At 34.9% G+C, this 72089-nt stretch overlaps 4 protein-coding genes across 4 annotated transcripts; 3 read left to right on the top strand and 1 right to left on the bottom strand.

Annotated features, from left to right (window-relative positions):
- The first annotated feature begins 16247 nt into the window (after positions 1 to 16247).
- LOC141661930 (amino acid transporter AVT6E-like) lies at positions 16248 to 18629 on the top strand. Its single transcript, XM_074468958.1, has one exon. The coding sequence runs from the start codon at positions 16672 to 16674 to the stop codon at positions 18151 to 18153; it is 1482 nt and encodes a 493-aa protein (XP_074325059.1). The 5' UTR covers positions 16248 to 16671; the 3' UTR covers positions 18154 to 18629.
- Positions 18630 to 22490: 3861 nt separating this feature from the next.
- Positions 22491 to 23463, top strand: LOC141661931 (uncharacterized). Its single transcript, XM_074468959.1, has one exon. The coding sequence runs from the start codon at positions 22566 to 22568 to the stop codon at positions 23178 to 23180; it is 615 nt and encodes a 204-aa protein (XP_074325060.1). The 5' UTR covers positions 22491 to 22565; the 3' UTR covers positions 23181 to 23463.
- Positions 23464 to 27406: 3943 nt separating this feature from the next.
- LOC141723479 (uncharacterized) lies at positions 27407 to 31248 on the bottom strand. Its single transcript, XM_074525297.1, has 9 exons — positions 31006 to 31248; positions 30706 to 30893; positions 29772 to 29953; positions 29395 to 29679; positions 29257 to 29315; positions 29137 to 29173; positions 28968 to 29039; positions 28001 to 28322; positions 27407 to 27899 (listed from the first exon to the last, which is right to left on the bottom strand). The coding sequence occupies exons 1-9, from the start codon at positions 31094 to 31096 to the stop codon at positions 27522 to 27524; spliced, it is 1614 nt and encodes a 537-aa protein (XP_074381398.1). The 5' UTR covers positions 31097 to 31248; the 3' UTR covers positions 27407 to 27521.
- A 3347-nt stretch (positions 31249 to 34595) lies between these two features.
- On the top strand, positions 34596 to 35897 carry LOC141659051 (uncharacterized). Its single transcript, XM_074465784.1, has 2 exons — positions 34596 to 35230; positions 35336 to 35897. Exons 1-2 carry the CDS (start codon positions 34596 to 34598, stop codon positions 35895 to 35897), a joined length of 1197 nt encoding a protein of 398 aa, XP_074321885.1.
- Positions 35898 to 72089: the final 36192 nt, after the last annotated feature.

Consider the following 72089-nt stretch of genomic DNA (forward strand, 5'->3'; position numbering starts at 1 on the left):
TCTTTTCAGAAGTTGGCTTTCTGCACTCACTTGCAAAGTGTCCACTTATACCACAATTGAAACACTTGAACTTGGATTTGTCCACCATGTTCTTATGAGGTTTAGTGGCTCTAGTGTTTTTCTTAAATTTCATCTTTGCAAATCTTCTGGACAGAAATGCAAGATGCTCATCAATACCATCAGAGTCATCTTGGCTGGAGTTGTCTTCATTCTCAGCAACTTGCTCCTTACCCTTGCTTGATTCTGATTTGCTTGTGCCGTCTTTGGAGTTTAATGTTGATCTCACAGTTTCTTGTCTGCATTCTTTCTCATTTTCAGCTACCAAGGCAACTGAACCTCCTATCTTTCTTCCCTTCTCCAATACCTCATCCTGTTCCAGCTCAAGTTCATAAGTCTTCAAGATTCCATATAATCTTTCAAGAGTGAAGTCCTTATAATCTTGAGAGTTTCTCAAGGAGACAGTCATGGGTTTCCATTCCTTTGGCAAGGATCTTAAAAATTTAAGATTTGAATCCTTCACCTGGTACACTCTACCATACAGCTTCAGTCCATTCAACAGCTTTTGGAATCTATTGAATGTGTCATTTAAAGATTCATTTTCTTCAAAATGAAAATACTCATACTGTTGAATGAGAAGCTGCATTTTGTTTTCTTTTACTTGTTCTGTACCTTCACACAGTAGCTGAACTGTGTCCCAAACCTCTTTGGCAGTTGTGCAATTTATCACATTATCAAACATATCCTTGTCAAGACCATTAAACAAAATGTTCATAGCCTTCTTATCCTTGTGGACTTCTTCTGTGTCTTCCATTGTCCATTCTGCTCTAGGTTTTGGAATGGATTGACCAACAACAATTGTGGTTGTAGCAACTGTGGCTACTTTGTGGGGAATGTGAGGACCATTCTCAATGCAGTTTACATAACCTTCATCTTGGGAGAGTAGATGAAGGTGCATTTTCACCTTCCAATGGTGATAACTGTCTTTGTCAAGAACTGAGATTTTTACTCCAATATCCTTCTTACTCATCTTTGTTAGTTTCCAAGAACTTTAAACTCTTTGTGTGTCAAGAGCCGGCTCTGATACCAATTGTTATTCCTAGTGAACTAACAATGAGATTTACAGAAGGGGGGTTGAATGTAAATCTCAAAACTTTTTCAAGTTTTGAGCAGTTTCAAAGGCTGTGTGTTTAAGATAAACAAGTGTGTGAATTGCTTTAAGCTAATACAAACAGATATATATTCAAGCACAAAAGTACAGAACACAACAGACCTTAAAAACTTTTCTGGTGGATTTGTTGTTCCACCAGAGATGGTATTTCAGAAAATCTGTGATTCAAGAAGTTGATCACAGCTGCATCCTAGTACAAACTAGATAATTTTTCTCAAGATTTTTCTAAACAGCTCTGGAAAAATTCTATTCTAATTACTAGCTGCTACTTGGTTTATATAACACCAAGTTTACAAGTGAAGACAAAGATAAAAAGTACAATAATAAAATAAGTTCTCCACTTGTTTCTTCTCCATTTTACTCCAGTGCATTGTTGACTATTGCCTCTTTATACTAGAGTAGAACGGCTGCTTTTTCTGATGTTCCTGAAATAGGCTACCACATCTCAGTTGTCTCTGTCAACCCATGTGCCTCTGTTTGTAGGTACAACTACCACTTGTCAACTGCTATTTAACAGAACATCCGTTGAAGCCTTCATCCGTTGATGGCTTTATCCGTTGATGTGTTAGCAGTTGAAGCTCTATCCGTTGATGCACTCATCCGTTGAAGGATGTTATCCGTTGAAGCTTTAGAGACATCCGTTGAAGCTTTGTTTCTCATCCGTTGAAGGTCTTTAAGTTATCCGTTGACACCATTTCATTTATACAAAATTACAAGGCATGAAATATTTACAATTGGCCTTCCTATCTGCATATCCTTTAGTAGTCAACATGACTTATAATTTCCCTCAACATTTAAGAATTATATCTCAAATTCAGAGACTGAAATGTGCTACAACACTAGACTTATTTCTAAGTAAAGCTACACCATCAACGGATAGCCAAAGTGGTCTTATCCGTTGAGGCTACAAACACTAGATTTCTACTTAAGTGTTTTGTTAAACATATCATCAGACTAATGCACATATATTCCTAACACTATCTTCATTGTCTGAACAATTAGTATTATGTTAATATACCTAAATAAAACAGTATACTGACTAAAGGTCAAATTCTTACCTAAATCTGCTACATTCTTCGTTGTAGAATACGATGCTCTCTTCATCTGTAATTACATAATAAATTTATTCCAATAAATATAAATCTTGAAATTTACTTAAAACCAAGATGGATGAGATACAGAGCAAAAATTTCACAAGAACTCTACATGCATAAGATACAAAAACTATTATATTACATGAATCCAAACAAAACATGTTCTTAAATTCTATGCAGCATTAATAGATTAATTTAAGATATATATACATAAAACTCTATGAATCAAGCAATATAACTGTATACCAACAACTGATTCATAGCTCCATTCCATGTATATAGATATATATATATATATATATATATATATAAAAACTTTATGTAAGGAATATAACTATAAAATCAAAATTGATTCATACCTCCATTGTAGACAACGAGTTGATTGTACCGAGAATGCTATTGCCTTCTCTGTGAAAGAAAGTTAGACTTCTTGCTTAATGGAATTTGAGAATCCCAAATTAACGGCAGTTTGCGTTATCTGGGTTTTTTTTAAGACATGTATGTTGTATTTTTTTGGGATAATAAAATCTCAAAGTCAGCTTTATTTTTGGGTTTTTTTGTTTGTTTTGTTTTTCTTCTCTCTTTCTCCTTATATTAAAAGGTCCATTCTGTAAATTACATTAATATATTATATTTCTATATAAGGATGATTTTGTATTTTTTTTATTTCAAAAATAATTCATGCAAAATATTGAACTATATATAGACTTTACTTTATGTCTTTTTAAATTATCAATTAATTTATACTATAAGTCGGGTTTACTGCGCTAACTTTATTCACATTGTATTCTCAAAACTTGAGAAAATAATATGTTATGACACAAGAAGTAGGATACTCTTTCCAGATTGGTTTAATCTTGAGAACTAAAAAATCATAATTAAATGTCAGTAATTGATGATTAAATATAATGTATATTTTGAATTTCATACATTAACGAAATCTAAAAAAAATCAGTAAACTTAAAAGATAAAAGTTTTCTAACTACCTAGGGTAGTACAAAGACAATGAGCTATAACTTGGTTGTAGCACTTTTTGTTATTGATTATATGTCTAGATACAATAAAACAGCATGATGGATGTAATTAATGCTCTACAAACTATAACAAGTCTTCCAATACAGTTTTAACAATAGGTGTAAGGAGAACTATTTTTGGAGATATTGCCATGATAAACATTGATTTTATCTTTTTTTCACAAATATTTAAAATACAATTTTTAATAAAGTTAGATTAAATCAAAATATATGTTGAAAAACATGTAATTCCCAGAGAAGATACAAATAATTAGTATCTTCAAGATAATTTTTTTTACAAATAAATTTATATTACTATGCCATGTAATTAGTTGACAGTTCAGAAAAATAAGTTAAGATTTTTTGTTCTGTGAAATTTAAATTTGGAAATTGAATTATGATGACGCCAAGATTTAATATTATTTTATTTTATTTTTGTTACGAAAATATTGATAAATATTAAAATTACGGGAATAAATAATTTGTAGAATAAATATTGAAAGACAAATATTGTATGTAATTACTTTCTTCCATCTTTAGATTAATTTATTATATGATTATTTTTAGTTTATATTCTTCAATGATTTATACGATCTTTTATAAGCAAAATATGTTTTTGGGAATAATTACATAAAATCAATATATTTATATTTTATTACTCGGGATAAATAAATCTTATTGAACATAAAAGGAAGATGAAAGCATAACAATCTTTTGTCCAAAACAACTGCAGATCATCATTGTTAATTAAGTCCATACGCATTCCCTTTCTCTTAAACTCAAAAGTAACAGTTAACTACATTTTCCAGCAAAGCTTTCTCAAATGGCTGATCCAACTATTTTTAATATTTCACTAGAGTTGATCATACTTATCTTTTCTCACCTCATTTTCAAGACAGAAAGCTTCAGTTTGTTCGTGAAGCTTTTGTTGGTATGGGAGCGTAAACAACCAAAGAAACATATCAAATATGTCCTTGAAGCTCTTGACTGGGATAAGCTATATGACTTTCATCAACATCAGATGGAAGTTACACGTGACCAGTTCTACGGCTTCGTTTCTTATTGTGTTAGACACGATGTTCATCAGACAAGCTTTTTTAACTCATCTCTCAGACTGTTGCAGAGGAATAATGTTGATTTTAATCTTGAGGTTTTATCAGTACTATCTTCTAAATATTTCCCATCCAGATTTGCTTACATTTTCTTTAAGGCATTATTTAGACCAGCTGAATTAGATAGTACTGCTGCTGAAATGTATATGATAGTCACCAATACTGACATGAGAGGAAGAGTGAAAGAGCTTATTACTTTGCTCTCTGACATGCACGGAAACATTGCTGGAAATGATGTTCTGCTACCAACAAACAAATTATGTCCAAATACAAGGTGTGTTAAACCGTTCCACCTGGAAGATGGACCTCCATTTGAGATAGACTTGTAGAATTCACTTTGCACTGGAGCTGTCCAAGGAAACTATCAGGAAGAAGGCGACTTATGGTCAGAGGGTTTGAAGATGGCTCATATTTGGAACTTAAAATGTCACAAATGCATTCTTCAACTGATGTTTTTCAAGATTTTACTTTATGCTATGAATTATTAAATTTAAGTAATGTATTTTTGTAAACTTCAATTGTTCTTATGTAACTGGAATTTAAATCCATGATTTTACATGCACCATCTTCTATAACCTTATTTTGTTTACAAGGTTCTTGATATGTTGTGCATTCATTCCTTATAGTTGGTTTTGGAGTTAATACATCTTTCACAAATTTGTCAAATAATGACAATGTTATCAATGTCTGCATTGTTTAAAATTATAGGTTACAAAGGTTGATTTGGTTCTTCCTGAAAGGTGTCTTAAAAGGGTACTTAATTGACAGCTATCCTCAAAACTAACTTTAGAAGGTACTTTCAATAAAGAAGCTCTCTTAATTTAGGTTGTAGAAGGTGAAGAAACAAATTCAGATTTGTAGTCATTTTCAATGGAATTAGACCTATGCCATACCCTCCGTCTAACACATTTTCAGATGAACCAAATATAAGAGTTTCATTTGGTTTTAATTTTTCTCAATAATGTTTTTCAGTCGCATGACTGTTTTAATTCGTTTCCGTGTCTTGCAGGTGAATGTGTTCGACTCATGAAGAGGTTTACTAACTAATTCTTAATAACTTGCCTCAATTGACATAATGAAGCAGTATAGTGTTGGTAAGAAAGTTACTTCCGAGTACAAGGCGTGGTTAGAACTTAAACCGATGGTGCACATGGTAAACTAACAGCAATGCCGTGTTGTTGTAACATGTTGTATAGATTTTGAAACCAGAGACCTGAAGTATGAGTCGCGACATCAGTTATAATGTAAGTTTTTTTAACATTGCCATTATTTTGCTTGAATTCATTACTTTGATAATTATATATAGTTGTTTCAATTTACATATTTTCTGATCACAATTTACAATCACATAAACAACTGCATGTTTGAAATTTTGATAAATAAAGTTTGTGCTAAACTAATTATTTACTTTGTATTGAAGAAAGTTATTTAATTTCTGAAAAAGAAATTCAATCATAATTACTAATTCATAAACTATTAAAACATGTTTTGTTTTATTTCTAATAAAAACAGCTAATTGATAAACTTTTATTAGTACTAATAATAGATATTATTCTATTAAACTTTTGATAGAAAAGTTTCAATGTAGTTGTATATGTATCTGAATTTACCTTAGCTTTCATCATATGTAGCTTTCTTCATATGTAGTTGAATTGCCCATGAACAATGTATTTTAGAATTGTTTTTCTAATGGAATATTAAACGTTGAATTGATTAGATCATGTGTGAAGAAAATACTATTATTTCTATAATTTTTTCAACATAATAATTATCTTTAGGGCACATAATTATGATGACTATTGCGATCTAAACCCCACAACTTTTTGGAATAGACAAATCTCCTCAACTCTTCTATTCTTCTTTTTAGATAACTAAAACTCTTCAACTATTTGGAGCAGACACATCTATTGAATTCTTTTCTTTATATACTACAAACAATCATTTAATAATATCTCATATAATCAAATTAAACCCATAAACAGTTAACTTTTGTTTTATACATTTAGGTAGAATGGAACATGTTGAGCGTGTATGGCAATTTCCTCCTAATGGTTGGGTGAAGATCAATGTCCATAGTGAGTATGTCCAGAATGCTCCTGAAGGCGATAATAGAAATGGTATTGGTGTTGTTGTAAGAGATGCAGGAGGTCATCTTCTCAGACTAACTTATGGCGCAATTCCAGGACTCACAAATTTGAATAGTGCATTATGGGCTATTTTATTAGGTATGCGTCGTGCATTCCAGGATTCTTAAGAACGGGTTATCATTGAAACCGACAATATACAAGCATACCGAGAATGCAAATATTACAAAGAATAAGGGATTACACCACATTCCAGACAGACTTTTAGACTTATTCTTTCAAGGCTTAGTGATAAGAACATCCGTTATGAACTTAATTTGGTTCATCCTAATAGGAATGCAGTTGCACGTCGTTTGGCAACACTTGGAAGACATGAATCTCATGACCTTCGAACATTTGATAGGCCTGTTGCAGATATACAGAATTTTCTAAACATGGATTTAGGTATTGGGCCAGAGCAAGCAAGATTTCAGGACTTTGAAGTTAATGATCCCGAACCACCAATTGATGGTCAGGTTGTGCAAGTTCGAAATTCTTTCAATGTATGTGAATGTGATATATGTCTATCATGTAAGGAAGACATATTTGTATATAGAATAAACTGCATTTTTAATTGTTGTTCAATGTATATATATGTTTTTAAACATCTACAGTAAACACAACATGACAGTAATCCAGCATTAACAATCAATCATAGTTGTAATTATTGCATAAAAACGTTTATTACTATCCTCCAAGTAGAGGAAGTAGAATACATCATCACAGCATATCGACTACAACATAATTTATATATTTCGAGCATAATCATCTAATAATATGCGAAGCTTTCCACTTTCTTCACTCAACATATCAGCACGAGCATTCAAAGTATTAAGATGTTCTTTCCATCCATCACCAAACTTTTAAAATGCATTTACCATTTCTTCTGTGTTCTGTTTGAATTTGTTCTCATGACCATGTAGAGATGTGGACGTATCACCTAGGAATCTGCGTGAATCCACTGTATAAGAATGTGGAATTTCAGTACTACTTTGTGATGATTCTCCACGTTTTTTCCTTGATCCATTTTTCAGAGTACTCTCTATTTCGCTGTGAAAGATCGAAACTGAGTCCATTAAATTTGTAATATAAAGCAATATAAATCATAAAAACAGATAAACATTTGAATATTACTTGAATTGTTCTTCAAGGCCAATAGAACGAGCAAACAATTCAGATTGCCTATTTTTCATTGTCGCATACATCTCTGAGTAGAAAATCTTTGTTTCTTCCATGTCATTATTGAATTCTGCGCACGCTATAGCCAAATTTTGCAACTCTTGCTCCGCGACATTCTTTATGCCTGACCATCTCTTCCTCTTCTCACTTCTTGAAGCCATTTTGTAATCTGTAATATACATCAAAATTCTAAAAACACCCAAAGGTATATATACATATGAGTATTGCTGGTAGTTTTTGGCAGTTATTTTCTGATAAATTTAACAGTTACCATGATCTGTAACAATCAAATGGTAGTTAACAATTTGAATTTTTTTTCCTGTTTTCAACTGTCATGTTACTCTTAATTTTTGATGTGTCCTTAAGGAATGTGCTGATTAGGTCCTCATTTTGAGAAGATACTTTTAAAAAGGTTTACATAAAACCATTTTACATGTGTTGGTGCATACTGTGCATATTCACATACTCATTCTTTTCCTCATGTTTGGAGATCGTCACTTCTACTGTAAGAGGAAGAGAATCAGGATCATTACATTATTTTGGATTAATCATGCATCAGCCTATGAGTGCAACGTTCTGATATCCCTGAAGTCTATCCGCACTTAAGTTCTGATATAAGTTCTGACGCACTTAAGTTCTGATATAAGTTCTGATATCTCTTGAGATCGAATTTCAAGAGATTATGATTTTCAAAAAAAAAAGTTTGTACGTTACAATATCAAATCATTACAAACATACAGAGGTTTATGAGAGCAAACCAAATTTATAGATAAGTATGAAAATGAAAAAGGTAGAGTTTACCATGTGTGTATTAGTCATCAACTTGAAAATATGTAAAAACTATATATTAGTATGCTATTAGCAATAAAACGGCACTCCCGTTTTAATATTAAGGATTTTGGTTCAAGGTTTCATCACCAGTGATGTGGATCTCTCCACAAAGAAAGAAAAGAAGAAGAAGAAAAGGGATAAGAGAAGAAGAGGATATTTCAAAAGAACACGATCAATCCAGAAACGTGAACTTTGAATCTCAAATTGCTTAGATCAATCCAGAAACTAAGTAATTCGAATCTAACCTTCAAAACAATCCAGTAATTGAAGTTTAGAGGGAAGAAAAACTACTCATAGTTTATCTCAAAACAAAAGTTTTATATCATCCATTGTCTCTCTTAAAAGATTACATGAGATGGGTATTTATAGGCTTAGACAATAACCCAAACCCAATAGGATTCCGAGAGAAATTCAATATCAGCTTGAATTAGCCAATATCTGAATCCTTCCAGGAAACAAATTTAAAAACCAAATTCGAATAGAAAAAAGACAAAAACCAAATCCAAATAGGAAAATAAAATCCTAAGTGCTTAAAACAAGAAAAACCCTTTCAAGTGAAAGGTAAAAACTTGCAAGCAAAATTCAAATTAATTATTATATAATAATCAGCTACTTGTCCAACTTCATGCATCGCTCCTTTATTCCTTGTTGTCCAAGTAAGCTGCATAACCCATGTTTGCGTCTTCTCCAATTGAACACCACCACGAGCACACATAACCAAATCCAAATTAATATATTCATTCCTTGATCCTCATCATTCTCATCTCCTTTGAAGAAAACTCGCCCTCGATTTCTAAAGTATTTAAGAATAAGCACACAACGAGGTGATTTCTCGTAGAACTTGAAAGCTTTGAATTGCAATTCCATGACCAGTATCTTAGGAAGTAAACTAGAAAAAATAAGATAGTTTGTTGAGATAGGTGCATTCAACAAGTTCTCTACCCCTAGAAAATCAATGTGTTCCACGATGATGATGTTGTTTTTTTTGTACACAACCTCTTTAGTTTGGAACATATCCTCGAGTACCTTTTTCTCTTCAACCATGTCACGACACACAAGTTTAAGAGATGTATCTATTTGATTTTCTTCAACAACCAAGAATTTATCATCAAGTGACTGTCTTTCTTCATGCTTCTCTACCATAGCTTCTTTTGTAACTGGTTCATCTTTTTCATCCAAACTTGATGTAGTCGCCACATGTAACACATGGTAATCAGCAACAAGATCCGCGACATTCTCCACACTGACAAAGTCTTCTTCTTTAGTTTCTTCTGAAAGAGTAAACTCGTGAAGGGATGACTTCAATTTCTCGTCTTGTTGAAAAGATTAAAATTCCAAAGCAAGATTGCATACATCATTAAACGAGATATATGGACTTGATTTAACCTTTCGATAAATAGGCAAATTCAATCCACGAATAAATCTTCCAATTTTTATTGTTTCCGTCTCCTCCAAGTCACAAATTAGACGCAATCTATAAAACTCAGAAGTATACTCAGAAACACTCATAATACCTTGAGAGAGGGATGTTATCTTCATTATACATTCGAATTTATAATGCAAAGGAATATATTTTGCACGAAGTTTCTTCTTCAGAGATGTCCAAGTCATAATCTTTTCTTTTCCAGATCTAACTCTTTTTGTGTTTAGATTATCAAACCACAAGCATGCTTTCTTTGTAAGTTTAAGCGCTGCAATCTTGAATATTCTCATCTCAGTCCAACCTGTATAAGCAGAAATCTTGTCGACTTGTGTAACCCATTCAATAAAATCATCTATGCTACCCAAACCTGTAAAATAACCAAGATCTATACCAGGATCATAGACTTCATCACTATCTTTCACCTTAATTAAAATTTTATCCCATGCATCAATCCTCGATTCCGTTGAATTAACAAGCTTTTGAGTACGTTTATCAATCTCATCCAATTTTCCAAGTAATTTTCTAAGCAATTCATCCGTAGCCATAAGAAAAATCTGAAAAAAAAAATTGGTGAACAGCGCCCGTGAACAGTGCAGATGAATAGTGCCCGTGAACAGTAACCCGTGAACAGTGCCAATGAACAGTAATTTTGTGAACAGTTACCCCCCGTGAACAGTACTCGTGAACAGTACTCACGAACAATTTTTTTTTTTTTTTTTGAAACCTAGATTTCCCAACAATTAAGAAATTGGAGAAAAAACCTGGCTCTGATACCAAATTGATGTGGATCTCTCCACAAAGAAAGAAAAGAAGAAGAAGAAAAGGGATAAGAGAAGAAGAAGATATTTCAAAAGAACACGATCAATCCAGAAACGTGAACTTTGAATCTCAAATTGCTTAGATCAATCCAGAAACTAAGTAATTCGAATCTAACCTTCAAAACAATCCAGTAATTGAAGTTTAGAGGGAAGAAAAACTACTCATAGTTTATCTCAAAACAAAACTTTTATATCATCCATTGTCTCTCTTAAAAGATTACATGAGAAGGGTATTTATAGGCTTAGACAATAACCCAAACCCAATAGGATTCCGAGAGAAATTCAATATCAGCTTGAATTAGCCAATATCTGAATCCTTCGAGGAAACAAATTTAAAAACCAAATCCGAATAGAAAAAAAGACAAAAACCAAATCCAAATAGGAAAATAAAATCCTAAGTGCTTAAAACAAGAAAAACCCTTTCAAGTGAAAGGTAAAAACTTGCAAGCAAAATTCAAATTAATTATTATATAATAATCAGCTACTTGTCCAACTTCATGCATCGCTCCTTTATTCCTTGTTGTCCAAGTAAGCTGCATAACCCATGTTTGCATCTTCTCCAATTGAACACCACCACGAGCACACATAACCAAATCCAAATTAACATATTCATTCCTTGATCCTCATCAACCAGCCTCAAAACTTAAGTTGCATATGAAAATAAAAAATTGCAATATAATTCAATATAATTTAAAGCATTAGCACATGGAACACGTTCAAATCGATATAAAGAGTACTCCAACAACATCACAATAACAAAATTCAATCTCCAAACTACATTGATATTGTTAAGTAGCAGGTTCAAATTCTAAGAAATATATGGAGGATAATTACTAATTGGGAGGATTGACTTCAATGTTAAAAGTTGGAACAACACTGTCTTGCTGTAATGTGAAGCACAAATTGTCATCCTCCTTTAAGTCAAGATCTTTGACAAATTTGCTCCATCCACGCGAAAATTTGGCAACTGTCCCGTTTAGCACTATTTTTATGTCCCAAACTCCTTGGCCAGTTCTGAACTTCACCATGTCTCCGCTTTTCCACATTTGATCTCGGAATCTTATAGTTCTAGGAATGTGCTGCACAATAGTTGAATATGTTAGCATAATTTGATAAGTCTGTTCCTGAACATAATACAACAAGGTATTCAAAATAGTTATATTATACTCTTATATATTATTATTTACCGCTCCATGACATTTAGAGTTCAAGAGACTTCCAGCCAATAATTTAGAAAACTGGAGATTCATTCCAACTTGCGCATCATGTGGATTGTTGTTTTCCATCAACTGCATATTATGTATTCCAGCATTGTCCAGTGCAAGGTTATCATATCCTTCCACCTCCATCTCAGTTGACAGATCCATAATTTCAACATTTTGTTCTAAGTACGGATATAAGACAATGTTAATTTCAAGACCACTGCTTATGTAAAAGGACCCTGCAAAGTAAATAAGGAAACAAAACATATGGCTTACCAATTCTAGGAGGTGAATCTGTAACATTATCTTTAAAAAGAAAAAAATTGGCACTAGGCTTTCTCCTCCGATTACTTTCTGATGTGGAACGTGTAATTTCTGTTCCTTCACACATAAAAATCCTTCCACAAAACTCAACATTCCCACCGAAACTGAATAATATCATATCATTCTCCACCAGACCAAAATACTTAATCAGTTGTTTTAGCCCATAAAGTATTCTTAATTTAGCATCGTATCTCACATCCCACAGAATCTCATTGATTATAATATGTTCAACACCAAGGAGATGTTTTTCAGTCTCCTGGCCTAAAAACCTCGGGATTGTCTGTTACAATGTTAAAACATAAAATAATTATTGATAATTTACTAATAACATACAAGAATATGGGTAAAAAATAATAGGTTACTCACAATATATCCAAGCTTCAAAGGACCCTCGAAAAAAATCTTATAAAATAATCTTCTTCCATTTCTATCCCCTGTTCGTTAATTATCAAATTTAAATTTATTACTAAATATATTTGAATCTTCCATATATTAAAAGACTGATCTTTCAAATAAAGTGTTACACCCTCATAGCAAAATCAAAAGAATTGTGAGATACCTTCTTTTTTCTCAGCTTCCACTTCTTTCTCATTAAAAATAAAAAGTAGAACAATCTCTGGTAGCTCATGAGCCATATTCATAGCTATTACATCACCTGCACAGATATCCAACTCCTTCAGAACTCCAGACCATCCTTTCCCAAACCAACACTTTTCTCAAACCCAATGGATGAGTACATCCCATTTTCTGCAGCCATGCTTCAGACAGATCTTGGACATTCCTTTCCATCGCTTATACAAATTTTCCAAATGAGTAGGCAGTTCCTGTTCAATTGAGCACATTGAATATTAGATTTAAGATAAGTAAACCAAATGTTTATAGATATGAGGTAAATAATAAATTTATAGATAGAGAGAGTTGTTACCATATTATCCAAGTCCTCCATACTTGAGTATTGTCTGATCGCCATCAAGGATTGTTCACAATCAAGTCTTACAGCATTGTAGTGAATACAAGCAAGGTACTTCTCAGTAACATCATGATTACGATAATATATAAACTCATCCATAATCCAATTGTTATAGTTCTATTTGTTGAAGAAAAATATTGGTTCAACTGATGGATGTGTAATCGAAACAGCCATATGGTTGAAACACTGGATAGTAAAGTTGCCATACCCATAATAATAAAAAACAACAACATAATACATCTTTAAATCATAAAATCTCATAAATTTTTGAAGGCCGCAGATTTTTTTTCGATACTTATCATATTCCGCATTCCAAACAATTGTCTTGCACTTTAGGTGTAATTGGGAATGAAGTTTACTCTTGAATTTATCAATAAAACTAGACGAAACCCTCTGCAATTTTCGATTGATAATGCAGTGTGGTACAATATAAATTGTGTTTCTTAATAACGTTCAAATACAATCAGATAAAAACTTACAAATGTTTCATCCTCATCTTTCTCCACATTTGCAGAAACAAAACTGCCTAACGGTTTTCGTCCTCTACCTACATTTAACATTTATCAATCATGTATACCTAAGTTTTTAAATAAGCATCCAACAAGTAATTAAAAATATTATCTGACATATTTACCCATATCCCAGTCAACATTCCATGAGTCGTGCTTTCTTTTAAGTTCCTGAACATTGAAACTTAAAACTCAATCCAAAACAGTTCATGAAGAAATTTTCAAAAATTCGTGAATAATCTACTTTTGGAAATCTTATCAATCTGCTATACGGAAGTATAGGCATCCAGCGGTGAACTAATTATATCAATTTGAATTCAAATCATTGTCTATATGACTCCGAACTAAAACATGCAATCAACATCAATACGAACCCCCGACGATACTCTATCTCGCACGCGAACTAGTGACGAACACAATACAAACTAAAATCGGCTAAGTAAAGTTCAGTATTTGTTACTCTTATACATACAAATGGAGAATTACATATACAAATCTCATTAAACAAACTATTAGCCATGAACTTTACAACCAATTGATAAACAAATAAAACATGGATAGATGGGGATACTAACCTCCATAAATTGTTCATAATCTTCTGATTGAGAGAGTTGGTTTCCATGATTTGAAGTAGTAGCCATCGATTCTCCCTCGACAGAGCTCTCTGTTCTATGTTTTGTTTGCAGTTAACGGTATTTCACCTAAATCCAACACTTTATGAACGATATGTTGGGTATGAATGACCTAATCTTTAAAATTTTAAATTCTTTTAAATTAAATATTACAATATACATACTATTGGAATTGTGTAAAGATTATTAAGTTAAATTTTACGTTTTATCATTAAAATCATATCAGAACAAAATATATTTTAATTTTAATCCTTATATGCTTATAAATTAATAATTATCACATTTTATAAATTTATAATTATCACGTTCTATGTTTTGTTTGCCGTTAACAGTATTGTGCCTAAATTCAACACTTTGTTAAAGATATGTTGGGTATGAATTACCTAATCTTAAAATATAAATCTAAATTCTTTTAAATAAAATATTACAATATACATGCTATTGAAACTTTGTAAACATTATTAAATTAAATCTTACGTTTAATCATTAAAATAATATAAGAACAAATTATATTTTAATTTGAATCTTTATATGAGTATAAATTAATAATTATCACATTTTATAAATTAATCAACACAAATTAAAAAATACATGTTGAAATTATTTTATTTTATTATTAATTAAATAAATTATTCTTAAATCATTTCCTTATTAAAATTGTAATATACCTTAAAATTAATCTAAATCATATGAAAAAACGTGAAACATGCGCTGATTTTATTACAAACAAAAATTAAAATTAGTTAATCATTTTTTAAAACAAAAAATATGACAACACGACATATATGTTTCTAACACACGTGAAAGAGTATATCCGCGTACATTTTTTTCATTAACTGAAAAGTTACGTAAATATTTTTCTCTATATTATTTAATAAAAAAATTAAATATATTTAAAACGCGTAGCGCGGGAAAAAATCTCTAGTTTGTAAAAAAGTGAAAGAAAAAAGCTATAAAATGGAAGAGTATATGTTTGATTTTTGTGTATACGTATATTTGTGTTAACCACACTCATTAGCCGTCGAATACATCCTACAAATTTCCGACCTCCATTAATCTCTGTCCATATTATTCTATCTGCAACCCATTCGTCCCAATTACAAAATTTAGCCATTAAAGATGATTTTTAGGTGAAAAAAACTAGAGATATTCAATTTTGTAAGACTGAGTTCTGAACCGGAAAATAACTCAGTTATATATACAATATACACACAATATAACTGTTAAGAATGTGTAATTACCCATTGTCCTTGTAACCGTTAAGTTATCCTATGTATATGTGGAGTCCCAAAACTGTAATAGCATCTCCAATCATGTAGAACCCTTAGCTAAGAATCATTAATACACGGTATTAATTAAAAGTATAGAGATTATGTAAAAAAAATCCATTTCCAATGGAACATTTCTCTTGTCTATAAATATAGCCAATCTCTTGATGTTGGCTATATTTGTTGAACCACTACAAATCTGTAAGAAATCTGTAAAAAAAATTCTAATCATTTATTACCATATTGAAGTAATATATTATATTTATGACAACATAAAATTTTAATAACATACTATTTTTAAAATATAGCTAACCAATATAGCCAATACCATCGAAGTAAAATGTCTTACAGATTCAACAACATTTACATATTATCTTACAGGTTCCGGTTTAGCCAACTAATTATAACAAATACCATTAGAGATACTCTAAAAAAATTATGCAATTAGCCCTGCATTTATCTAATTCTTTTATTTCGGCCATCAAAGTGCAAATGTAAAATAATTCGTTGAACAAAAGTGCAATTTTGTGATTAAAATATATAAAAAAAAAAATTAAAGACAATCGCCTTATTTGTGTAAGTACACAAAAAGGTCAGAGATTTACCAGCCAAACTAAAAGTCACCTGCAAAAACACATCCATCTTGTTCAAACTTCTCAGCTACTAATTTTAGTTAAAGCCCCCAAGACGGCGCCACACACACTCTTTCTCATCGATCCAATTGCTTTTAGAGAGAGAATCTAAATCCGATTTTCTCTCTCCTCCTCTCTCTAGCTAGCTCACCATTGACCCAGAGATCTAGTACTCTCTCAGTACTTTTTTCTTTTATTTTTTTATCAATCAGCTTCATACATTACTCATTGCAACAAACACGATGATGGGTCATGTTTATTTCACAAAATAATCCGACCCATCATCGAAAGATTCAATTTTGATCACATCTGTAAGTTTTTCTTGATTTTTTTGAATACATAGATACAAAGATTGTAAGTATTGTTCAAGAAAATGGATAATAATTATTCAAGAATCTCTAGTTCTTTTGTTGAGGCACAATTACATGATGTTGATGTTGATTCTAGAGCTAGAGAGTCTAAAGATGTGGTTTTTACCAAATTGATGTCTTCTGATCAAGAATTAGGTCATTTAAAGTCAAAGTCTTTGAATGTAGATGATGATATTGATGATGATCTTGATTTTGATAATATACCCTTTGTTGCTAGTGGTAATATAAGTTCCGGGTCGGGTTTATATAGTGCTGTTTTTAATCTTACAACTACTGTTGTTGGTGCTGGCATTATGGCTTTACCTGCTACTATGAAAGTTTTGGGCTTGTTTGTAGGTCTTGTTTTTATAATTTTGATGGGGGTTTTGTCGGAGATTAGTATTGAGTTTCTTGTTCGTTTTACGGTTCATTATAAAGCGACTTCTTATGGTGAGGTTGTTGAGTATGCATTGGGTAAGAGGGGTAGGATTTTGTCTGAGATTTTTATTATTCTTAACAATGCGGGTATGTTGATAGTTTATTTGATCATTATGGGTGATGTGATGTCGGGTTCACTTCATCATCTTGGGATTTTTGATCAATGGTTGGGGCATGGGGTGTGGGATCATAGGAAGATGCTGATTTTGGTTGTGATGGTGCTTTTTCTTGCACCACTTTGTTCTTTGGATAAGATAGATTCTTTAAGCTTGACTTCAGCTGCTTCTGTAGCTCTGGCAGTTGTATTTGTTCTTGTTGCTTTTGTTGTTGCTTTTATAAAGCTTGTTGAGGGAAAGATTGATGCTCCGAGGTTTACCCCTGACTTTGGCTCCACAAAGGCAATCTTGGATTTGCTTGTGGTAATACCGATTATGTCAAATGCATATGTATGCCACTTTAATGTGCAGCCTATTTATAATGAATTGGAAGGACGGTCACCTGAAAAGATGAACCGGGTGGGAAGGATAACAACCGCTCTTTGTGTTTTTGTTTATGCTTCGACTGCCATGGCAGGTTATTTACTCTTTGGGGAAGATACAGAGTCAGATGTGCTGACTAACTTTGATAAGGACCTAGGGATTCGTTTCAGCACTGCTTTAAATTATATAGTTCGTGTTGGTTACATTCTTCATTTGCTTCTTGTTTTTCCTGTGATTCATTTTTCCCTGCGTCAAACAGTGGATAATTTATTATTTAAGGGATCACCTCCACTAACTGAAAGTAGGAAGAGATGCCTGACCTTAACTGGGGTACTGTTGTCGGTCATTTATTTTGGTTCCACAATGATTCCAAGTATCTGGACGGCTTTTAAATTTACAGGGGCAACCACAGCTGTTTCATTGGGTTATACATTCCCAGCTCTTATTGCGTTGAGGTTAGGTAAGCAGGGTGCTGGCTTGAGCCTCAGTGAGAAGCTTTTGTCTTGGGTAATGCTGATATTGGCTATCCTGGTCAGCATTTTCGGAGTGTTTGGAAATGTATATAGCATCAAGAGCAAATCTGAATAATATCAACGAGCTTCAGATTGAGGGTTTCTCTTTTGGTAAATGTAATTTGATGATAAGGATTTCTAGACAATATGTTGCTTTCCAGCTTACTCGTACTATACACAGATACGTAATTGCAGGTAAGGTTAAGATTAGTGTTAGAACTGCAACATAAAACCATTTCTACAGGCTTATCCATTTTAGGCCTCATAGTTTATTCACTGTCGACATGTTATAGAACAAGCGTGGTACTCCTTTCTTCAGAGGTTGAATTTGAAGAAAACTTTATAGAGGCAAGAGCATCACATATGGAAGTTTGCAGGCAGGTTCACATATTAGTTGCTGATTAGTTTCTTTTCATCATTCTATTCAGCCCCATGCTTCTAGTATTTCCTTCTCTCCCCAATCACCACAATTTGGGAACCATGTAACAATATCATATAACAATTATACAACATTCATATCATGATCTTTTTATATTGTTTTTAACCCTGACATTTTTTTTTCTCATTTCTTTTCTTTGAATATATGTTTCTTACACACAAATATTTATACATTTTAATATTTCAAATTTCTTAGATTGAGTTACACTTACTTTATAGTGTCTGTCTACATGAATACGTTAAGCTGGTTGTATATTTGATATAAGACCTTAATATTTGAAGTTTCTAACCATTTTATCAACTTGAATTCCATTTTATAGCAGAAATGAAGATTTTATGTTGTCTTCTTTGAACTAGTAAATTAGAAGTGAAGGATGACTTTTTTAGTGCATTTTAACTTGTAGAATGTAGATGGTGTCTATTGCCAGCTTTTCCATTTGCAAGTCTCTTATGAATTGCATGTTTGTAAAGCAACATATGCAATGCGCGCAACTTTTAGAGGAAGGTATTGCATTATTTGTCGGTTTAAGGTTAATTTCTTTTAAAACTGGGGCAGATTTCTTCCTGGATTAGTTTTCGCACCCATGGAATTGTCATTGATCATCCTGCTAATAGATTTCAAAATATCTGTATGTAGCATACTTGCTTCTGTTTTAATACAGGCTCGCTGAAATGTAATTATGCCATATAGGTTTCTCGTGCAATAAACTTGTTGATGCACTTTCCTCTAAAATTAAGATTTGTCTGTTCCGTTTATTCCAGTATCCTTCTTGAGTCTTTATAGTAGATGTGCATGTTCTGTTTATTACAGTATCCTTCACGAGTCTTTATAGTAGATGTGCAAGCAGTTTTCTTAGCCAGCAATCATATCTCACATTAATCTTTGCACTGCTCACAATTCCATTAACAACTTTATCCCCCCCCCCCACCCTCTATGAGAAATTCTAGTTTCCTGTTGTAATAGTATTGATTTACATAATAACAAATTCCCAGACATTTCAATTCATCATCAGTATAGATTTTTGGGACACCGTCTGACTTGCACAGGTTTTGCTTCATAACATTATTTCCTCCCCATGTGAGATGTCTTGAACTTGTGACTGTCTTTGGAGATACACATGGATATCAATAATAGGTCAAAGTGCAATGCACTTGAAAGTTAAGTGAATTGTACTTGATGAATATATGTTTTATGCCTTCTGTTTTATGAGATATATGATGGGGGTTCATTTCTGTTAATTTTTGTATCATCCAAGGTCTGAATACATCTGTAGCTATGTGATTCTAGGCTTTACTTTAGAAGCAGGCGCCTTCTAGTTTGAATAGCTAAATGCGAAGAACTTGATGAAAGTTGAAAGTGGCGATGTTGGATTTCCATAATCTTGACATGGAAACCACAGTGACCACTAGAGTTGTAAAGCTTCTTAGAGATAGATTTACAGTTTAGATATCTTAGTTCAGCATCATCATGAAAGAAAAACCATTCAGTGAAAATGCTATAGCATGTTATGATGCTGTTCTTCTAAAGGGTCCCTTCATCACATTGCACACCTTAGAAGTGCAATGTGAGTAGGTTGAGCTGTTCAACTATAAATGAGTTACAATGTTTCCCTTGTTTCCAAGTAATTTGGATCTCACTTATCCTGATAGTTGGTAATTTGGAACTAACTTAAGCCACATTATTGGTAGATTGAAAATAGTAGATATAATTCATGTGTGGGGACTTTTTTGAACAATACTCCCTCAATCCCAATTTATGTGTTCAGTTTAATCTTTGCAGTTTAAGGTGCATTAACCGCATAGTTCTGTTGATTATTTTTCAAATTTTCTTTTTGTGAATAAAAAATTTAAGATTTGAATATTCACAAAAAAAATGAAAATAATCAACGGAACTATGCGGTCAATGCACCTTAAACTACGTGCAAAAGTCCAACTGAACAGATAAACTGGGACGGAGGGAGTAGTAGTTAAGCACCTTCTTCATACTTGAAGATAGGGCTGTAAAACGGATAATTCGGATACAGATCTGCCTATAACCGTATCTGGATCTGAAAATTCGTCTCCGAATCCGGAAATATTTAAAAAATAATATCCGAATCTGGATTCGACGGATACTATCCGGATACGGATAATATCCGAATCCGATTTTCAGTCAGTTTTTTTTATTTTATATTAAAAAATTTAAAAAAATTGGAAAAATTATAATACAAATTAAAAATTTATTTTTAAAAATTAAAATAAGAGATTAAGTGATTTAATCATATTTTAATTTTCAAAAAAAATAATTTTATTTTTCTTTTCAACATAATCATTATCAATATATCTGTATTTGTATCCGCAATCGTCGTATCCGAATAAAGATAATCTCCGCTTTGTTTCGGATACGGATAATATCCGCTTTATTTCGGATACGAATACGAATTTTTCGGACAAATATCAGATTTTTCGAATTTTTTTGACAGATTCGAAAGATTCTGAATTATTAAATGGCCTCCTCTTACTCATTCTGTCGGCAGGCAGGCACTAACATGTATGTATGGGGACTGGGATGCTCAGATATCCGATCTCGAGGAGGCATATTTAATAATACTACTACCTCATTCTGTTATTTGTACTACTATGAATGCAGAGCATATATATTGACAGCACCACATTCATATAGGATGTTTGATCATTGTATTATGATCGACAAACGGCTTGTTTAGTAACAAAGCCGACTAATTAGGTAGCCTAATCGCATTTAAGACTGCAGACAAGATACAAATCACAATCAAATACTAGTCTTCTTGTTATTCCATCCGTTCTCTAGTCAAGAAACACATTCAAATAGGAACGGAGGAAGTAGAATTTAATAGTATAGGCTACTTTTTAATCGTCGGTATGTTAGTTCCTACGACCTTCAGACAGGGGCCGAGAAAGTAGAATTTAATAGTCTAGCCTACTCTTCACTCATCAAAATGTTAATTCCCCCTCCCTGTAAGATTTCATCGCTTTGATCATTTTGTCATCAAGAACAGAGTGTAGTTTGTTCTACATCCGTAAGATTTCACTGCTTTGATCATTTTGTCATCAAGAACAGAGTCTAGTTTGTTCTGTATCCGCTCATCGGTTTCATTAAACATGTAGTTATCGCTTAAATCTTAAGTCTAGATTCATTGCTTAAATCTTAAGTCTAGATTCATTGCTTTGATCATTTTGTCATCAAGAACAGAGTGTAGTTTGTTCTACATCCGCTCATCGGTTTCATCAAACGCCTAGTTACCGCTTAAATCTTAGATCCTTAAGCCTAGAAATTGGTTCGAGTAGAATAGGTGTTGCTTGTAGACTAATCAAAGAACATTGCCACATTTTACCCTACTTTAGAGTAATAGTCAAATTGTTTTGCTTTCTACCTTCAAAGAAACAAAGTAATGGGGGTGGTCCATATATATGAATAACCTTGCCGACTTTATTTTCATGCCGTGATTGATGCCTCTCATATCTCCAAAGCAGTTCTTCTACTACTTTTCACTACTCACTTCTAACTTACACCAAGACTTTGATCACACCTTGGCCCTTTTTGTGATACTCAGCATCTGAGTACAAATTAGTTAGATTCAGGTCTCTAATTGAGTGGTTAAGTGTGCCTACTAATTGATTTATACACTGAAGACCCCATAACATTCTATCGTTTTCCTCCTAGTTTCCAACTACCATTCCATTATTGATCGGGAAGCTGGTCCACAACAATCGTTTGTTAGTAATCATCTGTCCAATATAATTTTCCGCGGAGAGCAAAAAACCCTGTAGGCGGTGTATTAAGCGTAGATAGATGACGTAATTCCTTCTTTCACGTTCTTTTTCAGTGTCAAACCTACTCGCAAAACATTATAGCGGATAAATGGTTGCAACAATCGTTTGTCAGGGACCGGACCCTACTGCTACTTAAAGCATTTTTAACCACTCTTGAATTTCTTTACAACCTTGGCCACATATTTTTATAAATATATAGGGAAAGATATTATAACTCTCTACATCTTTAACACACATAACTAGATTACTCATAGCATCATGGCATATGATCACCACAAAGAAATGGACTGGTACTCTTGGCTTTCGAAAACTACCCTTGAGCCAACCCTTGTTTATGAGTATGGCCTGTCTTTCACTCAGAATGAGCTCGAGGAAGACGATACAGTCTATTTCAACCATGAATTCCTGCAAAGCATGGGCATCTCCATAGCCAAACACAGGCTCGAGATCCTCAAGCTTGTCAAGAAAGAGAGAGGACCTAGCAGGCCACGCTCTGTGCTAAAGATTCTGAGTGCAATCAAGCAAACAAAGAAGTCTTTGGTTAAGTACATTCAAACGCTGGTTCATCGCGATGATTCAGCTATTGTTCTTGTCACTAGGCGCAGTTACAGCAGCGGATCAAGATGGAAAAGTGCTATGTTGAAGAGGCATAGCAAGCCAAAGGTGGCGCCTAAACAAGGAAGGTTATTGCTCACTAATGGAAGTCCTACTAGAGCCAATAGTTTCTCTAGCCCTATGGTTTATGATCTTCGTAGCGATGAGAAGATGGAAGACGAAGATGATGAAGATGAAGACGATGATGGTTACTATTACAGAACTGGCGTCGAAGAGATCAGGTGGGATACAATGTTTCAGAATTTGAAGCCTACTTAATTTGAACAACACATTTTATTATGTCCCTGTCTCAGATTTCAATGGTGAGAAGATGGTTTTAGTGTTCATCCACCAGAGTTTGTTTTTTGGATTATTAGATTTGGATGTTGCAGAGATGTTTTTCTTGTCGCATACTTTTAATTTTTTTACCTGTAAGCTTTAGAGTGGGTCATTCTGCAAACTCACCTGCACTGGCTGTGTTTTATTAGTAACTCACTAATGAGATCATCTCCCCTATCTTCCCTGAACTATATCAAACATACTCCGTATATCCCGCTCGTAACCGTGATTTATCTCATACTATGTGATTGTTACTAGTACAGATGTCTTTTCATATATCTGCACAAATATATATTGTTTTAGTCAGGAATTTAGTTAAAAATAGGGTTGTAATTCGAGTCGGGTGGCTCGCGAGCTCGTCCGGATCGAACTCGTTTAAATGGGTTCGACTCGGCTCGTTTAATTAAACGATACTCGGCTCGTTTAACTAAACGATACTCGGCTCGTTTAACTAAAAGAGCCAAGTTCGGGCAAAGGTTTTGGCTCGTTTAATTAATTGAGCCGGGTCGGCTCGACTCGTGAAATTAAACGAGCCGAGTTTGGGTAGGGTTAGGCTCGATTAAATGTAAAATTAAACGAGCCGGCTCTCCCCTCGTTAAAATTGACTCGTATAGCTAAATGAGCCGACTCGACTCGACTCGTGAAATTAAACGATCCGAGTTCGCGCATAGGTTTAGGCTTAATTAGTTAAACGAGCCGGCTCGACTCGATTAATCTCGGTTCGAATTACACCGACTCGAAATTCAGCTCGCTCGACCCGAATTACAGCCCTATTTAAAAATAAGCTAGATACTGAAAGCTGACCATCATTATTATATAATTCAGTCTTAATCTCTTTTGTAAATGACCACTTGTGAGAATGAATATTGGAACCCAGGCCAAAAAGCATGAATGTGAATGAATAGTAACTAAAGCATGCTTGCTGATTGACACCTTTTAGTGTTCTACACAGTTCAGCTTAATTGTCAAGATTTAGCACCTACTCTGTGAATCAAGAAACATACAATGATAATCACATGTTAACATGTAGTGACTTGCACTATAATCCTGTGAGAGAAACTTGATTAATTAGTCACCTATCTTGTTTACTTAGCTTCAAGAAAATCTAAGCCTTTTCAATTATTTTATACTAGTCTAGCTTCTAGCTCCTTGTCATGCTTTAGCTCAATTTTCTTAGTTAGCAGGCTCAAAATTTTCCATTGAATCAGTATCGAATTGTTGATCATTATGCTGTATACCAATACCCCATTAGTTGAAGAAAGGTATCCTGATGCTACAAAGGCTAGGAAAGCTCTTTGAGTTACATTAAAAGAGGGAGGGGTGACAATATTCGACACGATTCGAAACACAACTCAAATCTGACATGACTCACAATGTCAATGACTATATTTATAAGTACAAATCTTAGAAACGACTTACGAGAATTTTATTCATCTAAGCGCTAATCCTTCATATTTTTCAGATTTCTTTGAATTTTGGACCAAAACTAATACTTCCTCAGTCCCTTTTTAATTGTCATGTTTGACTTTGACCCAGTCAAATTGACCAAAATTTGACCGACATTTATTAATATTTTATAATTGAACAAAATAATAAAATTACATCACCCGGAAAGTAGATTTAATCTACGTTAATATATAATTTTTAGTTTTTTAAGTAATATAAGAGTAATGTTTAATTTTCGGTCAAATATTGGTCAATTTGACTTTTATAAAAGGAAATGTGTCAACTAAAAAGGGACAGAGGGAGTAATAAATTTACAAATAGGATGATATTCATAATTTACAGCTCTTTTCTTATTTTCTGAACAAAAAAATGGTGAAAATACAAAACTATCCTGAAAAAATCAATGCGAGGGTAATTTGGTCATAAGAGTAAACCAAGACAAAGACAAACTAGATATGTTTAGAATGTGGTACAAAATTCCAAATATTTAAGAGAAAATATGCGCTGGAAATGGGGCCTACTCAACGGCCCCATTATGTGTATACATGCTATTCAGACTTTCAGTCATGATGCCGTGAGGTCTATGTCATGTATGACAATGACCATAGTAAATTGCAATTTGCATTTTCTGTCCCCTAATAAAATACTCTGTTTTGTTTCGTGTTTCAGGTCCAAAACCGGACCGAACCGAATTCGACGCAGTCCATATTACAATTTCGGTCCGGTTTGATCTAGGAAAAAAATTGTACTCCCTCCGTCCCTTTTGATTGTTTACATTTTTTAAAGAGTGTCCGACACGCATTTTAAGGTGCATAAAAAATATAGTTCTGTAAAAAAAATTTCTGAATAAAAATTAAAACATTCAACTTTTATTCAGAAAAAGAAAATTGTAAAAATAAGTTACATAACTATACCTTTTATGCACCTTAAAATGCGTGTCAGACACTTGCTCAGAAATGTAAACAATTGAAAGAGACTGAGAAAATAATTTAATTTTTCGGTCTATTCGGTTTTGTTCGGTTTTGCCGGACCGAACCGAATGCTCTGCTCTAGTTTTTGCATAGTATAAAACTATAGATGGACCGGTGTCCAGTAACAGTAGCTTGCAACTTAGCTGCTTTTCCACAAAATTTGTGTGGGCTTACTAGGCAATTCAGGCCTCAGCCTGCTAAGGTATTTTGACATCCACATTTTAGAACAGGTCCATTTGGTTTTTATTTTAAATTTGGCATGTATACTTGTAGCCTTTAAACTTTGAGAAGTATTCGGTTTTAGGACGGTGGTTAATGACAAAAGATTGTTAGTGGCACATTATATTGCGGTATTATATTGCAGTATGTAAAATGACTTATAATGTTGCAGTATTATACAACAGTATTTCAGCAAAAACCGAAAATTATTGTATACGTACCGCGATATGGTATGGTGTAACAATAGGCTCGTTATACCGGAACTCTATAAAATGCTAGCTTAAGGAGCTTCAAAGCATATTTGGAGTAAAAAATATAATAAATTAGTTAAAAAAAGAGAGGAGGATATTGTTGGATATTAGTAAATTATTCAAGGAACAGAAACTCAGTTAGTTTGAGTACAAGGAGGTGTTGCAAAAACGAGTAGGTCTGGGTCGGAAATTTCTTCTTCTTTGAAGATTATGTCTGGATGGCCTAATGATCTGCAACAAGAATGCTTTCAGAAGCTGGTTCATCTTCGAAGTAGACGAAGAATTAGTTGAAATGTACGATGATAATGATGCACATGGCTCCACTGAACGCTTATTGTTGGCCGTGGATGATGATGATGATGTTGATTTTGCAGTCCAGGTGAATCTCCAACTCCTGTGACGGCTGCACCGGAACGAACCAGGATGTGTTGTCGGAGAGCACAGACATGTACGCCGCCCGGATGATGATGATGATGATGATGAGCTTGATTTGGAAGCCATGATTCATACGATGATCAAGTGTCCCTCTGCATGTACTTTTGAAGTTGAATATACTAGCACATTGTTGTTGGTGCAAGCACATGATCAGTTTCTGTGTGTTAAAAACCAGGTGCGACTGAATTCAAAGTAATTGTAAAACCAACACACAGAAAACAAGGTGCCATAGCTGATACAAAATCAAACCTTGAGCTACCTCTTAATCAGGTGCCCATGTATTTTTTGCTAATTGATAACACACACGCACACGTCAGGCGTCGAACTCCGATAACACACGCACACGTCAAGGTCAAACTCCCGATCTCCCGCAAAAGGGGTACAAGAGCTCAGCCACTGCATCAACACTTTGTTAGCATGTGCCCATGTTTTCAATTAAACCTGGTGCCCATGTATTTTTTGCTAATTGATAACACACACGCACACATAAGGGGTCGAATTCTAATAACACACGCACACGTCAAGGGTCAAACTCTGATCTCCCGCAAAGGGGTACAAGAGCTCAACCACTGCATCAACACTTTGTCGGCAGGTGCCCATGTTTTCCGTTAAACCTTGTGCTGCAACTTCAACCAGCACAACGTTTAATTTTAGTATTCAGTAACTAAATTTTATCATTTTCCGAAATTTTGTTTACAGGATTCATTTACTTTTTCATAATTTTTATGTTGCATAAGATACCTGCAAACAATCTAAAGGACTCGCAAGCTTTCAAAACCACACAACTTGTGCTTGACAGAATGCATTTACTACTGTATAAATATATCATGATGAACTATTAAAATGATCATGTTAATGCTAGAATACTGATTCAATGAATGGTCTATTCTTCTATACAAATAGTTCACTTAATTCCCCTCATAATATACAAAAGATCGATATATATGACCTTACTTAATCTAGGGCCGTCCTTTTTCTTCAAATGAATTTGGAGCTGAGGTATTTTTGATGAGTTTGGTATATTTCCGATGTCGCCTCTCTCTTGCATACAGTACCCAGAAAATTAAAGAAAGCATTACTGAACCTGAGGCCAATGCCAATCCAATGTAGACCCATCTGCTGTAAAGCCTCAAGTCCGGGCAATACTCGTCATGTATCCCCATGAAGGCATCTCGGACAAAGCTACAATCTAGTAAATCGGCTAGAAATGGACCATATTGATAGAGTCCATAACTCACGTTAGTAGCAGCAACCATTTGTTCATACATAGCAGGAGTCAAACGTCCCACTGTGGTGCAATTGCCTCCTGAAACTTGGCATATATAATTCTTCCAAACCTGCATTTACCAAAAATGAATCAATTAAAGATCGGCACTTAATGTTTGAATGTCAATATGATATATTCTCATTTTGCAGTGAAGGTTCTTAAAGAATTTACCTGTGCTGCATCGCTAAGCTGAACCTCACCAGCAACACATTTCCGGTCTGTTTTGTCAGAATTAAATGGACTACACAGGACAGGAACCAGAGGGCCAGATTGATTATACGAGAAAGGTAGACCAGATGGTATATCAATGTTCGAAAGATTGACAATTATCTGGTTCACCACTGCAACCAATTGAAAGGTGACATCCTTGCTTTCAGATAATATTTCTTGAGCAGTTGCAGGTTCAACGCATGGCAATATGTCATCTAAAGCTGTGTGAGCGGTAGGGTTCTGAACCCACTGGTCCATTGCAACACAGGTATCTCCGGTCGCACTGTAATATTTACAGAAAAGATACGTATTAGAAAGAATATGAACTCCTGATTCAAGCCTTCTCTACTTATGTAAGTCCTTTCCAACTTTCACAACCTTTTCCCTATCCCCCTCCCTCAAATTCAAATGCAGTAACAATCAATCTCCCATATCAAGACACCGTATGAGTTGTTTCAGTACATCTCACCAAGTCATACTCATACCATATAACGAATAACAAAAAATATCAAAATAACTTATACCTAGAATATAGCACAGTCCATGCTAGTAATCTATAAATCAAAATGTCCATAGTCACACTACTTAAAGCAGATCTCGGACACTATCAAAAAACACCTGTTTGTTAAGTTCCCTAATTTGATTTCATGTGCATCTAAGACTCTTAGACTCCACAGATTTAACTTGATTTCTTTTAAACGAGCACCTATGTCCCATTAGTAACACATAAACAGAGATAGCATTCCACTTTGATGGCAGATATCTTAATATCCACCCCTAGTGGCATGCTTTGCAAATTTCAACATCTCAACTCACGACTAGATGTCTGTAACATCTAGATCCTAGACATTCCAACAGATATACTTTACAATTAAGATAAAAGAATCACAATTAGTACTGAAAATAAAGAGATTAATCAAAGACATACTTGTGGAGAGCGATGAAAATGCCACATAAGATAAATGTGAGCGTCACAAGAACCCAGCCCAAAACCACCAGGCTGAAAAAGTTTACAAACAAAAATGCACTTTAGTAAGCTGCATCGTAAAATAACTAACAGAAACCTATTAAAGCTTTTTAGTCATGTTATCACTTACATATAGACAAGATACTGCATGCCAAATACAGAAAATACTGCACAAAGTAGCAAGAAATGTGAGAATATCACCATAATATAAATGGAAACATAAGAAAAAAAGATGAAGATATATGCTTACGGAAACCAAGAAATGCCACAAGAAGCATTACAGCAGAAATTATCACAAGAGCCAGACCCCTGCAGAGTTCAAGGTAATTAATAACAGATAAAAACCTTAATATCTTTGCGAAAATGGGGAAAACCTATAAATACATACACAACATCCAGAACATTTTGTATATCCTTTGAATTCTTTCTTGTCTCATGTTCAAGAGTTACAGCAGAAGAGTTGATCTTGGTCTCAACACTGTCAATGCTGTTCTGGATGCTTGGAGGTAGGACAAATTGATTTACTCTAATCCTTTTAGCTGCAGAAAGATAGTCTGATACATTCCTAAGATTATCAACAGTTGTGTCTGATTTATTAACTACAAAATTCACAGTGTCGGTTGTACTCATATGAAATTTTCCCTGTCCAGTGTACAAAACGACCGAGCCAGCACTAAAAAAAGAAGAAAAAGTATCAGACCGGATATCATGTTAATTCCAAATCGAAACAAGCTTTTTATATTTATTTGAAAGAGGGAGAATTACATGGCTGCAACGGTGAATATTGAGAGAAGGATTAGAGAAAGTGCATAAGCAGTTCGAGAATAGCCATAAGAACGTTTCTGGCAGCAGCAAAAGCATAGAGAGAGCAGCAATAAACACAAGCCAAATCCCACAAACCAAAGTGCAGCAATGAGGAATAGGGGAGCAGCAGTAAAAGCCACAGACTGTATTAACATAACATATCAAAGCTATCAATAGCAAAACAATGGACATAAAAATCTAGCAACCCAAATTTCAAAACATAAAATCAAAATAATTCTGGAATTCCAATGTGATCAAATACGAAATGATACTCTGAAGGGGAACAGAAATTACCAAGCACAGAAATTACAGGCTGCACCCTTTAATCGACCTGAACAAATATACGGATCCCCTCCACCCCCTTTTTCATTACTAATGGAATATCCTTCGCTATTTTACTAAAAATGGAACGAAATGATCTTGTTTTGTTTCTCGATTGAAAAGAGATGTCTAGAGCAATCGGAGAAGCACTTTGATAAACAGATTTTATCTTGAATAACTCAATTAAGGTATTAGTATTTGTTCTATTAAACAACAAAGATCGCATTTTTTTAACTTCGTTCAAATAAGAGTTGTACCCGTATAGAATTATTCTGTTTCTCAGTATGATCTCTAGCATCATCTCTATTCCCTTTATCAATTCTCCTATCCCGCCTAGGCCTATGAATTTCTCTATCAATTTACTACCAAAAAACCCGAGGATCACGTACTAGTTCACAGCCTAAAAGTACAAAAAACACCACACATGATGCTCATAGACTGCATTACACAAAACCAGAGAGACTAATAACATTACAGGCAAACACAAAGTTATGTACTAATGATCAAATAAGCTGTAAATCTACATACTAATCAAAACTGGCATTATACGAGGAAAGATCAAAGTGAAACTTACATAAATGTAATGATTATTACTAATGTTCCATCCAAGTTTGTAATACTTGAAACCATCAGAAGGGTCTTTTCTGTAAGTTCTGTCCTGAGCTAGTATCAAAGAAGAGTTGCTAACATCAGTAACATCCTCAGCCACACTCCTTCTACTTGTCCATGAAACCAAATCATATTCACTGTCATAAACCACCCCTGTAAGAAACAAAACCATTTATCCAATGTTAACAGAAGAAACAAACAGTTAAGGTTCAACACAACATTGTTTTTTACTCACAATGCAGACATGAAATAAAAATATTATTACCTGAAGTGGATTGTAGAGAAGAAGAAGCTTGTTGAGAGAATGAAAACAGGGCTGAAAACACAAAGAATGCTAGAGCAAGTTTGCAGAACATGTTGAGAGATGTTGGGTTTGTTAATTATGTTCGGTTTTTATGTTGGTAATAAAAAAAAAAGAAAGACGGGTGAGAAGAAGAATCGTTTACGCGGTCATGGGCAGGCTGTTGATGTGTTGAGTAAGTATAAAATTGTATATTTATAGGGTGTGATTTAATTAAGCGTGTTTGTGTATGTAATAGCCGTATAGGGGCAGTTAGTCGTGGGAGTGAATACTTTGTTTTGACATTACGTGCACCTCTCCCTAATCTCTCTCTCCCTCTCTCTCTCTCCCTCTCTCTCTCTGTCTCTCTCCCTCTCTCTCTCCTCTCTCTGTCTCTCCCCCTCTCTCTCTCTGTCTCTCCCCCCCTCTCAGAGCCTCTCTGTCTCTCTCCCCTCTCTTTCTCTCGGTCTCTCTCTCTCGGTCTCTCTCTCCCCTCTCTCTCTCTGTCTCTCTGTGTTATTTAATTCATGTAACGGCCTCTTTATTATTCTTTTCTATGGATCCAAAAATAAGGCCAACTGTAGGAGCAACATGTGTGTTGCTAAACAAAAATTGAAATATTTTAACGAAGTCAAAGAATCATGGATATTGTAATTACTCCCTCTGTTTTTTTTATTTGTCGATTTGACTTTTGCACACATTGAAATGTGTTCAAAAGTCAAAGCGACAAAATAAAAAAAAAACAGAGAGAGTAATTACAATATCCATGAGTAGACAACTTATATTTTAATTCACAAAAAAAAAATTAAAATCATATTTCTAACTAGCCGGTCAAACCACATTGAAATACGTGCAAAAGTTAAAGCGACAAAAAACAAAGGGAGTAATTGATTAAATTAAATAGTAGTCTAATAATATGGAAAACGCTAGAGATCCTGAATATTTTCCCCAAAAGTTTCCCAAATGTTGATGTGACAATTTTGTAACTTGTAACTTTCCTAATGATAATATGGATTACGCGTGTATATATATGCGTCCCCGAGTTAAAAACCGTCACGTGTATGCCACATCATTTGGTATAAAATTTGGGAAATAAATTTGGGTTACATAGTGCCACATCATTTGGTATAAAATTAAACTTTCCATCGTGGCCATAGTTAGGGCTGAGCATTCGGTGAATAGACCGAAAAACCGAAGAGTCATTTTTTGTTGGACCAAACCGGACCGAAGTTAAATTATGGACCGGAACGAACCAAACCGAAATAATTCGGTTCGGTCCGGTTTTGGACCGAATAGACCGGTTTTTAAAAAAAAATAAAATTACATTAAAAATTAAATCACAAATTATAAAATTTAAAATATTATTAAAGTAATGTGATTTGTAGAGTTCTAATACTCCATAAATATAATTACAAATTAAAAATTTTGATTATAATTTTTAAGATATATGTAAAATATATATAATACAAAATTATACTCCCTCTGTCCCATTAATTTCTATACGTTACTTTTCGGCACGCTTTATGATTTGGTCTATTCGGTCCAGACCGAAATATTTGTAAAAAGAACCGAACCGAACCGAATTTTATTTCGATTTATTCGGTCCAGACCGAATAGACCGAATTTCTGAAAAATTTAGGACCGAACCGAATTAGCACGGTCCGGTTCGGTTTTTCGGTTCGGTTTTGCTCAGCCCCAGCCATAGTACTCGAGAAAATAATTGCATAATGTGTGTCAGTTAGACGACAAATCTAGTCGGCTTATATATTGATTTTTTTTATAAAAAAAGAGTTTAATAATAATTGAAACATAAAATATATTAAGAACGGGGACACACAGGCCAAACGTGGTCATGATTTAGTAATTAGTATTAGTTGTATACAACTTTTTATGTTTACAAAAATATACGGTCTTTTTCTAAAATATTTTGTATAGGTGTAATTTTTCCAAAAGAATAATAAAAGTGCCGTTTTTCTGAAATACTTTTGCAATTTGCAATTATATGATAATCACCTTTGATATTACGTTGCTTAACAAATTGAACTGCTTAAATGAAATGTAAACTTTTACTTAAACAAAATGAATTCAAATGTTTTTAGAAAAATTATATAAAGACCACATTTTTATCGGAAACTTCGGAGACACCTATGTTCTACAATAAAAACACTATGAAATATATTATTTTGTGAAGTATGTTCTATGAATATCACTAATTTATTAAAATTGTTCAAAATCATTTAAGTTTAATAAGTATAATATGTATGTTCTGCAATTTAATTAAAGGTTCTGTAAACTAAAAATGTTTTATAGAATAAATTTTTTTGTGATGTTCTACAAGCGGTACATGTATGATATTCAAGATTTTGAATAAAATAATGATCTTTGTAGAACATTATTCGCAAAATAATACGTTTTGCAATGTTTTTATGCAAAATTTTAATTGCAGAACATAAGTGGTCTCCGTGATCTCCAACGAAAACGTGGTCTCCATAGAACTTGACTCGTAATATATAATACTAATATATAATAAATTTTATATCACATTTACTTAAATAATTGTTTTGTTGTAAGTTTAACATAAACGAAATAAAAGTAAATGATTAAGTTCAAACCGTGGTTCGAAACCGAATCAATCCGTTATTCTATGGTTTATTTGGTTTGATCTCGACATTTAACTAGATTTTAATTTTTCAAAACATCATTTTTATTAGTTCGGGTCGAAAAAACGGGAATTCTGATTAAATTAGTCAGAATTTTAAACCCTAACTTAGTGTAGGCCCTAGAAACCAGACCATGTAAATAGTGATTTCTTTATAAAATATATTGATTATTATGTGTAATTTGGTGATTATTATGTGCAGTTTAGTGATTGTCGTCATACGATTTAGTGATTGAAGAGTATATTAGTATGAATATCTATCTCTGTTCCTTTTTATATTATTAGTTAAATTAGCTAAATTTTAGTGATTCTCGTAAGTATAATTAGTGATTTATCGCCGGAATATATCACATATGGTATTCATACTGATCATTGAAGGATGTACAAAAATACAGTGAAGTCGAATTTTAAAAAAACCTCGTTGAATAAGAGAAAAAATTAATTTAAAAATGGAGGGAATTAGTGGTGCGTTGTGAACATGCTCTATGTAAGAGTTACGACTATTGAGAGCATATGCACCCGCAAAGTCCATTGATTCATCAATTCATGGATTCAATTGATGGAGTTGATTACTATTCACGGTGAATCAACTATTTTTTTTTAATTTTTATGCACTCATGAAACTCCATCAATTCATCGATTACTATTCATCAAATAAATAATTTAAATTTTTATCATAAATTTAAGTCCATCTCCATTATTTAATGGCCCCATAAATAATATCCAATAATAGTTTGTTATCTAATTTTAGATTTTTGATAAGGTTGTGGATAAATTTAAATTTTTAATAAGATTTTCGTTGAATCACGTAATGACACGTGCCTTGATCTAAATTTGTAGATAGAAAAATTGTCCATAAATAATACCATGATCTTCTGAGTATAGTATCTCAAAATTATTATAATTTGTTGTCAAAATGAATGCATTGAAAAGATTGTTGAAGCAGAGGCAACAACACAGTCAAGAAGAGTCTGAAATCATGAATACCAAGGTCACCGAAGCGGCAATAGTGATGGACTTCATCGACACTTCAGATGAACCCCAAGGACGCGGCTCACGGCGTGGCAAATCTTCCAATCATCAAAGACAAAGGCTATCGAGGGGAAAAAATCTCATGGAAGATTACTTCGTTGATCGTCCAATATTCAATGAAGACGACTTCCGTCGAAGGTATAGAATGCGCCCTCCTGTTTTCAATCGCATCAAGACAGCTCTTTGCACTCAAGTTTCCTACTGGCATCAAAAAGCATATGCGGTTGGATTATTGGGGTTGCTGCCCCAACAAAAAATGACTGCTGCATTACGAATGCTAGCTTACGGTGCAGCAGCTGATCAATGTGCCGAAATATGTAGAATAGGAGAATCAACTACACTTGAGTGCATGAAAAAATTTTGTGAGCAAGTGGAAGGACTCTTTGGTAAAGAGTACCTTCGTGCTCCAACACCTGCAGATTTAAGAAGTCTTCTACTAAGAGGCGGACAAAAAGGATTTCCAGGGATGATTGAGAGCATCAATTGTATGCACTGGGAATGGAAGAACTGTCCAAGTGGGTGAGGTGGAGCTTATAGTGGTCGAAAAGGACGGCCGACTATCATTCTAGAGGTCGTTGCTTCCTATGACACTTGGGTGTGACATGCTTTTTTCGGTGTACCTAGAGCTCAAAATGATATTAACGTTCTAGGTCAAACTCCCGTATTTGATAAAGTTATCGCAAGAGATAGCCCAACGGTGGTGTTTCACGTCAATGGCAAAAGATACAATAATGCTTATTATCTTGCTGATGGGATTTATCCTAGGTATTCAACATTTATAAAAATCATATCAAATCCTGCCACTCAAGCACATAAATTATTTGCTAAGAAACAGGAAGCATATCGCAAAGATGTAGAGAGGTGTTTTGGTATCTTGCAATCTCGATGGGCAATTCTTCGTCACGGTGCTCGGATGCATAAGCGTTCCACACTTAGAAGTATCATGATGACTTGCATCATATTGCATAACATGATAGTTGAGGATGAATTTGTGGAGTCAGTAGAAGAAAATCTAATGAATCCACTAGCATCACGGGTTTATGACGGGCCGGTAGATTATAATGGAGTTAGAATTCATTTTGCACCAGTACAAAGAGATGAAAGAAATCAACAAGCATTTTGGGATCGTATTGAAAACTTGGAATCAACTTATGTCCATACAATACTCCAAAATGATTTGGTATAGCACAATTGGGCACTGGAAGCCAATGAATAGTTATGGATATCAAATTATTATCTCTTCCAATGTACCACTTGATAATTTGAAAGCAAGAACCACAATTTGAATAAATTTCTTTAATTGAATTAAAAAGTATTGAACATAATTAAATTAAAAAGCATAATACATAGTTGTGAAAGGAATATGTCCTAAGTCCAATCATGTATTAGGATTTAGGAATAACTTTTATGTAATCTGTTTTGATTTCATTGATATTAATAAAAGACTTGTTTTGTTTTTATTACGGGCTCTATCTATTTTAGTGTTTAAATAAGATATACCATAGTTTAGAGTAAAACTTTTTATGGATTATGATGAGATCATAATAGTGAGACCTAAAAAGATGATAACTCTAAACTTAAATAGTTCCTGGTCATAGGATTACTAACTGGTAATTAATAATCCGCAAAGATCGGTATATACTATGCTTGCTTCATTATGAAGGATGTCTGTTCTCATAGACATTTGTGTGGTGACACTATAGCTAGTATGTAGGTGCTTATTATAGAATAAGTTCACTGAACATGACTCGCACAGCTGAACAACTGATGGAGTTCACTCACGTGTCAGCAGTTGTTCACATAGTGATAGTTGTACAAGTATCCTTAGACTTGAAGTCATCATAGTCATCTTGTGTACACTGAACTATGCTTTGTTTTAGTTCTTAGTCTCCAGGGACAATTATTAGGGCTCTTCTGGGTATAGGAATTTGTACACGAAGATAGTGTATGATCAATAAAGGATCTACCCCTTCCAGTGAAGGAAGCGAATGTTCAAGGCTGATCCACTTATGCTAGTTCAGGAATCTCTGGCCAGAGTGAATGAAATTAGAAAGGAGTTTCTAATTTGCATAGAACTACGCATAGTAAATGGTAAGCAAAGTGATTGAATTAGTGTTATTCCTAGTGAACTAACAATGAGATTTACAGAAGGGGGGTTGAATGTAAATCTCAAAACTTTTTCAAGTTTTGAGCAGTTTCAAAGGCTTTGTGTTTAAGATAAACAAGTGTGTGAATTGCTTTAAGCTAATACAGACAGATATATATTCAAGCACAAAAGTACAGAACACAACAGACCTTAAAAACTTTTCTGGTGGATTTGTTGTTCCACCAGAGATGGTATTTCAGAAAATCTGTGATTCAAGAAGTTGATCACAGCTGCATCCTAGTACAAACTAGATAATTTTTCTCAAGATTTTTCTAAACAGCTCTGAAAAATTCTTTTCTAATTACTAGCTGCTACTTGGTTTATATAACACCAAGTTTACAAGTGAAGACAAAGATAAAAGTATAATAATAAAATAAGTTCTCCACTTGTTTCTTCTCCATTTTACTCCAGTGCATTGTTGACTATTGCCTCTTTATACTAGAGTAGAACGGCTGCTTTTTTTGATGTTCCTGAAATAGGCTACCACATCTCAGTTGTCTCTGTCAACCCATGTGCCTCTGTTTGTAGGTACAACTACCACTTGTCAACTGCTATTTAACAGAACATCCGTTGAAGCCTTCATCCGTTGATGGCTTTATCCGTTGATGTGTTAGCAGTTGAAGCTCTATCCGTTGATGCACTCATCCGTTGAAGGATGTTATCCGTTGAAGCTTTAGAGACATCCGTTGAAGCTTTGTTTCTCATCCGTTGAAGGTCTTTAAGTTATCCGTTGACACCATTTCATTTATACAAAATTTCAAGGCATGAAATATTTACAATTGGCCTTCCTATCTGCATATCCTTTAGTAGTCAACATGACTTATAATTTTCCTCAACATTTAAGAATTATATCTCAAATTCAGAGACTGAAATGTGCTACAAAACTAGACTTATTTCTAAGTAAAGTTACACCATCAACGGATAACCAAAGTGGTCTTATCCGTTGAGGCTACAAACACTAGATTTCTACTTAAGTGTTTTGTTAAACATATCATCAAACTAATGTACATATATTCCTAACAATCTCCCCCTATTTATGTCTATAAGAATTGTAGACATAAATTCAAGGTTAACTTGATGATAACAAAACACTTAACAAATATATGAACTGAAACTAAGTAGAAATTTAATAGTGTTGCAAAAGTGTATGTACTAGAAGGTAATTGAAGATTTACAGTATTTCCAAGGGTGCTCCACTAGCCTGAGCAAATCATCTTTTTCTTCTTTGATCCCTGGTTTTCTTTCCTAGCCCTTTGTCATTTTCCTCAATTTGGAGTTGGAGTTGTCTGAAGAATTCAGCTTCATCTTCATCACTGATATCCAACTTAGATTGCATTTCTTTGAGAGTTTCATTGCTGGCAATCTTGAGTTGGTCTTCAAGTCTGAAAAATCTTCTGACTCCTTTATCATCTCTGAATTCCATCAACCAATGAGGTGATTTGTGAATTGTAGTTCCCCTTTCTTGAATGAGTAAGGTTCTGGGCAAAGCATTGGGCTCCCTCCAGGTTTTCCTTATGTTGGCAATCTTGTTGAGAATTTCAGTCTTGGCAGTCCTGGTAAAGCCAGAATCCTTTTGTATGGCTGAAAAGACTCTGATCAAGGTAGAGTAGCCTTCATTCAGAATCCTGTAGAGAGGCCATGTTCTTTCCCCAGCTCCTTTGTATCTGAACACCAATCTCTCTGTTAGCTGTCTGTAAGCAGCAATTCCCCTTACATCCTCCAGCTCATCCAGATAGAGTTCAATGTCTGAAATTTCTTTTATGTCACAGATGTGAACATAATTATCTTTAGAAATGGGTGGCTTAGGGTTAGGTTTATGTTTTTGAGTGAATTTCTTAGAGTTTAGGGGAGGTGTAGATTTGGATTTTCTTTTCTGTTTCTTTGGTAGTGGAAGAGTGGTTAAAAAGGTAGGCAAATTGATGGTGTCCCAATCAATAAGTTCCTCTTTTGGGATGATTGGTTCACCATGGATGTTTATAGTGGGATCAACAACAAAGGATTCAGGTATGGAAGGTAGAGATTTAGTTTCTTCAGTGTTGCCTTCACTCCTTCTATTTGCCTTGGCCTTTCTTCTGTTTCCCTTCTGCCATTCCTCTTTTTCCTCCATGCTTTCACCAAATATACTCCCAAAAACCTCATCTAAGTTTGCAATCTTGTCTTCACCTCTGACTTCAATTCCTTTCTTATTTTCAACTAGACTTGACTTTAGCTTTTGTTCAAGCTTTGCTTGTGCTCTTTTGTCAGCCTTGAGTTTTTCAGCTTCTTTCTTTAACCTTTTGGTTTCTTCCCTCTTGGCTATTGAGAATTTGGGATATCCTTGCATCACACATATGCTCTTTCCCTCTCTAAAGATAATAGCCATGTTTCTCCTTACTGCCTCATCCATGGTCTCCTTGTGTTTTATGATGCTTGTACCCAAAACTTTGTCTTCATCAGGCTTTGGAAGAGGAAAGTCCACTTCTTTCATCTGAGCAAAGTCTAGAGGGTTCTTTGTGGAGTCCTTGCTGGATCTGGTGTTGGGATTGAGAACCATAGGTTTTAGATTCTTGAAAGAAGTCTCTCCAACCTTATTTCTCCTTTCTGGCTTGTGCTCCATATTGATTGGTTCAACCTTTGTGCTATGTTTCACAGATATTGATTTATCTTGTGTTGAGCCAAACAGCTATTGCATCCTTTCATCAATTCTCCTCCTTTGCTCTTTCACTTGAATTTCAGCTGCTGCTAGCTGGATTAAATCAATTCCATCAGGCTTTCCTTTGATTTGAATGATTGGAGAAGTAGTGATGGCAGGAACTAGCACTTTAGATATTTGGATTTTTGTAGATGGCTCTCCTTCCCCTTCCCTTTTACTCTCCCCCTTTTTGTTATCATCAAGGAGAGGGGTCAAGCCCTGTGCTTTTGCCAGCTGCATAAGTAGATTTGTTTGAGATTGTTGGTTGTGAAGAATGGTGGCCACAGAATCTTCAATAACTTGAACTCTGTCTTCCAATTTGGCCAGCCTCTTTTCAGTATGTGATTCCTTTTTCAATCTCAACAAAATGTCCTGCATTGTACCAAAGGGCATGACTGAATCCAATTTTTCAGAATTGTAGGATTTCAAGTCAGCAATATCCTTTCTGAGTTCATCCACACTCAGATTCTGTCTTACTTGCTGCAACTTCATGAGATGCAGTGAGTCCAAGTGAGCTGTAAGGATAGCCTTTGTACCATCATGAGAAGTTTTCTGAATGGCCTGTTTGATAGTACTGATTTGTTTGACTAAGGAGACATTGAATTGCCCTGTTGTAGACTCCTTTGTGAAGGCCCATTCAGGTAGATTTGGAATAGAACTAGGGCCTTCATCTCCCCCTAAGTTCATGCTTCCATCAGAAGAAACAAAGTCATCATCATCAGAATTTACTCCAAATTCTTCAAATGACTCACCAGCTGTTGAAGGCATCTTGTTAATAGCAGTTTTGTCCCTTTGAAGAGATGCTGTTGTATGTACTAGATGTAGTGCCTTTTCTGCCTCCACATTGCCCTGTGCAGCCAATACTTGATAGGCTGAAACAGGATGAGTAAAAGTGTCAGCATCCAAGGAAATGTTATCAATTACAGCTTTGTAATGTTGCTGAAATTGTCTTTCCTTTTCAGCATCATTCACAATCATTGACTCACTAGCAATGGCTGGATCCATCCTTATATCTGCTGTACCTGCCTTTCTCTCATTTTCTCTATGTTCTTGCATCAGGGGCTCCCCCTGGCTCACACAACTCACTCCCTCACCTTCACCTACTAAGGTGGTACTCCTCTCACTTACTTTTGCCATGCTGGAAGAAATAGCATGCATATTTGAGCTCTCAATCTCTCCTTTTGCCTGGGAGCAACCCAGCCTCTCACTCAAATTGTCACTCCCTTCCCTCAGTCCTAGAAGTGATTGTACAGTAATCAAGTCTTCTACACTTGGAATTGTTTCAGTTGTGTGTGTAGAGACTATCAACGGATGAGGAATAGCCGTTGAAGGTGAAACTGATGGTATCAACAGATAACTGCTGTCAAGCTTATCCGTTGAAGAACAACCACTTGTCAACGGATGAGTGATATCCGTTGAAGAAGGAAAAGAAGTAGAAATTGAAAGTGATATAACTGTTGAATCTGTGTAGATTGATATGAGTTTTGGTGACACAGATCCTTCAATTACATCTGAAAGAATTTGCGGGTGATCCAACAAATCATCTAAAAGATGATGATCACATGTATTTGAGTGGGGCTCCTCCCTGAGTTGTAAAGAGGGAGAATCAGGAATTGATGGGAATAACATATCCACATCTAGAGATGGTGAGGAAGTGTATGGTGATTGATGTGTGTTAATTGTGAGAGAATGGGGCTGTGACTCCACATTTGTTGGAGCCACATCAAACTGAGTTTGAGAAGGCATAGATACCGATGGATGTATCTGTGCAGTGTGTGCACCCTGTGTAGAAGATTGAGTTCTAGCTCTCTTTCTTCTAATAAAGGCTTTTGTTGGTGAGTGTTTGGATTTAGTGTCCCTCCCTCGTTTGTGTGTTCCTGGTTGGGAACTATTTTCAATAGTTATATCCTTTTGGGAGGATGCAGCTAGGGATATGCTAGTAACCTTTTCAACCACCACAGCTTTTTGAGAAACTGTGGCTTGGCTAGCTTGGGAAGCACTTTTCTCTCCTTCCTTATCCTGGGGGTTTCTTTGATGTTCACCCCTCCCCTCACCACTCACACCCTGTTCACTCCCCTCAGGGTTAATGGCAGGTGTTACAACTGTTGTCTTTTGAGAAACAACAGAGGTGGTTTTCTTTGTCTTTGATTTTGAAAGTTTAGTTTTGGTGACCTTGGTAGGAATCTGTTGGGGCATTGTCACAGATTCCATGGCCACACTAGAAGATAAAGGAGTTGTAGAAGCAATTACCTCACCTACCTGTGGTGCATTCATGATTGGTAAATATACCAATGGCACACTGCTGTTGAGATCCATTCTCAATAAATCTGCAAGAACTCTTTTCTCTTGTGCCCAGCACTTGAGTTTATTATTCTCATTCGTAATGACCAAACCTTCAGCAACATGGTTAGCCAATAACATAAAGAATCTAGCATAATAGATGTTATTAGGTCTATTAGCTTTGTTACCTAATCTAGTACCCAATTCTAGCATAATATAGTTGCTAAAATTAAAATACCTATCAGAAACAAGCATATAGAGCATATTAACAAGAGATGAAGTTATGGCATCAAAATTGCTAATTTTCCCAGAGAAAACCTTGATAAAGGCATCCCCAAGAAAACTCCATTCTTTCCTAAGGCCTTTTCTTCTAATACTCCCTAAACTAGCAGAGTTAAGAGAATAACCTATGGAATCTAGCATGCTGGATACATCATTATCAGTGTGTGGTGTCATGGCATTGTTCTCAAGTAATTTAAAACATGCTAGTAAGTCATCACAGTTAACACACTGATTTTTACCTTTGAGAGTGAAGGAGATAGTCATATCTATGGAGTTGAACTCAGCAGATGTCCAAATCTCCTCAACTACTTCACAGTAAATCGTTGGGGCTTCCAGCATTGCATAGCTAAGTTTACAGTTTTTGATGAAGTCCATCATTTTGTGATAATCTGAGTGGGCTTCATTCTTTTCTACCAAAGCTATGAAATTATTCTTCTCATAGATGAACCCAGATTGAGACATAATCTTTACTACTGGTGCCATTGTTGTGAGTAGAAATTGCAGAGAATAACTTGAAGGTTTTGCAGAGAGAAAATGGTAAAAGCTTTGAAATTTCAAGAAAGCGTAAAGTAAAAATGAAAAATCAGAAGGGCTTATATACTTTCTCAAAAAAAACATAAATAAGAGATTAAACAATAAATATGTGTAAGTGAATTTCAGCCGTTTAAGAATAAACTGTAAGTATTCTGAAAACTACCTTTTAAAACAAATACATACAGCTGTATGTATGAGTATCAACGGTTAAGACAATAGAATCAACGGCTGTGAAACACTTGAATCGACTGATGTGATATTTCAACGGATAAGGTAAACTGTCATCCGTTGAAGAGCACTTCAGTTTTATCCGTTGACGGATAAAAATTCCAGAAATGTATATGACTTTCAACGGATAATGAACATCCGTTGACAGAACAATTTTGACTTTCAACGGATAGGGAATATCCGTTGATGGAATAATCTATGTTAAAAATCAAATTTGTTCTTGTAGCTAATACATTTCAGGCTTCAATTCAAATTGCAATAAGGACATGAATTTTAAGAGTAATTAAGCATACCTAGCTCACTTACCAATCTTGTGAATGTTGATTCATCAAGTGGCTTGGTAAATATGTCTGCAATTTGTTGTTCACTTAGAACAAAATGAAGTTCCACTGTACCTTTCATCACATGTTCCCTAATGAAGTGGTACTTGATATCAATGTGCTTGGTCCTTGAGTGCTGCACAGGATTCTCTGTTATGGCTATGGCACTTGTGTTGTCACAAAAAATAGGAATTCTATCAACATGTAGTCCATAATCAAGGAGTTGATTCCTCATCCATAACACTTGAGAGCAGCAACTTCCAGCAACAATGTATTCAGCCTCAGCTGTAGAAGTAGAGACTGAATTTTGCTTTTTGCTAAACCATGATACAAGCTTGTTTCCCAGGAATTGGCAGGAGCCTGTTGTACTTTTCCTGTCTATTTTGCAACCTGCATAGTCTGCATCTGAGTAGCCAATTAGATCAAAACCAGACTCTCTAGGGTACCAAATTCCTAGATTTGGAGTCCCCTTGAGATATCTGAAAATTCTTTTAATAGCTACTAAGTGAGATTCTTTAGGGTCAGCTTGAAATCTAGCACAGAGATATGTAGAAAACATTATATCTGGTCTACTGGCAGTTAAATATAAAAGTGAACCAACCATGCCTCTATAACTTGTAATGTCCACAGACCTTTCAGTCTTATTTAATTCAAGTTTGGTGGCAGTGGCCATGGGAGTTTTTGCAGATGAACATTCTATTAAGTCAAACTTCTTTAAAAGATCATAAATATATTTAGTTTGACTAATGAAAATTCCATCACTAACTTGTTTAACTTGTAAACCAAGAAAATAGGTTAGTTCTCCCATCAGGCTCATTTCATAATTACTTTGCATTAGCTTAGCAAACTTTTTACAAAGCTTATCATCTGTAGATCCAAATATTATGTCATCTACATAAATTTAAACAAGTATACTAGAGCCATTAACATTCCTAAAGAAGAGAGTTTTATCAACAGTACCTCTAGTGAAGTGATTCTCCAAAAGGAATTTTGATAAGGTTTCATACCAGGCTCTAGGTGCTTGCTTCAGTCCATAGAGTGCTTTCAACAGATAATACACATAGTCTGGAAAATTTGAATCTTCAAACCCTAGAGGTTGACTTACATAAACTTCTTCCTCCAATTTCCCATTTAGAAATGCACTCTTGACATCCATTTGATAGCTTTGAAATTGGCATGGGCTGCATAGGCTAGAAAAATTCTGATGGCTTCAAGTCTTGCAACAGGAGCATATGTCTCATCAAAATCTATTCCCTCTTGTTGAGAATAGCCTTTAGCAACCAATCTGGCTTTATTCCTTATGACAATGCCATTTTCATCCATCTTGTTTCTGAATACCCATTTTGTGTCAATAGGACTCTTGTTCTTTGGTTTGGGTACCAGCTTCCAAACTTTGTTTCTCTCAAATTAGTTCAGCTCTTCCTGCATAGCTAATATCCAATCTGGATCCAATAAAGCTTCTTCCACTTTCTTAGGTTCCTCCTGAGATAGAAAACTACTATACAGACATTCATCTTGAGTAGCTTTTCTTGTTTGCACTTTAGATGATGCATCACCAATGATCAGTTCAAAGGGATGATTCTTGGTCCATTTCCTTTGAGGTGGAAGATATACTCTAGATGAGGTGGCCTCAGTATTGTCATGATGTGAGACAGAGTGTTGATTAGTTGAAACTCCCCCTGAGTTGTTGGTCCTTTGCAGGGAACTTGGAGTTCTATCAACTAATGATGTAAATCGATTATCCGTTGATGAACTATGATCAACGGATGCTTCATTTTGTACTTCAACGGATGATGCATTATGTCTTTCAACGGATACTGCATTGCCTCTATCAACGGATGCAGAATTTTGTGCATTATCCAAGGGCATGTTTTGAATCCCTTTTGAAGTGTCATCTCCATCAGTCTCCTCTTCACTATCATCACAATATATCTCAATGTTGTCAAATTTGAGTCTCTCATGGTGTCCCTCATCTGTTAGTCCATCAATCTTTTTATCATCAAACACAACATGCACAGATTCCATAACAATGTTGGTTCTTAGATTGTATACCCTATAAGATTTTCCAGCTGAGTAACCAACAAATATCCCTTCATCAGCCTTTGCATCAAACTTCCCTTTATGGTCAGATTGATTTCTCAGTATAAAGCATTTACATCCAAAGACATGAAGAAAGTTTAGAGTTGGTTTTCTTCTCTTGAACAACTGATAAGGAGTCATGCCTTTAGCTTGATTGATCAAAGAAATATTCTGAGTGTAGCAGGCACAATTAACAGCTTCAGCCCAGAAATATGTTGGTAACTTTGATTCTTCAAGCATTGTTCTAGCAGCCTCAATTAAAGATCTGTTCTTTCTTTCAACTACCCCATTTTGCTGAGGTGTTCTTGGAGCTGAGAACTCATGCATGATTCCATTTTCTTCACAGAACAGCCTCATTGTCAAATTCTTGAACTCAGTTCCATTGTCACTCCTGATATTCCTAACCTTCAAGTCAGGATGATTATTGACTTGCCTGATGTGATTGATAATGATTTCACTTGCTTCATCCTTTGATCCAAGAAAATAGACCCATGAAAACTTTGAGAAATCATCTACAATCACTAAGCAATATCTTTTTCTTGCAATTGACAATACATTGACTGGTCCAAACAAATCCATATGTAGCAGCTGTAATGGTTCATCAATTGTTGTTTCAAGCTTCTTTTTGAATGATGCTTTCCTTTGTTTGCCTTTCTGACAAGCATCACACAAACCATCCCTTGAGAATTCAACAAGAGGAATTCCTCTAACTAAGTCCTTTTTGACTAGATCATTCATTGTCTTGAAATTCAAATGAGATAGCTTCTTATGCCATAGCCAACTTTCAACTGGACTTGCTTTGCTGAAGAGACAAGTAATAGATTCTGCATCAGTAGAGTTGAAGTCAGCTAAGTACACATTTCCTTTTCTAACTCCAGTTAGAACCACTTTGTTGTCTTTCTTACTGGTGACAACACAGGCTTCAGAATTGAAGGAAATTGTATTCCCTCTATCACATAGTTGACTGATGCTCAGTAAGTTGTGCTTGAGACCATCAACTAATGCAACTTCATCAATGATGACATTCCTTGTTGAAATCAAGCCATATCCCATAGTAAACCCTTTGCTGTCATCTCCAAAGGTTATGCTAGGGCCAGCTTTCTCCTTAAACTCTGTGAGCAGGGAGAAATCTCCTGTCATGTGTCTTGAACAACCACTGTCCAAGTACCATAGATTTCTTTTGTTTCCCTGCACACCATAAAATCAATCAAGTTGATTTTGGTACCCAAGTTTCCTTGAGTCCATTCATGTTAGCCTTTCTCCTAGACTTCATTCCTCCTGCATCTTTAGACTTAGGTAACTTTGAGTCAACCTTGATCTTAGATGTAGTTGGTTGAGGTGTAGGGTTAGTCACAGAATCATTTAGCACATTTGGAATTTGATAAGGCATGGATTGTGCAAACATGTTATTCCACATAGGCATATTGTATAGCATTTGAGGCATACTAAATGCAGCAAGATAAGGATTGTTAAAATATGGCATGTTTGCAAAATGTGCATAAGGATTCTGTTGAGACATAACAGACATAGCATGCAGAGGTGATGCAGACATATTAGGCATGGAAGAGGGTACAGGTATGGGAGTTTTCTTAATAGATTTGCAATTAGCAGATAGATGATTAACACTATTACAATGCACACAGCTTTTTCTAGGAGCATACTTATCAGGTGTGTAATTGTTATGTTTGTTAACCCCTACCTTCCCATTTCTATTAGATTTCCTTTTAGTTTCCTTTTTATCCTCAACCACTTTGAGCCTATTCTTTAATTGTTCTAAGGTCATGTGTCCTATATTCACCTTACTGAAATCTTTGGATGTGCTTGCTTCTTCTTTGACAAAGTTCTTGGAAGTTGAACCAAAATTTTTGTTGAGTTTCTTTAGATTTTCACTTTTAGAAACATCTGCCTGTTTTAATTGAGGAACCTTCAACGGATGCTCCTTTTCTTCCTTCAACGGATAATTTTCATCATCCGTTGATTCCACATCCGTTGACAGTCCATCAATTAATTCCATTTTCTTTTTGTTTTTATCCCAGGCAGTCTCACAAAATGATTCAATTCCTCGGACCTTGACAATTTGAGCACTAACATCCCTAGATGTCTTCCAGGCTTTAATCACCTCTTGCTCTCTCTCTAATTGATTAGAAAGTATTTCTACTTTCTTAACAGATTCAGCTAGTTCATTTTCAACAGATATACAATGTAGCTTAGTTTTCTCTAGGTCAATCAACTTATCTTCTAACACAACATTTCTATTACTTAAAAACAGATTGTTCTCTTTAATCCTACTATTTTCTTTAGCAAGAGATTTAAGAGACACACGCAAGTGATACAATTCAGTAGACATGTCATTAAAAGCATCATTGTACTCTTCTTTAGTAAGCTGTGTTAAATCAGTAGTGATTACCTGGTTGTTTGATGAACTAACTTCATTTTCCTCAGAATCAGCCATGAGAGCCAAGTTGACATATTCCACATCTTCATCCTCTTCTTCTCCATCAGCTGCCCAGTCTTTTTCTTGAGTAATGATAGCCTTCTCCTTTTGCTTGAGCAGATCAAAATATTTCTTTTTATAATCTACTTGGTCAAATTTCTTCTTTTCAGAAGTTGGCTTTCTGCACTCACTTGCAAAGTGTCCACTTATACCACAATTGAAACACTTGAACTTGGATTTGTCCACCATGTTCTTATGAGGTTTAGTGGCTCTAGTGTTTTTCTTAAATTTCATCTTTGCAAATCTTCTGGACAGAAATGCAAGATGCTCATCAATACCATCAGAGTCATCTTGGCTGGAGTTGTCTTCATTCTCAGCAACTTGCTCCTTACCCTTGCTTGATTCTGGTTTGTTTGTGCCATCTTTGGAGTTTAATGTTGATCTCACAGTTTCTTGTCTGCATTCTTTCTCATTTTCAGCTACCAAGACAACTGAACCTCCTTTCTTTCTTCCCTTCTCCAATACCTCATCCTGTTCCAGCTCTAGTTCATAAGTCTTCAAGATTCCATATAATCTTTCAAGAGTGAAGTCCTTATAATCTTGAGAGTTTCTCAAGGAGACAGTCATGGGTTTCCATTCCTTTGGCAAGGATCTTAAAAATTTAAGATTTGAATCCTTCACCTGGTACACTCTACCATACAGCTTCAGTCCATTCAACAGCTTTTGAAATCTATTGAATGTGTCATTTAAAGATTCATTTTCTTCAAAATGAAAATACTCATACTGTTGAATGAGAAGCTGCATTTTGTTTTGTTTTACTTGTTCTGTACCTTCACACAGTAGCTGAACTGTGTCCCAAACCTCTTTGGCAGTTGTGCAATTTATCACATTATCAAACATATCCTTGTCAAGACCATTAAACAAAATGTTCATAGCCTTCTTATCCCTGTGGACTTCTTCTGTGTCTTCCATTGTCCATTCTGCTCTAGGTTTTGGAATGGATTGACCAACAACAATTGTGGCTGTAGCAACTGTGGCTACTTTGTGGGGAATGTGAGGACCATTCTCAATGCAGTTTACATAACCTTCATCTTGGGAGAGTAGATGAAGGTGCATTTTCACCTTCCAATGGTGATAACTGTCTTTGTCAAGAACTGGGATTTTTACTCCAATATCCTTCTTACTCATCTTTGTTAGTTTCCAAGAACTTTAAACTCTTTGTGTGTCAAGAGCCTGCTCTGATACCAATTGTTATTCCTAGTGAACTAACAATGAGATTTACAGAAGGGGGGTTGAATGTAAATCTCAAAACTTTTTTAAGTTTTGAGCAGTTTCAAAGGCTTTGTGTTTAAGATAAACAAGTGTGTGAATTGCTTTAAGCTAATACAGACATATATATATTCAAGCACAAAAGTACAGAACACAACAGACCTTAAAAACTTTTCTGGTGGATTTGTTGTTCCACCAGAGATGGTATTTCAGAAAATCTGTGATTCAATAAGTTGATCACAGCTGCATCCTAGTACAAACTAGATAATTTTTCTCAAGATTTTTCTAAACAGCTCTGAAAAATTCTTTTCTAATTACTAGCTGCTACTTGGTTTATATAACACCAAGTTTACAAGTGAAGACAAAGATAAAAGTACAATAATAAAATAAGTTCTCCACTTGTTTCTTCTCCATTTTACTCCAGTGCATTGTTGACTATTGCCTCTTTATACTAGAGTAGAACGGCTGCTTTTTCTGATGTTCCTGAAATAGGCTACCACATCTTAGTTGTCTCTGTCAACCCATGTGCCTCTGTTTGTAGGTACAACTACCACTTGTCAACTGCTATTTAACAGAACATCCGTTGAAGCCTTCATCCGTTGATGGCTTTATCCGTTGATGTGTTAGCAGTTGAAGCTCTATCCGTTGATGCACTCATCCGTTGAAGGATGTTATCCGTTGAAGCTTTAGAGACATCCGTTGAAGCTTTGTTTCTCATCCGTTGAAGGTCTTTAAGTTATCCGTTGACACCATTTCATTTATACAAAATTTCAAGGCATGAAATATTTACAATTGGCCTTCCTATCTGCATATCCTTTAGTAGTCAACATGACTTATAATTTCCCTCAACATTTAAGAATTATATCTCAAATTCAGAGACTGAAATGTGCTACAACACTAGACTTATTTCTAAGTAAAGCTACACCATCAACGGATAGCCAAAGTGGTCTTATCCGTTGAGGCTACAAACACTAGATTTCTACTTAAGTGTTTTGTTAAACATATCATCAAACTAATATACATATATTCCTAACAATTAGATAGGCTTGACACAAGATCCATGCCTTGTATTTAATCGGGACATTGTAGGGTAGAAGGAGTTTATTGTACGGTAATTATTCACTGACAGGTTCTTGGTATTCTAAGCAGTGAATTCATATTATCCGGATAGTCGCGATATGTTGAGAAGCATCACTCACGATGTAGAATAAATGTGATTAATTAATTAATCATATTTAATAAATTAGAGAATTTATATAAATAATGATAAAATAGTTTTATTATTATTTATTTCTACTACCGGCTTAATATTGAACCTACAGGGTCACACCATAAAAAGATAATGATTTATTGGTGGAGGAATTAATTAATAATGGCTAATAATTATTTATTTGTGAAATAAATAATTATTTGGCAAATTTAATAATTGATTAAATGAGATTTAATTGATTATAAATTAATTAAGAAAAGTTCTCAATATTATTAATTAAGGATTTAATTTTTGGAAATTAAATCAAGAGAGAGAATTATTTCTAAAGTGTTTTGAAAAAAGATTAATAATTAAAAGGTGTTTTAATTATTAATGAGAATAATAAATGGGATAATAATAATAATATTTATGGGAAAATTTCAGCTGAAAATTTTGCCTATAAATACACTATTATAGACCCTAATTTTATTCCAACCTCGAAACCCGAAAACCCAAAAAGTTTGGAAAACCCAATTCTCTCCACCTCCTTCCTCCTCCTTAACATCGTTTTTTTGGTGAATACCGGTGGAGTGCTTCACACTTGAGGAGCAACTGCTAAGGATCTCTGATCGTTGTCTTCGAATTATTTTTAAAGGTTAGATTCGATCCCTCGAATTTTTATTCACGATTTATATGCTTTTATTTGGATTTTGTATGTGTAAAAGTGTTTTTCCATGACCCCGCTGCGTTAAAAATCCAACATTGGTATCAGAGCGTAGGTTGTATGCATATAGATCTGTGATAAAATTTTCAGAATTTTATGTGCTTGTATGAATTAATTATGATTTTTACAAGTTATATCATGGATTAATTTTGTCTGATGAGAAATCGTTTCTCAGAATAATTTTGAATGTTGATCTGAATTCTACAAGTGTTGTAGATCGTCTGGGTATTTTTTTCATAATTTTATGATGTATAGATTTTTTATTATGAATTTTTGAAGTTGTTTCAATTAAAATTCGTAATTAAATAATCATATATATATATATATATAAATTGTAAGTTTGTATATGTATATGGCTGCAAATATATCTGTATAGTCTGCTATGTTTGTGTTGAATGCACGGGTAAAGTACAGTAACAGTCAGGCACGCTGATCGAGAAAGAAAGACGGCGGCTGGTGCAGAATAAAAAAAAATATAGGGGTGTAACGCATTCCGGGAATGCGTTACATACTTGTGGCGCATTCAAGGAATGCGTTACACCCTTTAATGGCTTAAAAGGGGTGTAACGCATCACCGGAATGCGTTACAGTCCGTCTGTTGATTTTAAAATTGATTTTCTGGGAGTTTCGCAACTCCGTTTTGGGCGTGCAATATACCGTTGGATTCGTTTTTTCGAGACGGATCTAATGGTGTGATCAATTTTAGTTTATATAAAAGTTTTGAACTGTTTATATTTCCATGAAGTGTTTTAAAGTTGTTTTTGACTGTTTTAATTGCTTTTAAATGCTTCATGTGATACATAGAGATGTATAATGCTTAGACTAATGTGCTAGATGATTTAACATGCCTACCTTGATGTTTATTCATGTTGATATATGTGATATATGCTTAGTTTATCATGCGATGATAGATTTAGGTGAACTTAAATGAACATAAGGCGTTTGTTAGACAACCTAGTATAGTGAAATTGTTTCATAACCTTAAGAATAATATTATGAATACAATTATGAGATTCTTGTGTTTGTGAAACACGTAATTGAATATGAATTTTCGATATGAAAGAAAGGATGATTCTGTCAACAACAGATTTCTATCTGTAAGAAAGGGTTATTAAGTGACGCCTCTTGACAATGCTCCACCCGATCCGGGAATCATCTGATTATTGATTATTGATTTGAAATATTTAATTTAAAAGGAAGAATTTCTTTATAATATGATTATGATTGTAACGTAATATAATCCCTCTAAAATTAAATAATATCAAGTAGTAATTAGCCAATGACACAACGGGCTTGTGTCGGTCATAGCCTTCCAACATGATAGAAAAGTAGTTCTTATTTTTGAATCATTGTCGGTTCGTGCTACAGCTGAGGGCTTTGATTTCGATATAAGAAATACTTGTCTATTACATAGAGATGTGTACATTGAATAAGAATCTAAAGGTCGGTACGTGCTACAGCCGTGGGCCTTTGGGGACTGATTCAACTATACGGAATGTTGGGTTAGACTTGACTTAGAATATTGAGTTTGTCGTGCTACAGCCGAGACTCAATTATTCAAGAGGCTAAAGTTTGATTAGGGAATAACATGAGATGTAATTGACAAGAGTTGTCTGCCTATTGAACATTACATGGCGGTTCGTGCTACAGCCGGGGTCGTGTAATGGAATGTAGGATCCCTATTCCCACTAGCATTATAAATGCTTAATTTTTCACGTAGGGGGTTGAATAAATTAGATAAACTAGTGGGAGCCACTTATGAATAAAGACCCGATTCATATAGTGTTTTGAAATGAAATCGAATATTTGCTAAGTGTTGTTATGTGTTTATCATTTACAGATTTACTTTGTACGTTATGTCTTCTGAACTATCACTCAGGAGCATACTGGATGCTCACAAATTGACTGGTCCTAATTATGCTGACTGGCTTCGAAACTTGAGAATTGTTCTCAAGATTGAGAAGCTGGAATACGTGATTGACTCACCTAAGCCTACTGAACCTGCTAGTGATGCACATAATGATGAACATGTTGTGTATCGTAGGTGGATAGATGATACAAATGTTGCTCAATGCATCATGCTAGCTTCCATGAACATTGAGCTACAGAAGCAACATGAGCATATGGATGCTCACACTATCCTCATGCATCTACAAGAGTTGTATGATGTGGCAGGGAGGATAGCTTGATATGAGATATCGAAGGAGTTGTTCGGTTGTAGGATGTCTGAGGGATCATATGTGAATGACCATGTACTTAAGATGATCAATTTGATTGAACGTCTTGGACAACTTGGTTTTGCCATGGATGGGGAGCTGAGCCAAGACTTGGTCTTGCAATCGCTTCCGAGTTCGTTCTCGCAGTTTGTTGTGAACTTTCACATGAATAAGTTGGATGTCAGCCTGCCTGAACTCCACAACATGTTGAAGACTGCGGAATCGAATTTTCCCCCTAAGAAGAGTTCTGTTCTTCTAATTGGTGAAGATTCCAATCCTAAGAAAAGGAAGAGGAACTCTTCCAAGAAGAAGATAGTAGGTGAGAAAACGCCGGTTCCACCAAAAGCTGAAGACCCCAAGAGCAAAGTTGTTTGCTTTCACTGTAACAAGGTGGGGCACTGGAAGAAGAACTGCAAGGTTTACCTTGCAGAATTGAAGAAGAAGAAGGGTAGTGAGACTACCGCTTCTGATTCAGGTATGTTCATGATAGAAGTGAATATGTCATTTCTACTTGGGTATTCGATACCGCCTATGGTTCTCATATCTGCAATTTGTTGCAGGGACCAAGGAGAAGTAGGACTCTTGAGGAAGAGGAGGTGATTCTACTGATGGAAATGGAGCAAGAGTTGCTGCTGAAGATGTAGAATCATTTCATTTACATAGGCCTATGGGCAAGACTATTGTTTGAAATAATTGTTATTTTGTTCCCTCGATTGCGAGGAATATTATTCCCATGTTAGACTTGGCTGGATTTTCATTTATTATTGAGAATAATGAATGTTCTATTCTTAGAGATAATATTCTTTATGGACTTGGTACTTTAAATAATGGTTTGTTTATATGTGACATAATTTACTTCAGATTGAACAAACTAATAAAAGAAAAGGGATGATGAAAATCTCACTTTATAGTGGCACTGCAGTCTCCATTTAGTAGACATGGAGAGAGGACTGCAAATTTGCTAGGAATGGTACACACAGATGTATGTGGACCAATGTCTACGCAAGCCATGGGTGGATTTTCATACTTCAGTACTTTCATTGATGATAGATCTAGATTCGGATATGTGTTTGATGAAACACAAGTCTGAGGCCTTTGAAAAGTTCAAAGAATATAAGTATGAAGTGGAGAAACAACCAAACATAGTATTATAACTCTTCGATTAGATCGAGGTGGTGAATACTTGAACGGAGAGTTTCTGGATTATCTCAAAGTAAATGGTATAGTCTCCCAGTGGACTCCTCCAGATTAGTATCTGAAAGGAGAAATCGAACTTTGTTAGACATAGTTCGGTCCATGATGAGCTATGCAAATCTTCCAGTATTCCTATGGGATTATGCATTGGAAACCTCAGCATATTTACTGAATAAGGTGTCTTCCAAATCTGTTCCTCAAACTTCATATGAGATATGGAAAGTAAGGAAACCGAGTCTTAAACACGTTAAGATTTGGGGATGTCCAGCTTATGTCAAGTAAGTTGACCCAGATAAGCTGAAATATCGATCCGTAAAATGTAGTTTTGTGGGATATCCTAAAGAGACTTTAGGGTATTACTTTTACACCGATCATCGGGTGTTTGTCTCCAGACATGCTACCTTCTTGGAAAAGGAGTTTATCCTTGAAGGAAACAGTGGGAGCAAAATTGAACTTGATGAAGTTCAAGAAGCACAAACTACTGCAGATCGAGTGGAAACACCTGTTCTGACTGAACAACCTTTTGTGGAACAGCCCATTCATAGGTCAGGGAGAGTGTCTCGCCAACCTGAGAGGTATTATGGCCTTGTCATTGAGAATGACAATGAGTTGTTGATCATTGATGATGACGACCCTGTGACCTATAATGAGGCTATGAGTAGTGTTGACTCAGAGAAATGGCATAGTGCCATGAAATCCAGAATGGAATCTATGTATACGGTATACAAAAGATAGATTATAGCAGATGGCCAGGTGGAGACCTTTAAGGCCAAGCTTGTGGCAAAAGGATTCAAACAAAGGCAATGGATTGACTTTGATGAAACCTTTTACCTGTAGTCCTGTTAAAATCAGTTCGGATTTTGCTTACGATTGCTGCTTATTACGACTATGAGATCTGGCAATTAGCCAGATGGTTTTCTTTCCAAGAGAAATGAAAACCTAGTGTGTAAGCTACTGCAAACCATATGTGGTTTAAAGCAAGCTTCTCGAAAGATGGAACATTCGTTTTGATGAGACAATCAAAGAGTTTGATTTTATCAAAAACGCAGATGAACCATGCGTCTACAAAAGGGTTAGTGGGAGCGCGGTAACATTTCTTGTATTGTATTGAATTAGAGTTGACACACATAACAACATAGCAGACCCACTCACAAAGCTACTTTATGAAAGTCACTTTGATCGTCATGAAGATAAGATGGGTATTAGATACCAGAGTGATTGGCTTTAGTACAAGTGGGAGATTGAAAGGAATATGTCCTAAGTCCAATCATGTATTAGGATTTAGGAATAACTTTTATGTAATCTGTTTTGATTTCATTGATATTAATAAAAGACTTGTTTTGTTTTTATTACGGGCTCTATCTATTTTAGTGTTTAAATAAGATATACCATAGTTTAGAGTAAAGCTTTTTATGGATTATGATGAGATCATAATAGTGAGACCTAAAAAGATGATAACTCTAAACTTAAATAGTTCCTGGTCATAGGTTACTAACTGGTAATTAATAATCCGCAAAGATCGGTACATACTATGCTTGCTTCATTATGAAGGATGTCTATTCTCATAGACATTTGTGTGGTGACACTATAGCTAGTATGTAGGTGCTTATTATAGAATAAGTTCACTGAACATGACTCGCACAGCTGAACAACTGATGGAGTTCACTCACGTGTCAGCAGTTGTTCACATAGTGATAGTTGTACAAGTATCCTTAGACTTGAGGTCATCATAGTCATCTTGTGTACACTGAACTATGCTTTGGTTTAGTTCTTAGTCTCCAGGGACAATTATTAGGGCTCTTCTGGGTATAGGAATTTGTACACGAAGATAGTGTATGATCAATAAAGGATCTACCCCTTCCAGTGAAGGAAGCGAATGTTCAAGGCTGATCCACTTATGCTAGTTCAGGAATCTCTGGCCAGAGTGAATGAAATTAGAAAGGAGTTTCTAATTTGCATAGAACTACGCATAGTAAATGGTAAGCAAAGTGATTGAATTAGATAGGCTTGACACGAGATCCATGCCTTGTATTTAATCGGGACATTGTAGGGTAGAAGGAGTTTATTGTACGGTAACTATTCACTGACAGGTTCTTGGTATTCTAAGCAGTGAATTCATATTATCCGGATAGTCGCGATATGTTGAGAAGCATCACTCACGATGTAGAATAAATGTGATTAATTAATTAATCATATTTAAAAAATTAGAGAATTTATATAAATAATGATAAAATAGTTTTATTATTATTTATTTCTACTACCGGCTTAATATTGAACCTACAGGGTCACACCATAAAAAGAGAATGATTTATTGGTGGAGGAATTAATTAATAATGGCTAATAATTATTTATTTGTGAAATAAATAATTATTTGGCAAATTTAATAATTGATTAAATGAGATTTAATTGATTATAAATTAATTAAGAAAAGTTCTTAATATTATTAATTAAGGATTTAATTTTTGGAAATTAAATCAAGAGAGAGAATTATTTCTAAAGTGTTTAGAAAAAGGATTAATAATTAAAAGGTTTTTTAATTATTAATGAGAATAATAAATGGGATAATAATAATAATATTTATGGAAAAATTTCAGCTGAAAATTTTGCCTATAAATACACTATTATAGACCCTAATTTTATTCCAACCTCGAAACCCGAAAACCCAAAAAGTTTGGAAAACCCAATTCTCTCCACCTCCTTCCTCCTCCTTAACATCGTTTTCTTGGTGGATACCGGTGGAGTGCTTCACACTTGAGGAGCAACTGCTAAGGATCTCTGATCGTTGTCTCCGAATTATTTTTAAAGGTTAGATTCGATCCCTCGAATTTTTATTCATGATTTATATGCTTTTATTTGGATTTTGTATGTGTAAAAGTGTTTTGCCATGACCCCGCTACGTTAAAAATCCAACAAGTTGGATGAAAAAACAAAGTACATAGTTAAATGAAAAACATAGATAAATCTAATCATAATAATCATCGTCAAAGTGAGGAACGTAAGCACCATCACTAATAGTCTCATTCACTTGTTTCATGATCTCAACTTTCTTTCTTTTAAACCACTTCTTCGTATTCAGAGTCATTTGGCTAGTATCCATTGTCATGATCTTTGTTTGCTCCCTTAATTCTTCAATAGCAATTCCTTTTTCCAATATTGCTTCTTTTCGTTCTTCTAGAGCATCAAGTCTTGCCTGTCTCGCTTCCTTTCATTTTTCAAGTTCTAATATCTTCCTCGACATTTGAAGGATTTCCTCGCCTCTTTTGATGTTGGCCTCCACAAGCTGTTTTTGGTTACATTGCATATTATTGAAAATTGCTATAGAAATCTCATCTTTTTTAGTCATACCTTGTTTTCCTTTCTTTTTGGCTTGCTTTGACGCTTTCACACCCATGGGTCTAACCGGACTAGTTAGACCTTCAGTTTCTCGATTAGACTCCGGAGTCGTGAAACCTTCTTCATCAACAAAATCCTCACTATTCAGATTAATTGGTGATTCCATTTGTGTTGGAAAGTTTTGTTGAAACGGAGGAGAAGTGGTGGGAACGTCTACAAATTGTGGATGTCTTGCAACTGCTTCATAACAATCCCATTTATCAAATGTTTTATTCATGTCCTTGAAATATAATCCTTGAGCTTGAGTTATCTAAATAAAATGATATATTATGCATATTAAGTTATCATACGAATAATATATAACATATCAAAATAAAAAATAAAAAATCTTACCTTATCTACCAAATTGGTTCCGCTTGCACTATGTCTACTAGCTTGATTCTTGGCACAATGCCATTTTTTTAGTGCTCTCTTCAATGGTGTCCAATGTGAATCAAGAGCAACTTTTGAACAAGGTTCGGCATGAGGATTTTCGGGAGTGCTACACCAATTTTTTGCATAATCCTCGTGAATTCGCCCCCATAAATTATTCTTGTTTAAATATCGACCGACGATCGGATCAACGGATTGTCGAGCCCACGAAACACATAATTGTAATTCTTCGGAAGGAAGCCAATTAGTACTGTTAGGTCCCAATTTGTTTGTAGAAGGGGGGGTTGAATGCAAACAATACCGTTTAGTCGAATAAAATGCGGAATAAAATTGTGAAACAAAATTCAAGTTAAATAAAACTTTTATTAAACTTGAAAGGTGTTACAACTACGGTATCGGTTACAAGGGATTAATCTCAAATCAATTATTACAAATTTAGAATAAATTCGACATGAACTTTTTCTATTTTTGTAATTAAAAGATCAAATGCTAAAAGCGATTTGAGATTAAGTTCTAGGGATTTTAATCCGCTAGATTGATACACAAGAACAAGATAAGTATTTCTAGTTGATTGGATATAACTTTACAATCTAGAAATTGATCTTGAAGTTGCAGAATAGATGTAATATTTTTCTGCTTCTTTTTCTCTTTTGTTCTTCTGTATGTTCTGTTTTTGCTGAGTTTTTGGATGATCTTATCTTCTGCTTCTTTTGTTTCTTTTTAAGTAAACAGCCGAATGCAAATGAACTGCAATGACAATCCTTTGAACCAGCATGACTTTCGGTATGACAATTGATTGTCATACCGATTGTTACATAAGTACAATTCAGATTGTCTTGCAAAGATTAATAACAGATTTTTTAATCTAATAAAAATTCTAACAAGACAATTAAATGAATTAGCATGACTTTCGGTATGACTATTGATTGTCATACCGATTGTCATACTAATACAATCAGTTTGCCTTGTTTCAATTTAAATAGATTTTAAACCAATTAAAATTCTGTAATTCCTTAATATTAATTCTAAATTAATTAATCAATTTAATTCAATTAATTAATAAATTAATCCTTGCAGATATAATTTATTTTCTTAATTAAATTATATGACTTAATTAATGGAGAATTAATACTAACCCTGAGCAGCAACCATTCTTCTGAAAGTCACTGAGACTTATGAATCAATTCCGTCACTTCAATGCTGACACTCGATGTACTGTCTGGTTCATGAGTGACTAACTTTCGTGACGTTTCTTCATGTCTTGACTTTGTTGTTCTGATTGAATCCTTGTAATAAATGATACCTTGACGAGATCTCTGTCACTTGATTAAATCCACGATCTTGATTTATATCACTGAGGCATGATCAAATTCTTGAACTTCTTCCAGTGAATCTTCAAGTCTGCAGATGAACAATGTTTCTTTATTCTTTGACAGATGTTACTTTGTGAGATCTCTCTGATGATTGATCCACTATTTACTTATTACATTCTTATTTGAGTTGAGTTAAATACTCGAATAAACGAGTAGGCTATGACATATGCCTTTCAATCTCCCCCTATTTGCTTGTTAGACAATAACAACAAATACCTAGAGGATAACTCAACTAACAAATAAGAAAAAGATATAAACAGTAATGTAAAGTAAATAGCAGAAAAGTTCTGGATTATATTTAACATTTTCCAGATTCCAAGTAGATGTTCCTCTAGACTGAACATATCTTCAAGTAGTTCCATCTTCATTTGTACAACCACATTTCCTGTTGAGAAGCCCATATCTCTCTTGCTTCTCCCCCTATGAGAATCAACTGATTAAAGAAGATCACCTTCGTTTACCACCTCTCCCGTACAATAGGATCCGCAGATAAAACCAATGGTACTCCCTTAACAGCTTCTTCCCTTATCAGAAAATCACCTTGTGTTTACCACCTCTCCCGTACAATAGGATCCGTAGTTACAAACAACAATGGTGTGGTGTAGTGTACATGTGGGATCTTTTTCTTCCTCCCTGCTATTTCTCCCCCTTAGTTGAGGAATCCTCCAAACTATTACTTAAGCTTTTATCTCCCCCTTAAAGAAGGAATGTATGCCGTCGTCTGAAGGAGTTCTCATATTCACTTGGTTGGAAAAGAAATAACAAGTAGTTTCTCTTTCTTCCTCACTGTGAGTGTGTGATTGTGTTTTAGTATACCTCACATGTGTTTCACTCTTCTCTCCACTCGTGTTTACACTCATTCTCACAAGTGTATCACTCTTCTCTCATAGCTCCATAATCCAGCTGTACCTGCAAGGAAAATCACCTTAGCCATCCTTAAAGGAGGTCACAGGTGGTGCAATGGGAGTTCACAAATCCCCATCCTTGTTAAACTCGTCAGATACATCTGAGTCATAATCTACAAGTTGCTAGTTTCCCTTTTAGGGTTCCAGATTTGAACTCTGGGAAGGTAAACAATGATCCAACGAATTTAGCATAAAGATCAAAGTTCCCTTCTAATGTCTGTGAAGACATTTCCTTGTGACTTATCAGGTAATATCTGAATCATTGTCAACAAGTTGCCGATCTGCGCCTATGTCAGATCCACTATCCGCAGATGCATCCAGGGGATTTAAGCCTGGGGAGGTAGACACTGACCACTGACATATGGCTTTTGGATCAGTATCCTCTCCTAACACCTGTAAAGGCAATTGGTCCACTAACGAACCTTGAACAATCGAATCTGACCTTAAAATGGTCGAAACTCTTGTTTCCGTCAACTCATCCTGTGTGTGTGTAACCTCTCCTTGTGCATCAAGAATTGATTATGTTTGAAATGGTGACACTACATCGGATACCTTGGCCGACAGGCAAAATTCAATAGACGCACCCTGTTGAGAGAATGAATCTAGTAACTGTTTTTGTGCCTTTTCAGCCATTACATCTTTTTGAGAAGATGTATGGGGGCTAGCAGTTGTCTCGGTTTAAATACTACTCATCTATGTAGGAGACAGAGCTACTGGGTTGACTACAGAACCTTCCTTATATGGTGCACTAGGCACTATCTCCCTCACGCTCATTCATACTACATTTAGTGGTAAGAGAGTGTTGGTTGGTTCTGTTTTTGTGTTTGTCTTTACAGTCTGGGATAGACGTTGTGGGTTTTCAACCTCATGACTGTTAATGAAAGAAAGTCATTGGAGACTGAACCTGTAACACAGAATATATGGTAATAGAGAGAAAATGATTTATAATAGTGATTTCAAAAGATTTTACATGAAATAAGAAATCACTAATGTAGAAAGAAGTTTAATTTTTGTTTTTCAAAATGAATGAGTTTTTGATAAAATATTGATCACTTAGGGTAAAGTCTAAGTAATTCTCATTCATGTCAAAAGCTTACAAATATCTGCAACATAATGTTAACAAGATGTCATTGACTGATACTTGTCAAGTACTTTAGATACTAATTATTATGTTGCATAATCAATATATCACTGCACATATAAAACAATATGATTGTGCCTAATGATAAGAGAGTTAAAAATATGACGACTCTACTAGTTCATATAAAATTATAACTTCTGTTAGAGTGCCATACCATGTCCTTGACGATTGCTTGAGTAGTACACTAGTTCATACCAACCTGAAGTGAGATTGGGAAGAAGAGATTGCATAGTCCAATAGATCTGCAACTGCAAAGTCCATGAACTGAGGTACATTGACTTCCTCTTTTGACTCACCAACCAGGAGTACACTTGTACACATCTTACTAGAGTCCAATTCCAAGTGTAATATGCATCAGGTGCCTGATATGTCGTAATATTCTCAAGTCTCGTCACTGGTGCTACATGTTAGATACTGTTTCCTGATAATAACCTAGCACACTATACAAAATTTCACTGATAACATTCCCAGCTTGTAAACAGCCATATCCCTCAGATAAACCTTTGATGTTATCTCCAAAGGTAATCATGGGGCCAGCTTCCTCAACCACATTTGATAGCAGGGCTCTATCTCCGGTCATATGTCTTGATGATCCACTGTCAAGAATCCACACTACCGGTTACACCTGTATACTGCCCTGCACTTCAAATGGATTAGACCTTCTTCGGAACCCAAACTTGGTTGGGCCCGGCATACTTGTAGAATTGTCCTTTGTCAGGCAAAACAACATTTTTAATTTTAATTGCCTCAACTTTCTCAATGACTGAACATTTGACCTTGTAAACAGCGTTAACAAATTTCTGTTTAAGCTTAGGCACAAATGTCTCCTTTCTAGCCTTAGAAGGACTAGCAGTCTTAGACCTATCATGCTTCTTGTTATTCACATGCTGACGAGGAGTAGTCTTATCATTAGACACATGCTTACCATTAAAATAAGCATACATCATATTAAAAACACAAGACATACAATTAGCAACACCACATGCTTTATGAGAGTGATTAACATCAGGTAATTTATGCATGGTAGTCATGGCATTATTGTTATCCAACTCACGTGTGTCTGAGTTAGTCTCAGTTGCTTTCACAACTTTGACTGGAACTTTCGACTCACTTGACTTGGAAACAATCTTCTCATAAGCATGATCCTCAGCACGTATTTCTTCTTGAATAACAGAAGAGGTCGCATCAAATGGTTCAGCAATTGATGCTTTATAGAGGGGTTCATTAACACCCTTAAGCACATGTGGTACTTCCCTCCCTTTAGCACAGACATGAGGAGGGGAGTTTATGCCTAATTCTCCAATAGCAGCATTGTAATCATATCCTATTCCAGATGTTTGATTAACAGCTTGCTTACTGTAGAACTCTTTAGCCTTCGAACAAGAATTGAAGTAGGCTCTAACCTTAGTCTCAAGACCGGTGATCTTGTCTTTGAGAATAGTTTCGAGTTTTCTATAACAGTCAACTCTATTCTCTAGAAAAGATACCTGTTCTTTTAATTTGTCTTGATTAATATGCACAAGTCTTAATTCATTGACCTCTTTCTCAAGGTCTGTGATCTTTAAACTTAACAGTTCATTATCACGACGTGCACAATCTAAGTTACCTCTTAGATGATAAACCATTTCAGCATCAGAAAGTTTTACCTCTATTCTTGACGATGAAGTTTTTCCATCAATAGCCATAAGAGCAAGATTTCCTTCATCTTCATCTTCACTGTCAGTATCATCCCAGCTTCTTCCCTTTGCCAGATAAGCCCTTTCAGAGTTCTTTCTTACTTGCTTTGGCTTCCTACATTCTGTGGCAAAGTGTCCCAACTCATTGCAGTTATAGCATCTAATGGTGCTTCGATCAACCATCCCTGTTTTGTACCCACCACTGCTGGTGTTAGAGGATGAAGATCCACCTTTCTGGAATTTATTGTAGTTGGACTTGTACTTAAGCTTGGGATTCCTCCTGAATCTGACATGGGAGAATCTCTTGACAATTTGGGCCATTGATTCATCTTCCAATTGCTCCAGCTCTTCCAAGGAATAAAAATCATCACTTGATTGATTTGTATTAGGAGGATCATATTCTGCTACTAACTCATTTTCCTCACCCTTGGAAAACTGTACCATTCTTTCTAACTGTTGAGATTGTTGTTGTTGTTGACCTTCAGCTACAAGTGCAGTAGATGTGCTGACCATTATATCCTTCCCGTAGACTTCCTTCTGTTGAATCTGCTCCAACTCATAGGTTTTTAACACTCCATAGAGCCTGTCCAAAGAAATCTCACTCAGATCTCTAGCTTCTCTAATGGCAGTGATTCTATGTTCAAGATGAGCTGGCAGTGTTAAAAGGAACTTTTTGTTGACCTCCCTGATTGAATAATACTTTCCATTGATGTTCAGATTGTTGATCAACGCATTGTACCTCTCAAACACTTCAGTAATTCCTTCTCCTGGATTTGATTTGAAATGTTCATATTCAGAGGTTAGGATTTCCAACTTGTTCTCCCTAACTTCCTCTGTGCCTTCATTAATCACCTCAATAGTTTCCCACATGTGTTTGGAATTTTTACAGTTCATCACATGTCTGTTCATCAAGGGATCAAGGGAATCAATTAATATTAATTGAAGGCTGGCATCCAAGGAGGCTTCTTCCTTCTCAGCAGAAGTAAAATCTTCAGGCTCTTTTGGATAGGTTCTAGCTTCAGTAGTCACCACACCATCTATTATTACCTCCGGTTCAATAACCATCGGAGTTTTTATACCCTTCTTTAACAAGTTTGAATATTTGGGATTTGCAACTTGTAAAAATAATAGCATCTTCTTCTTCCATATGATATAATTCTCTTTATCAAATTGTGGAATTTTAACGGTTCCAACTTTATGTGAAGTCATTATGAATTTTTGAATAAATAAAAATTCAAGGAGTTGAAAAATCACAAAAGTCTAGGATCTTGATTTGTTCGTTAATCAGAAGGCTCTGATACCAATTGTTAGGTCCCAATTTGTTTGTAGAAGGGGGGGTTGAATGCAAACAATACCGTTTAGTCGAATAAAATGCGGAATAAAATTGTGAAACAAAATTCAAGTTAAATAAAACTTTTATTAAACTTGAAAGGTGTTACAACTACGGTATCGGTTATAAGGGATTAATCTCAAATCAATTATTACAAATTTAGAATAAATTCGACATGAACTTTTTCTATTTTTGTAATTAAAAGATCAAATGCTAAAAGCGATTTGAGATTAAGTTCTAGGGATTTTAATCCGCTAGATTGATACACAAGAACAAGATAAGTATTTCTAGTTGATTGGATATAACTTTACAATCTAGAAATTGATCTTGAAGTTGCAGAATAGATGTAATATTTTTCTGCTTCTTTTTCTCTTTTGTTCTTCTGTATGTTCTGTTTTTGCTGAGTTTTTGGATGATCTTATCTTCTGCTTCTTTTGTTTCTTTTTAAGTAAACAGCCGAATGCAAATGAACTGCAATGACAATCCTTTGAACCAGCATGACTTTCGGTATGACAATTGATTGTCATACCGATTGTTACATAAGTACAATTCAGATTGTCTTGCAAAGATTAATAACAGATTTTTTAATCTAATAAAAATTCTAACAAGACAATTAAATGAATTAGCATGACTTTCGGTATGACTATTGATTGTCATACCGATTGTCATACTAATACAATCAGTTTGCCTTGTTTCAATTTAAATAGATTTTAAACCAATTAAAATTCTGTAATTCCTTAATATTAATTCTAAATTAATTAATCAATTTAATTCAATTAATTAATAAATTAATCCTTGCAGATATAATTTATTTTCTTAATTAAATTATATGACTTAATTAATTAATGGAGAATTAATACTAACCCTGAGCAGCAACCATTCTTCTGAAAGTCACTGAGACTTATGAATCAATTCCGTCACTTCAATGCTGACACTCGATGTACTGTCTGGTTCATGAGTGACTAACTTTCGTGACGTTTCTTCATGTCTTGACTTTGTTGTTCTGATTGAATCCTTGTAATAAATGATACCTTGACGAGATCTCTGTCACTTGATTAAATCCACGATCTTGATTTATATCACTGAGGCATGATCAAATTCTTGAACTTCTTCCAGTGAATCTTCAAGTCTGCAGATGAACAATGTTTCTTTATTCTTTGACAGATGTTACTTTGTGAGATCTCTCTGATGATTGATCCACTATTTACTTATTACATTCTTATTTGAGTTGAGTTAAATACTCGAATAAACGAGTAGGCTATGACATATGCCTTTCAATCTCCCCCTATTTGCTTGTTAGACAATAACAACAAATACCTAGAGGATAACTCAACTAACAAATAAGAAAAAGATATAAACAGTAATGTAAAGTAAATAGCAGAAAAGTTCTGGATTATATTTAACATTTTCCAGATTCCAAGTAGATGTTCCTCTAGACTGAACATATCTTCAAGTAGTTCCATCTTCATTTGTACAACCACATTTCCTGTTGAGAAGCCCATATCTCTCTTGCTTCTCCCCCTATGAGAATCAACTGATTAAAGAAGATCACCTTCGTTTACCACCTCTCCCGTACAATAGGATCCGCAGATAAAACCAATGGTACTCCCTTAACAGCTTCTTCCCTTATCAGAAAATCACCTTGTGTTTACCACCTCTCCCGTACAATAGGATCCGTAGTTACAAACAACAATGGTGTGGTGTAGTGTACATGTGGGATCTTTTTCTTCCTCCCTGCTATTTCTCCCCCTTAGTTGAGGAATCCTCCAAACTATTACTTAAGCTTTTATCTCCCCCTTAAAGAAGGAATGTATGCCGTCGTCTGAAGGAGTTCTCATATTCACTTGGTTGGAAAAGAAATAACAAGTAGTTTCTCTTTCTTCCTCACTGTGAGTGTGTGATTGTGTTTTAGTGTACCTCACATGTGTTTCACTCTTCTCTCCACTCGTGTTTACACTCATTCTCACAAGTGTATCACTCTTCTCTCATAGCTCCATAATCCAGCTGTACCTGCAAGGAAAATCACCTTAGCCATCCTTAAAGGAGGTCACAGGTGGTGCAATGGGAGTTCACAAATCCCCATCCTTATTAAACTCGTCAGATACATCTGAGTCATAATCTACAAGTTGCTAGTTTCCCTTTTAGGGTTCCAGATTTGAACTCTGGGAAGGTAAACAATGATCCAACGAATTTAGCATAAAGATCAAAGTTCCCTTCTAATGTCTGTGAAGACATTTCCTTGTGACTTATCAGGTAATATCTGAATCATTGTCAACAAGTTGCCGATCTGCGCCTATGTCAGATCCACTATCCGCAGATGCATCCAGGGGATTTAAGCCTGGGGAGGTAGACACTGACCACTGACATATGGCTTTTGGATCAGTATCCTCTCCTAACACCTGTAAAGGCAATTGGTCCACTAACGAACCTTGAACAATCGAATCTGACCTTAAAATGGTCGAAACTCTTGTTTCCGTCAACTCATCCTTTGTGTGTGTAACCTCTCCTTGTGCATCAAGAATTGATTATGTTTGAAATGGTGACACTACATCGGATACCTTGGCCGACAGGCAAAATTCAATAGACGCACCCTGTTGAGAGAATGAATCTAGTAACTGTTTTTGTGCCTTTTCAGCCATTACATCTTTTTGAGAAGATGTATGGGGGCTAGCAGTTGTCTCGGTTTAAATACTACTCATCTATGTAGGAGACAGAGCTACTGGGTTGACTACAGAACCTTCCTTATATGGTGCACTAGGCACTATCTCCCTCACGCTCATTCATACTACATTTAGTGGTAAGAGAGTGTTGGTTGGTTCTGTTTTTGTGTTTGTCTTTACAGTCTGGGATAGACGTTGTGGGTTTTCAACCTCATGACTGTTAATGAAAGAAAGTCATTGGAGACTGAACCTGTAACACAGAATATATGGTAATAGAGAGAAAATGATTTACAATAGTGATTTCAAAAGATTTTACATGAAATAAGAAATCACTAATGTAGAAAGAAGTTTAATTTTTGTTTTTCAAAATGAATGAGTTTTTGATAAAATATTGATCACTTAGGGTAAAGTCTAAGTAATTCTCATTCATGTCAAAAGCTTACAAATATCTGCAACATAATGTTAACAAGATGTCATTGACCGATACTTGTCAAGTACTTTAGATACTAATTATTATGTTGCATAATCAATATATCACTGCACATATAAAACAATATGATTGTGCCTAATGATAAGAGAGTTAAAAATATGACGACTCTACTAGTTCATATAAAATTATAACTTCTGTTAGAGTGCCATACCATGTCCTTGACGATTGCTTGAGTAGTACACTAGTTCATACCAACCTGAAGTGAGATTGGGAAGAAGAGATTGCATAGTCCAATAGATCTGCAACTGCAAAGTCCATGAACTGAGGTACATTGACTTCCTCTTTTGACTCACCAACCAGGAGTACACTTGTACACATCTTACTAGAGTCCAATTCCAAGTGTAATATGCATCAGGTGCCTGATATGTCGTAATATTCTCAAGTCTCGTCACTGGTGCTACATGTTAGATACTGTTTCCTGATAATAACCTAGCACACTATACAAAATTTCACTGATAACATTCCCTGCTTGTAAACAGCCATATCCCTCAGATAAACCTTTGATGTTATCTCCAAAGGTAATCATGGGGCCAGCTTCCTCAACCACATTTGATAGCAGGGCTCTATCTCCGGTCATATGTCTTGATGATCCACTGTCAAGAATCCACACTATCGGTTACACCTGTATACTGCCCTGCACTTCAAATGGATTAGACCTTCTTCGGAACCCAAACTTGGTTGGGCCCGGCATACTTGTAGAATTGTCCTTTGTCAGGCAAAACAACATTTTTAATTTTAATTGCCTCAACTTTCTCAATGACTGAACATTTGACCTTGTAAACAGCGTTAACAAATTTCTGTTTAAGCTTAGGCACAAATGTCTCCTTTCTAGCCTTAGAAGGACTAGCAGTCTTAGACCTATCATGCTTCTTGTTATTCACATGCTGACGAGGAGTAGTCTTATCATTAGACACATGCTTACCATTAAAATAAGCATACATCATATTAAAAACACAAGACATACAATTAGCAACACCACATGCTTTATGAGAGTGATTAACATCAGGTAATTTATGCATGGTAGTCATGGCATTATTGTTATCCAACTCACGTGTGTCTGAGTTAGTCTCAGTTGCTTTCACAACTTTGACTGGAACTTTCGACTCACTTGACTTGGAAACAATCTTCTCATAAGCATGATCCTCAGCACGTATTTCTTCTTGAATAACAGAAGAGGTCGCATCAAATGGTTCAGCAATTGATGCTTTATAGAGGGGTTCATTAACACCCTTAAGCACATGTGGTACTTCCCTCCCTTTAGCACAGACATGAGGAGGGGAGTTTATGCCTAATTCTCCAATAGCAGCATTGTAATCATATCCTATTCCAGATGTTTGATTAACAGCTTGCTTACTGTAGAACTCTTTAACCTTCGAACAAGAATTGAAGTAGGCTCTAACCTTAGTCTCAAGACCGGTGATCTTGTCTTTGAGAATAGTTTCGAGTTTTCTATAACAGTCAACTCTATTCTCTAGAAAAGATACCTGTTCTTTTAATTTGTCTTGATTAATATGCACAAGTCTTAATTCATTGACCTCTTTCTCAAGGTCTGTGATCTTTAAACTTAACAGTTCATTATCACGACGTGCACAATCTAAGTTACCTCTTAGATGATAAACCATTTCAGCATCAGAAAGTTTTACCTCTATTCTTGACGATGAAGTTTTTCCATCAATAGCCATAAGAGCAAGATTTCCTTCATCTTCATCTTCACTGTCAGTATCATCCCAGCTTCTTCCCTTTGCCAGATAAGCCCTTTCAGAGTTCTTTCTTACTTGCTTTGGCTTCCTACATTCTGTGGCAAAGTGTCCCAACTCATTACAGTTATAGCATCTAATGGTGCTTCGATCAACCATCCCTGTTTTGTACCCACCACTGCTGGTGTTAGAGGATGAAGATCCACCTTTCTGGAATTTATTGTAGTTGGACTTGTACTTAAGCTTGGGATTCCTCCTGAATCTGACATGGGAGAATCTCTTGACAATTTGGGCCATTGATTCATCTTCCAATTGCTCCAGCTCTTCCAAGGAATAAAAATCATCACTTGATTGATTTGTATTAGGAGGATCATATTCTGCTACTAACTCATTTTCCTCACCCTTGGAAAACTGTACCATTCTTTCTAACTGTTGAGATTGTTGTTGTTGTTGACCTTCAGCTACAAGTGCAGTAGATGTGCTGACCATTATATCCTTCCCGTAGACTTCCTTCTGTTGAATCTGCTCCAACTCATAGGTTTTTAACACTCCATAGAGCCTGTCCAAAGAAATCTCACTCAGATCTCTAGCTTCTCTAATGGCAGTGATTCTATGTTCAAGATGAGCTGGCAGTGTTAAAAGGAACTTTTTGTTGACCTCCCTGATTGAATAATACTTTCCATTGATGTTCAGATTGTTGATCAACGCATTGTACCTCTCAAACACTTCAGTAATTCCTTCTCCTGGATTTGATTTGAAATGTTCATATTCAGAGGTTAGGATTTCCAACTTGTTCTCCCTAACTTCCTCTGTGCCTTCATTAATCACCTCAATAGTTTCCCACATGTGTTTGGAATTTTTACAGTTCATCACATGTCTGTTCATCAAGGGATCAAGGGAATCAATTAATATTAATTGAAGGCTGGCATCCAAGGAGGCTTCTTCCTTCTCAGCAGAAGTAAAATCTTCAGGCTCTTTTGGATAGGTTCTAGCTTCAGTAGTCACCACACCATCTATTATTACCTCCGGTTCAATAACCATCGGAGTTTTTATACCCTTCTTTAACAAGTTTGAATATTTGGGATTTGCAACTTGTAAAAATAATAGCATCTTCTTCTTCCATATGATATAATTCTCTTTATCAAATTGTGGAATTTTAACGGTTCCAACTTTATGTGAAGTCATTATGAATTTTTGAATAAATAAAAATTCAAGGAGTTGAAAAATCACAAAAGTCTAGGATCTTGATTTGTTCGTTAATCAGAAGGCTCTGATACCAATTGTTAGGTCCCAATTTGTTTGTAGAAGGGGGGGTTGAATGCAAACAATACCGTTTAGTCGAATAAAATGCGGAATAAAATTGTGAAACAAAATTCAAGTTAAATAAAACTTTTATTAAACTTGAAAGGTGTTACAACTACGGTATCGGTTACAAGGGATTAATCTCAAATCAATTATTACAAATTTAGAATAAATTCGACATGAACTTTTTCTATTTTTGTAATTAAAAGATCAAATGCTAAAAGCGATTTGAGATTAAGTTCTAGGGATTTTAATCCGCTAGATTGATACACAAGAACAAGATAAGTATTTCTAGTTGATTGGATATAACTTTACAATCTAGAAATTGATCTTGAAGTTGCAGAATAGATGTAATATTTTTCTGCTTCTTTTTCTCTTTTGTTCTTCTGTATGTTCTGTTTTTGCTGAGTTTTTGGATGATCTTATCTTCTGCTTCTTTTGTTTCTTTTTAAGTAAACAGCCGAATGCAAATGAACTGCAATGACAATCCTTTGAACCAGCATGACTTTCGGTATGACAATTGATTGTCATACCGATTGTTACATAAGTACAATTCAGATTGTCTTGCAAAGATTAATAACAGATTTTTTAATCTAATAAAAATTCTAACAAGACAATTAAATGAATTAGCATGACTTTCGGTATGACTATTGATTGTCATACCGATTGTCATACTAATACAATCAGTTTGCCTTGTTTCAATTTAAATAGATTTTAAACCAATTAAAATTCTGTAATTCCTTAATATTAATTCTAAATTAATTAATCAATTTAATTCAATTAATTAATAAATTAATCCTTGCAGATATAATTTATTTTCTTAATTAAATTATATGACTTAATTAATTAATGGAGAATTAATACTAACCCTGAGCAGCAACCATTCTTCTGACAATCTTCTGAAAGTCACTGAGACTTATGAATCAATTCCGTCACTTCAATGCTGACACTCGATGTACTGTCTGGTTCATGAGTGACTAACTTTCGTGACGTTTCTTCATGTCTTGACTTTGTTGTTCTGATTGAATCCTTGTAATAAATGATACCTTGACGAGATCTCTGTCACTTGATTAAATCCACGATCTTGATTTATATCACTGAGGCATGATCAAATTCTTGAACTTCTTCCAGTGAATCTTCAAGTCTGCAGATGAACAATGTTTCTTTATTCTTTGACAGATGTTACTTTGTGAGATCTCTCTGATGATTGATCCACTATTTACTTATTACATTCTTATTTGAGTTGAGTTAAATACTCGAATAAACGAGTAGGCTATGACATATGCCTTTCAAGTACCCATTATATATTTATCTATATATTTAGAAAACAAAATATGAGATTGAGAAGTTAAGAATGTGGGTACTATAAAATTTTGTGTAAGAAATGAACCCAAAAGAAATCAGTATTTATAAATAGAAATGTGACCGTTTATTACATAACCGTTACTGATATATAACCGTTGTATAGACGTT

Source organism: Apium graveolens, chromosome 5 (assembly GCF_009905375.1).
Source record: "Apium graveolens cultivar Ventura chromosome 5, ASM990537v1, whole genome shotgun sequence".
Taxonomy (NCBI): Eukaryota; Viridiplantae; Streptophyta; class Magnoliopsida; order Apiales; family Apiaceae; genus Apium; species Apium graveolens.

What these genes read in the sequence shown, in the direction of transcription:
- LOC141661930 (XM_074468958.1), top strand. Translation starts at nt 16,672, where the DNA reads ATGGATAATAATTATTCAAGAATCTCTAGTTCTTTTGTTGAGGCACAA.
- LOC141661931 (XM_074468959.1), top strand. Translation starts at nt 22,566, where the DNA reads ATGGCATATGATCACCACAAAGAAATGGACTGGTACTCTTGGCTTTCG.
- LOC141723479 (XM_074525297.1), bottom strand. Translation starts at nt 31,096, where the DNA reads ATGTTCTGCAAACTTGCTCTAGCATTCTTTGTGTTTTCAGCCCTGTTT. An exon ending in TGTGGCATTTCTTGGTTTCC is followed by an intron (nt 29,174 to 29,256) that starts GTAAGCATATAT and finishes TACTTTGTGCAG; the next exon opens with TATTTTCTGTATTTGGCATG. An exon ending in ATGCAGTATCTTGTCTATAT is followed by an intron (nt 29,040 to 29,136) that starts GTAAGTGATAAC and finishes AAACTTTTTCAG; the next exon opens with CCTGGTGGTTTTGGGCTGGG.
- LOC141659051 (XM_074465784.1), top strand. Translation starts at nt 34,596, where the DNA reads ATGAATGCATTGAAAAGATTGTTGAAGCAGAGGCAACAACACAGTCAA. An exon ending in TGGAAGAACTGTCCAAGTGG is followed by an intron (nt 35,231 to 35,335) that starts GTGAGGTGGAGC and finishes CGGTGTACCTAG; the next exon opens with AGCTCAAAATGATATTAACG.